The sequence below is a fragment of the Dendronephthya gigantea genome, unplaced genomic scaffold (assembly GCF_004324835.1).
Source record: "Dendronephthya gigantea isolate DGI-Jeju-01 unplaced genomic scaffold, DenGig_1.0 000003F, whole genome shotgun sequence".
Classification (NCBI taxonomy): domain Eukaryota; kingdom Metazoa; phylum Cnidaria; class Anthozoa; order Malacalcyonacea; family Nephtheidae; genus Dendronephthya; species Dendronephthya gigantea.
In genome coordinates, this window is record NW_021163013.1 from 4,084,876 (window position 1) to 4,156,964 (window position 72,089).

A 72,089-nucleotide genomic window follows, 5' to 3' on the forward strand; every position below is an offset into this window, starting at 1 on the left:
GGGTAAATAAGAAATAGCATGTTTCTGGTTTAAACTCGTATTTATAATCACGCGCGCAGTAAAATATAAAACAATATAGAAAGTCTACAAAAAATTAACATGGGTTGAAAAAAAATATGTTCTACGTTTTGTCTGAACAATAGTTACAGTATATAATCAGAAGAAAAAATATAATGAAATAATATAACATTATGAATAAAAGTAGCATATATATATATATATATATATATATATATATATATATATATATATATATATATATATATATATATATATATATATATATAGTTTAGTTATATAAGAAAACATATTCCGTGTTTCAATACAGTTATAGAAACACGCGTGGGAGTTTAGGAGAATGAGAAATAATCTGTGGGCTCGCAGTAAAATTTAAAACAACAATTTATGGACACTCGGTAAAAAATGAACATCAGTTGAAAAAAAATTTTCTACGTTTCATCTAAACAACAGTATATTATGTTCCGGAGAAAAACGATGATGAAATGACATAATGTTATGTATGCAAGTATATGTAGTGAAGTAAGTGTAATAGAGCATGTTTTGCATAAATTAGACACATTCGGAAATCTGTACCCATTTTGAAAAGTAATATCTCCCGGAATTTTCCTAAAATATACTACCCTAAGTTCTTAACTTATAAAAATCTAAGCTAGTCTGTTCTTTAACTAATGAAAGTTGTTTAAATTCGATAGGAAGCTATTTTGAATGAAATGGGTGTACTTTTTTGGTAGAACATTAATAGCCATCTCCGCAGCGCTCAACACAATTGATCGTGAAATTCTCCAGGATCATATAGCAAGACGTTTAGAATTATTTTCTTCTTAACAGGCAACTCGTTAGCAACTGACGATATAATATCAAGTCATGCTGTTCATTCTGAAATTGAATGCTCCTTAAAGTGCCTGGAAGAACACACGTGTGTGGCTTACAACTATAGACCTAAATTAGCACATGATGAAATAAATTGTCAAATCAGTAATAGTACTTCAGAAAAAGATGTTAAAGTTTTTGCAAAGGGAGAGTGGACACTTCACCAAGACATGAAAACATTTTGTGTGAGTACACGAGTTAACTAAAAACGCATATACTTTTGTTTTTCGCATGCAATAATTTGTCTAAATATTATATCTGTAAATAAAAAATTGAAATTGCTATTGCTAACCATGGGTAAAAAAGAAAAGTTGACATTGTCGAGGCTGCAGCTGTGATATGGCATGTTTACTCGCTTTTGTTTGATAAGAGTTCCCATGCATCACTTTTGTTCAATTAAAATTTCTCGTACAGAAACATCCATGCGCACAGAGATAATTTCCCCTATACATCATTAGCGCTAATGTTTCATTCAGGTCCATAAGAAGAATGGAATGGAATAGAATAGATCAGCTGTATGGTTATGGTTACTGATACAATGCAGTGTAAATATAGCATTTTGTAATCCTGCATGAATAAAGAAAACAATGCAAAATCATTCGCCTGGTCCTAAGAATTGTTCTAATATCTTTCGTCATTTTCAAAATAAATTGAAAAAATTGATGTCAAACCTGTATATATAATTGAAGGCAACACGATGCTCTAAAATCTCGATTTCATTTTTTTAATTATATAATGTCTCTTGATAATTATATAATGAGCTCTTCGGTTGTATTAATTAGATATTATCATGAACACTTGTTTCAGGGTTGCGAAGAGAATCTATCTCTGGCGAGAACGTTCAAAAACCTCTGTAAAGAACAAGATATCACCTTTGGTAAGATAATATAAATAATCATACTTATAGTATAGAGTATATAGCAATCATATATTCATGCATATACGTATATTATTACGGCATGGTCATCATTAGCTGCAAGTATAGGCAAGCTAATCGAGGCTGTTAATTGCTATCAAAATAGTATTAAATGCGAAAAAAGAAGGCAAAGAGGAAATGGTAAAATTACAAAGTAGAGTACTCGAATTTCAAGAATGATAATTTTGCAAATTAACATAACTAAGATGCAAAAAGTAAATGACCGGCAATATACAGTGTCATCCCCGGTTTTCTTTTCCAAATGCATGGTGTTACGAAGCGACTCGACATAATTTATTGGAACTCATTGCTCTTTATCGAAGTCACTGAAAGAATAGATATGATTCAATGAAATTCTTTAGAACTGCCTTAGGATGGGGTCAATTTTTTATGTGAATTAATGCAGTTCCCTGAATTAGATAAAAGGCCCTTGTGATCTATTACATCAACAAACGTGACCATGTTTCTTCCCTAACTTTAAAGACACGCGAATAGAGATTTAAGTAGAATATAGAACGATTAATAATGGTAATTGCACTGAGTGGAGTGCAATTTGGTGTGAAATCAAACGCGTGATTACAAAATACAATCACCATGATATATATTTTCTGTTTTAGACTTTTCCATTTATATTTCTGCGCACAACAAATGTTTATCGGTCAGTAGCAATGACAGCGTTGTAGGAAAGCCCTGTGAGCCAAATGACGCAAAGCAAAAATGGTCGTGGATAAATGGAGGAAATCAACTCAGGAACAAAAACTCGAGTAAATGTCTGGATGTTGAAGGCGAGATTAAATTAAAAACCAAGGTCCGTGTGTCTTGTTGTGATAATCTTGTACCTAGCCAACGCTGGTCATGCTCTGAATACTTCATTCTGGTCGATGGAACAAATTTGAGGTTACACCTAAGTGACGTGTGTGAATCTCAGGCTTTTCTAAGTGAAAAAAGTGGCGGATGGAATCATTGGAAAAAATTCGGTACAACAGAAAACATATGTGCTGCAAAGCCTTTAGGTAATTCCTGAAGTTTTCATAACTCCTGAACAGTACTTCATAAAAATACAAAGAAATGTAAGAGAATAAAAATTTCACTCAAAATCTTTGAGATATCATATTCATGAAAATATATCGTCATTAATAATGTACTTAAACTTAATTTATTCTGAGTCCGCGGCTGGTGGCTAAGGCCATATGGGTGTAGTCGGGGCCTTAACAAATTAAACTAGTTTGTGATTTGATTGTATACCTGGACTTTTCAACAGAAAGAAGTGGTAATTTAAATTTGTTAATTTATATGTTTTAAATATGTTAGTGGTCAATTTAAAATAAAAACATGTGTCGTATTTGATTTGTAATGCAATCATAACTTTTTGCATATTTTAATGTTTTACCCGCGTGGGAGATGAGTTTATGTGAGGTTAACTCAAGCAGTGAAATTGCTTTTGCATATTTTAGTTTTTTAAATGGGATAACAATTAAACTTCATATTTCGTATCGATCCGAGATATATATATGGAAATACGACAAGATTTTTACCCTTTTCTGGAAATTAAGTTACTCATCTGCAGTCATTCAGCGTTGTGGTAAATCATTTTAATTATTAATCAGCATGAAATATAACATCAGACGTGTCATACAACTTCCGAAGTTTTATGTTACGCCCCGATTGGTTTTTGCACGCGAATATTTTCAATTGATTTTCTTTTCGTCATTTTGAAAACGGAGTTTATATTTGTATATAGTGCAATACATTTGAGAATATTAAAGTTGTGTTTACCACAAAAGAATGCCTTTTTCAAGCTGTGCCGAGTGAAAGTGAAAGTGTAAAACCTTCCGACTTCATTTATACACGGTGAATTCAGTCGAAAATTTAGTCTTGTTAACTTTGTTAGCCCGTAAAAAGTCCTGACCACATCCAGTTTCCCTCTACTGTAATTAAAATAATTTATAACTTTCATCACAATTTTGCGAAATTGTGAAAACAGTTATGAAAACAGTTATGCAATCAAGTCAAATTTTGGTTTCGACCAAATAAGAGCTTGGTAGTTCACACTGGCGCCTGTGTATAACGTAGAAGACCGTCCATGGCGTGAGATATAAGCCAAGGTCTTCAGTTTCAAATACTAAAGAAAGGGCTAAGAGAACTAAGATCAATGCATTTTGATTGTCCAAAGCTTGGAGGATATCGTTTTGAACCTTTACCAAAGCTGTTTGAGTGCTGTTGTGTTTCTTGTGACCAGACTGTAAAGATTCACTTAGATTGTTTCTCATGATGTGTTGATCCAATTGAATTGCCACAACTTTTTATAGACACAAATTTAAGGCTTGTGATCACTCGAAAGCTGGGATATTCATCAGTGATCTTTCTTCAGATTTGGTTTTAGAGCCGCACATTTTAGGTCTACAGGGAGAGTAGAAGCCTCTAGAGAGTTGTTTATTTTATTTATAATCGGCCATAACAAATCAGTCAAACATTCCTGCACGATCTTAGCAGGAACAGGATCCAGAACACATGATTTTTGGGCCATTTATTTCATTATGACAGTCGGATCTTTAATAGATATGGGTAGCAAGGATTCTAATTCACCACATTTCATTTATGATGATGATTCTATGGTGTTGGTACATACTGCACTCGTGGTATGTGTTAACAAACCATTTCTGATAGCTTCAATTTTATTCTCAAAAAAGTCTGAAAAGTTATTTGCAAGTTCTTCAGATGAACTACATGGTGAATATTTTCTTTCTATGACTTCTTGTTCCTGAATTTCATGAGTATACCATGCATGAGGTATCTGGGCGTAGTATATACTTTAAGCTTACTTTTAATGGGTGCATGCGTATTCAGTAACGTTACCAGTGTGTTTTCATATAGGCATCAACAGAAGCAAAAGTGTTAATCGCAGCGTTACTTTTATGAGCTAAAGCTGACGATTTCATATCGGCACAGAACAAATCAAAGTTTGTCGACTTGATGTCCTGAAGCTAATGCTCTTCCTTAGAGAATAATGTTTAGTAAATAGTAACTTACAATTTACTGCAAAATGGTCCGAGATACCAGGATCAATTACATTTACGTCCGACACAAATGTTTTATGTGATCTTTGTTGATATTAGATCCAACATATGACCTTTTTATTGGTGGCAACAAGCAAACGATTTTTATATTCAAACGAAATAATCAAAATTTTATACTTTTTTCACCGACACATTCTTTATGTCATTAATTAAGAGGACATCTCCACTGTCATGGCTCGCAACCAGTATTTTCAGCACATTAGAAAATTCACTAAAAAAGGTAGCTTCATTTATTTTGTTCTTTTTTGGCGTAGGAGGACGATCGACAATAATAATTTTCAGTCTTCGATACAGATTTCATAGTCAGATCCATATTATTCGAATGATTGGAACTCTCTAATGCCGGCCTTGTTCCCAGGCGCTTTAAATAAAATAAATATAGGAACACTACACGCTTTTACATAGATCAGCGCGCAAGGAGTTTTGGGGAGGACGCGGGAAAGGAAGCGCCTGGCAGAAAATGGATAAAACATGGCGGCTCACGATTTATGAGTTCACTTCACTGTTGTTTATTATTCAAAAGTGCAAAAGAGGAACTTGTTAAAATATTAATTCCGCCCGAATTTTTAAGAGCGATACACAGAAATATATGCACAAAAAATTTTATGCACGAATGAGGAGTGTTTAGGTATTGCACTGTCATCATTTCCAAATAAATAATTTTCAATTGGGTTTTTCAATTTCTACATGAAGAAGAAACAAGAAAATGTATAGATAAGATATTTGATTGTGGTATGCACCTCTAGATAAATATATTTTAACTCTTATGAAGTTCTGAAATAGATCATTTTGTATTTTTATTAGAATTTGGGAAACGACCCTTGAATGGCCTTGATAGTATGCTTTTCTCCTCACTGGACAAATCAAGGGAAGCCATCAACAGTGACTGCTTTTTAAATTCCACAATTCATTCCAAATCTGGGCCAATCTGTGCCTTCTTTTATTGCATTGGCCACATGACAAATTATATGCTAGAATACAGTAGCCAGTATAGGTATAATGCATTAAAAAAGAAATGTGATAAGAGGTTATATATCAAGTTGAATACATATACTGTATTACAAAATGGTTACTTACATGCAAACCTATTGGACTTGGATTAAAGTTTCACATGGCCAGAAAATTCGGACATAATTAACATTCTACTTCTGCCTAAATTTGCATATGGAGGTCAAAATAAAGCTTCGTGAGCTTATAGTAAACTGTAATGTGCACAGTACTAAACGCTATAAATACTGCTTTAGGTGGTCGATTATAATTTGCCTTAATTGCTCGTTGCAGAGAAAGTTAATCTTAATATCTTGAGGCAGTGTTTCAAAATGTTTTATCAGTATTCGTCCTGCATTTTCAAAACAAAGTTTTGGTCATTTATCACGTTGAATACCATATAAAACGAAAACCGCAATAGCATAGAAATGAAATAAAAATGCAGAGCCGACATAAACCTTTACCAGCAAAATATTACTTCAGGATCTTTAATATGACACGAATTACAAGAAACAACCGGGGCAAGTTGCAAAGATGCAATGATTTTCTTCAATTTTGCGAAATTTAAGAATGCGTAATATAATTTATAGTTCTGCAAACAAATAATATTGGAACAGATATGCAAATATGCTACGGCAATCTGCATATTCCATGTCCGCAATTTCTGGCCATGACAACATGCAGAGACAGCGGATGTTTTCCTGGTCTTTTATCAACTGCTGACTAGTAGCATCAGGCTTTAGATGTCTTTGAAAAGGTGTTTTAAAAACACAAATATGTATCATAACCTGTTGGACATAACCCATGAGGTTGCATGTAAATGGCAATAACACAATGAACACTAAATGTAATTATTGCCTAACAATCTCTGTAACCCCCTCCTCTCTATCTCTGACAGTGTGCAACACCATACATGAATTATAATTGTAATATGGTATAATATAATTATTATATGGTGTATATATGAATTATATTTTAAATTAAATTTAATCTCCATGAGTTATGGTGGTTTATTGACCCAGACATCCATCTGCAAGTGAAGATAGCTTTAGTTGGCTGCTATATAGACTACATTTAGAGTATTCAAGCAGATATCTCCTGCTGGAGATAACTATATGAAATCGCTGGAAGTTCCTAACTAGCACACAGTCATAAACAAAAAATAGCACTTGTTGCAGGATTTTTATTCTGGTTAAAATGATCTCCTAGATTGTCGAGTTATTTTACACATTACACATTGGTATATTATGGTGAACATGTGTACAGTATTTATTGTTAAACACAGGAACATGTTGGGGCATACAAATGAAAGACATACTGTGAGGCAAATCAATGTAAATGTCAACTTCAGGTTTGACTGGCAGAGCTGGCCCAGTTAACATGCATAAAAAGTATTTGAAATATACATACTATATCACATTTAAAAACATAAAAACATGCGCATACATATATTTTAATATCAATGGAAAATATACCAGCTTAATGTACTCAGCAGATAGAATAAAATTCCAAAGCTTATACCAACTGACTTACTTTGAACATTTTGTCCCCCAAGCGACGATAAATCCAAATCATCATAACTTGAAGGTGCTATTGTAAGGATAATTTTATCATCAGAATATGATAACGGTCGATGGATATTATCATTAGCATATCTAAGAATGACACGAAAGATTCACTGACAGTCTACTCTAAAAACGTACTAAATATTATATAAAATGCAATCAAATTCTATAAAAAATATTACCGTCAAACGAGAACTTCTTTAGCGATTGCTCCAGGTCATCCATATGGCCACAAACCCCCCAAAACGCAAGAATGCACGAGTAAAACGCCGAAAAAATATATGCATTTTCTGCCAGGCGCTCCATTTCTCCGTCGCATCCTCCCCAAAATTCCTTGCGCGCTCGCTCTGCTTAGCCATTGATCTATGTAAAAGCCTGTAGTGTGCCTATATTTATTTTATTTAAAGCGCCTCGGAACGAGGCTGCTCTAATGCTAAAATATCCAGTTTGTTAATAACTGCCCAGTCCAAACATATTTATTTGGCAGACGCATTTGGGTAAATTCAATTCCATATGTTTACAGAACAAAAAAATGAACAATTAACAAATCTCAAACTCAAAACATGAAAAACCAGCACATGCCTATATATCGCAATTTATAGTTTGAATTTGAACCTCCCCGTTCGGAAACACTCGATCTCGTGCAAGGGCGGATCTAGGGGTAGTCACACCGATCACGCGACTTACGTAAAAATTTCGAACCAATCAAACGCAGTGAAATCATATTTTTTAGATCGCAGTCCTGTTGTAAATTGGTCCTGTCGCATAGTAATTTGTGCGCTCATAAAATGACAGTGGTCATATTTTGGTTTATTATCAATATTAGTAAAATCAAGTGCCCTGATCACGAATCTGCTCTTATTTTTTATCCAAACCTTTTCCTTCTTGAGTTATTGAATGGGGAATATTTAAGTAGGCCGCCATCTTGAATGGATTCTCAAACTCATTATCTTTTCATCACGTGACCGCGTGACGTCAACAGCAGGTGAAGGAGTACTCAAATCAAATCATTTTGTAAGGAAGCGGTCAGTGTTTTCAATACTTTTGCTCTGTTAGTGGAATTTCGGCTTCTGAAATGGAAGATATACACAAAAACCATGCAAGTAGAGGAAATACTACCTTACTCAATATGAGCCTGAACCGGGGTATACAAGCAGCGACAAAGGCTACTCGGATAGCTCTGAAAGCGACATAATTTCAGACTCAGATGAGGAAGTTGACCATGCCTTCGATGCTGAACATGGTTGGCGCCTTCAAAGCTTGGGGTGGTGTAAATGTGGCCATTGCACGCTCAAACCAAAGGCCATCGAATCATTTTGTTGCCATGAGAAGGCACTAGAATATGACGAGTACGACAATTTGTTAAATGAAGCAGAAGCGAATGGAGAAAGATGCCTGACAGCACATGGTAATTTCAAAGCAAATATGCTTTCGGAAAGCGTGTACAGACTAGTTGCATACCAACGATGTTCGCGTTAGATATTCCAAATTTTGGGGAGAAAGAAGAGAAGGCCGTTTCCTGCGTGTGTTTACACGAAAATTCGAGAACAGTTTGCCTCACATGATGGAGTTTATACTCATTTCAAATACGCAAAAAAATCAAAACAGTAAGTAAATGTTAGAAATAAAATGTATTTATGTTACAACCCATATAATTCTATAGCCTAAGTCCCCATTTAATTATCTATAATAATTAAATGTTGCTATTTTATTATTTTACAAACCAGCCTGAAGATTTACAGCCTCTTCCAATGAAAAGCAAACAGAAATATTAATGATATAAATACAATATTGATATATACATCTGTAATATATTGTACAGATAAGATTATTTTTAGCCCAAGAAGAGCCGAGCAGGCTGTAAATGTATCACCACCCTACTACGGCGGGACTAATCAACTAACTAAAAATGGACAATAATATTATGTTCACTCACGATTCTTACACTTGTCTACTTTGCATTTACAATTAGTATCATGCACACATTAGCTCATCAGCCCTGCAACTACATTTCCTAGTGGCACATTCAGGGCCGAAACTAGAACGATAATTGGGGGGGGTGTTTATCCATATATTCAGTTCTGCCCTGCGGATTTCTTTTGTAAGTGCAATAGCTCACAATGGAAATCCGTCGGGCAGAACTGAATATATGAATAAACACCCCCTCAATTATCGTTCTAGTTACGACCCTGGGCACATTTTCCTTTACATACACAAAGTGTGTGATTTGGACCATGCTCTTTACTTACAGGTAAAGCTGGCTTAGAAAATCGCGACTTTCTGCCGTCCACCACTAGCTGTTTAGATGGCCCTTCCTTTCCGCCCAAGTACTTTTGCACCAGAGATTGTGGCTCGACTGACAACACCTTCTCTGCATGAACTCTAGCTTTCTTCAAAGTACTGTATTTGACTCTATTTTGTACAACTTGACTCATTATAACATCTATGTATCCTGCAAAAATTATGTGTGGGTGAGTAAAAACAAAGTTTTGTTTCACATCTGTTTTTAAAATTGATGGAATAATCTCCAGTCAGAGTATTTTTGATTTTGAAAACAGAACTGGAGGAAAACCTTGATTTTATAACATCTTATTTATATATTAGAGTTGCGGGCATTTACATTTTCTACATTTGTTATTTGTTAGTTCATTTATTATAACAATATATTTCATATTTTGCGTGGGATTATAGATAAGATAAAGAGTATTAATGATAAATAGTATTAATTGACTCGATTTTAATATACAAATTAATTTTTACCATAAGCAGGCTTCTCTTTCAATGGTTTGGCAACAGCTTTTTCGCCTTTAAAAGCTTTTGGATAAACAATTGCCCATTGAGCAGTGCTGTCAGCTTTTGTTGCTTGTTTACGCTTGCTGTTTTCGTTATAATGTAGATTTGCACAGAATAACCTAATAAAACACATAATTCATAATATGAGTAGGATTACAACCTGTCAAATTAGAGAACTCAAATAGGTTTCCCACCTACCATGCACTCAGTGAATGATAAGAATGATAGGTATTCTTTGAAGCAAGAAGATTATCCAGTGCATGCCTGGCCTCCAACCCTGATGTTTGATGATACTGGGACAATTTCCTGATTGCCGCAATGAGACGCGGTCTTGTCAGTACCTCTGCCAGCTTTTTGTAAGCTGCACACCCTATAAGACACATCAATATTGATACCCTGAAAATGCATCCTTGGGGCTTTCTATCACATACAGTACAACCCTTCATCTTATGGCTAAAGTAAATATCAGTAACAAAAATATATAAACAGCAAACCTGGTTTAAGCCAGGCTCTTTCAATCACATCATGTTCACATTCCATGAAGATCACATGCCCTTCATGTTCATGTATGTTGGCAATGTGATTCATGATACTGCGCTATTTCTCCTCTCGCTCATCAGCAGTTTCACTGGAGTTCCAAACCTGGTAGATGTGGTTATAATTGACTATAATTATAAGTAAAAGTAATAAAATTATGAGTTTACATAATAGGGTTACCTCAGACTGCTGGGTCTTAACTACCTTAACACATTGGTGGCATTTGGACAATATTAATCACATACATGTGCTGTACTTTGGTTGTAACTTTGTGTAATCCTGTATATTTTAGGAGGATCATGAAGGGCATAGCTTGGTTAGGAAATGATCCAGCTTGTTGCTATAAGTATTTGTTTGCCAAAACATGGTGAATCACTATCTTTTTAATCATTGGGCTGGGCCCCAATGGTGGAATTTTTACAATCCCTATAATTATGTATTTTGAGCAAAAAGGCGGAACAACCAACATACATGCACAGATAGAAAGCATAAGTTACTCACATGAATGTATGGCCCAATCGATTTGAATTTCCTTTTCTTTGCAAGCTTTGTCAATCTTTTCTTAATTCTCTCTTATGGTTTTCTTATTAATATAAGAGTGTATTATACCACAACCTATTTTGACACTACCTAAACTGTTTCACATGCCATAATGTAACTCAAAGATCATGAGCAATAATTGCTCCTTGCCTGATTTCCCCTCTGATAATGCTATAATTATGGTTCTATATTTTATTTATTTTTTGCTACATCATGCCACACATTATAGCAATGTTCAACTTGCGGTCGTTCATTTGCCATATAGGTAGACACTTGCCCATAGCGATCTGTCACCAGTTTTGAAACACTAGTACTAGTACCATTTTCTTCTAAATACTTTAGGTGCCGCTTCAGTGACTCCAACTCCATTGCGTTAGAGTTCTTTACCTCAGTAGACTGTTGAAAAACACATACAACTGTTTAGAACATATTTGGTGTAAATTGTAATTTAGGAAAGTGCAATAACCTTAAAAACTGTATACACAATGCTCGGAAAAAAAGGAGCAAAATACAGTTTGTGTAGGTGTGTTACAGAAATTTAACATCTGATGATATTGATATTATATCATATATATAACAAATATTATATACTTTTAATATATTATACCATATTTAATATTGGTTGATGGTTACAATATAATACAGAAATAATGATCCATAAGTAATTATGGATAATTATTTCTATATTATAGACCATAAATCATAGTTACATGCTGTACCTTGATTACTTGTGTACTCAAGATGATGTTTCTTTCGGCATTCAATATGCTCCCTGAACCCAAAAGACCACTATATGTCCAGGACTATCGACCCGCATGTCATATACAACAATAACAGATTTGTTTGCGACTTCAGCCAGCCTAGACGATTGTTCTTTTTGTTAAACGTCGTAGACTGTAGGGACGACATGGTACCTGAAAATTCTGGAGAACTCTCGCTGTTTCACATTTGGGATTTTCAGTGCTTGAAACAAACGCAACACCTTAGACACCTCCATCCCAGTTGTTAGAATACCTGATGCCAGCAGCAAATGGAATGCAGGCATACCATGCACAGTTGGACCGGTGACCCACACAAAACAATGGCGGCTTTCCTTCAGGCATTGGCTGCTAATTGTACACAATGATCCCCGTTGTTTTTCCACCGTGACAATACATTCACCGTTACATATGTAACAGGTGCCAAACACATCCAAGACGCTGTCCTCAAACACCACAAACTTCATTTGCTGTTCTGGTGGTTTTCCCCGCTTTAAGATGACATTGACAGCTGACTCTTCTTCCTCAAAACTATCCTCGCTATCTGATGGTTGATTTTCACTGTCCACATACATAGGGTCCTGTTCAACCGACTTATCACTGCCACTGCTCACTTCTACTTCGCTTTCGGGCTCGGTGATAGTTGCACCACTATTGTTGTCACATTTTGGGGTTTCCCTAGCTTCGCCTCTGTCGTTTCGGTTTCGGTTGATAAACATTCTTGTTGCTTCTCGTCAAAGAAACGGTATGTCGCGTTGATGACAGTTTGGGTCTTTATCGATCGCAATTGTTACTATATTAATAATTACTATAGTTAATACTGCCTTGACAAATACCGTATGATACGAATGAATATAATATATTCTTCAGTATCATCTATATGTCACTATGAATATTTTGCGGGATCAAAGTACCTTTTCTCGTTGTCTTCTCACACTGGCGGCTCTTGATTTTTCCGTGGCGACCTCTACAGCGCTAGAAACTGCAGCGAACCTCCTGGTTCATACGCGTCTTCCTCAAAATGCTTTGAGCATATTCTTGTGCACGATGAAGGTCGGAACGCTTTTCGCTTGCAAAATTCTATCCACACTTTTCGTCTTTGCTTTTGCGTCGTTGATGTTCCAGACGGAAAGGTGAAAAAGTGCGTTGGAGAGTCCGTTTGTTTCTTGCTATCGCTGTTACAGCCGTAGACTGGACAATACATGTCTCGTCGAGAGGTGCGTGCCAAGTGAAGTGAGTAACCACATGAGTATGCCTTATTATTGAGCGTGTGCGGGGAAGATGTTTAGATCCAGGGAGGCCGACAATAACAACGAAGTATCGTACCGCAAATCGGAACGGAAGTTAAACATGTTGTACTCTTTTGCTCAATGTCTGTGATAGGTGATACCGTCCATACCGAAGTCATTCTTAGCCGCCAAGAAAAGACCGAACATCTGAGGTATTCGACACGTTGCGGTTCCGTTAAACACGTTTCATTACAACAATAACGTTGTCTGATACCTGTAGCTGAGCACCATAAAGAGCAGTATTGTCCAGTCTTTACAAAGTTATACCCACAGAGAGTAAACTTGCTTTGTATTCTTTGGCGCATATCATGTTTACTTTGTTACCTACTGTTGACGTCATCAATTAATTTGGCATAATTCACTTTCCTCAAGATGGCGGCCTACTTAAATATTCCCCATTCAATAACCCAAGAAGGAAAAGTTTTGGATAAAAAATAAAAGCAGATTCGTGATCTAACCTTGACAATAAACCAAAATATGACCAATGTCCTTTAAATTAAATAAATACTGATCTCTATCGATTTCCTCGCTCCTGAATGCAAACTTGCTCAATCTTTTTCATTCGTTTCTATGAAGACAAAAATTCTGCCAGTTCTGGAGGTTTGGTCTGCTCGTTTTGGAGGTTGGTTAGGGGTGTTTCTCATCAATCTGATTGGCCCATTCGGTACTTTCCATGGAGACAAAAATTCTGCTCGTTCTGGAGGTTTGGTCTGCCCGTTCTGGAGGTGTTTTTATCCACAAAAGGTCCCTTCGTAAACTTTCTACATTTTTATGTGTCCTAGGGATGTTAGCAGACTAGCCTGGCATCGATTGAAACTGGGATTTTTCCTGCATTATCTTTCGTATGAAAATAATTATATCGAATCAGCTAGTATAAACTGTAAAATATAACTAATTTCATCAATCTAGAGGGGTGGGTGCTAGCATTTTTCTTACTTCGTATATGTAGCATTGACCTGCGAAAATCTAGATCCGCCCCTGTTTGTTATATCTACGATATAAAATCATGAACAAGTAATATCTTGTTTTTTAACGATTTACATTCAGCATGCTAAAATGTATCGCTAGGCTTCTTTAGAGGGCTGAGCCATGGGTGTACAAGCAATTGAAATCAAGCTGTTTCGCTAAGGTTGTTCCTTATTAATATTCAGATATTCAGCAAATTCTGCTTTGCCGTATGTGTTTCACGTTCGCCGTATAAATTTTAATGCTTGAACGGCTGAGGGTGTGTGCAGTCGTTCAAGCTTTAATTTTTATACTGACGCGGCGAACGTGAAACATATACGGCAAAGCTGAATTTGCTGCTTTTCTAAATACATCAAAAATAGTCTTTTGCTTTCTTACATTACTGCTGAACATCACAAGTTTTATGTAGAACGTTTGTAATTTAGGCTTAGCGAAATTACCGCACACTTAAAGATAGTGGAGTTAAAACACAAACTTTGTTAGCGGTTTGGTGTTTGCCGTAAACGTCAAGCTAAAAGTCTCTAATGTCCTTCCAATCGATGTTATGGAAATGTTCAAATAATAAGCAAAACTTATAAAGCAAGTCACTCGTAAAAGCCGGTTAACTCGCTTATTTCTCACGTTATTTCGAGTTCTCTCAAACTCCCGAAAATATATATAGAAAGGCAGGAAAAAAGTTTTCTACTTCTTTTATAATGTGATTAAAAATAAATTTGTACAAATAATTCATTGCATTACTTAATTCGCTTTCCAATTTCGCCGGGAGAAGTCTCGACCAATCGCACACGCGTTCTATATATATAAATGTGATGTTATAAAGCCATGCAAAACCTTAGAAAGTCGTGCAAATCATTACTTATTTATGAAATACATTACGTTGAAAACATTAAGTTGGAAACATAAAGGCCTGATATGATTTGCGAGTTTACCATAGACTAAAATAAAAATGCTCAAATTCGAGTATAATTTTATTAGCATACTGAGTTGGCAAAATTCACTTTCGTTTTTTTTATAGGTTTTTTTTCTAAAGCTTAGTAATATTAGTACAAACTACTTTACTGTAGATAGGAGTAGATTTCCTTGTTGGAAAAAAATATCCTTTGGCGAATTAATATAAAATATTAAATGTTTGGTTAATTTTCACATTAATTATTAATTGATATCATATACATGCATTATATAGGTGAGCATTTTTGGTGTGAAATAAGGATAAAGGATTCTTATACGAAAATGACATTTCATTTTTGCAAAAGGTGACGGAGATATGTCACGATTCTACGACTTTTCTTGTAGTCAAGAACAAAGATTTTGAAATTAAGTTCACTCTTTTCTAAGTGAATTGAACCCGCAAATTTTGTTTTGAAGAGCGATGAACCGACAACTCTTTTATCATTGCGAATTGCGGGGAACTTGAGAAAATATTTACACTAGATATGCATTAAAAGCATATAACTATATTTTTAACTTACGCGTACAATAACCGCAGTAACAGGTGGCCTTTAGAGATGTTTACAAATTTCCCCATTCAATACATGCAAGCAGTCACGGCTGTATTGTTACATCGCAAGCAACCTTCGCTACACGTACTTTATATCTGTCCATTGTTGATTTAACTTGTTCGCAATTTCAAGTATTCAAAAGCAAATCCTAAGGTCGAGTTGAAATATCCAACATCGGTAAGATTTTGAAGAAATATCCAATTTTAAAATAGGAAACGATCCTTAGTTACCTACAACTTTGCGTTCCTTCCTTCAATCTTTCTTCTTTTTCTTTTTATTCTAAGCCCGTTCTTTCATCTCTCGTTTCCTCCTATATGTTTCCCAGCTTCTAGGTCTAGTTGGACTAACAAGTTCGTCAGTTCTTGCGCTCAATTTATTCGATTTATTTTATTAATCTTAATTTTGTTATCTAGAAACACGTACGCAATTAAAATGCATATTCAACACTGTTTTTTGATCTACTTGTTGGAAAGTCTCCACCACTTTGCTGTGCATTCCGCTTGCGAGCTTACACCACAAGTGAAGTTTCCTAACGGAAAACAAGAAAATAGTCGCTTGGAAGGCCTGGTGCTAAGCACCACGTCAGGAACAGCTTTGGAATGTTTTGGAAAATGTGTCCGAAATTGTCATTGTAAGTCAATCAACGTCTGCGGGACGACGTGCGAATTAAATTCTGGCAATCAACGCGACAAAACGCCGAGTAACGACCAAGGCTGTACCTATTACGAGCTGTCATTTGAGAGTCAAAACTCGGTAAGTTAAATAATTTTATTAAAATAATGTGAGTAAATTAAATATTTATAACAGAAAAACATGCATACAGCATCGCCCCTCGCCATTTCAAACGAAGCAAAATATTTCCTGAGTTAGCCAGACCTAACCCTCAGTATTTTGAAATGACCTTAATGTAAAGCAGATAGATGATGTCTCAAATTTTTTGGAAACAAACACAGTGAAATCACCTGTTTTCCTGCTGCATTACGTTGCATGTAATTATAGACTTTCACAGTTTATTAAACATTCAAAGCATCAAAACAGCATGTTGCTTTTCGATTACTCAATTCATGCCGTGATTGCAGTCCACTCCATAGAAACTTTATAGGGATATTTATTTGTTATATGAAAACTCGGAATTACGCTTTCAAGAACTCTTTTTGAAGTTAAAACGATGATGTAAAGCCTTAAATAGTCGATTATGTGACTTATGTCTTCGCAAAACCGAGCAAAACGACATACTGTACCAAGGTCATAAAATGTATTCGTACAGTAAACACCTACCATTTCTAGGATTATAAACTACGAGTTGTGCCTAATCACCAGTCTTCACTCCTTCAAGTTTTGCGCGTGCGCACAAGTACCATGACCATTGAACGTCCACGGTCTATAACAGAGAATTTGGGTAACTGGATTCCGCTATGTTGTGTCACAATTCCCGGGTGTAATTAACCTCCCAATGGAATAAGTACCCTCTCGCGGAAAATAGGCGAAGTTGTTTTTGCTCCAAATTCGCGGGAATGTATGCTAATATAATATGTCACATTCAGGATCGCGCAGGTCTGATCTTAGGCGGTTAAAATCACCTGCGAAGTTTGCATATAATTATGTTTCCTGAAATTATATTTTTTTAACCCACGCAATATTCTTGTATTTTGTTAGTTCAACTTAAAATGCGAGCGATCGATCTGTAAGGGTTTTTACATAACGAGCTTAAGAAATGAAATGAAATGAAATGATTAAGTTTAATGCTTATATATTAGGGCATGTGTGTAACAAAGTTATTAATACTAATCAAAGTTAATATATGAATTTTTAATTGAAAAGACCTTGATGGAGAATTACAGATGTATACATGTGACCAAAATACTGCGCAATGATTGGACGTTAGATCATGAATTATTCATGATTTCACAATTATTGTTATCGCCCATAACAATCTTAAATTATTCACTATAATTAAAAAACCATTAAGGAGTTACGATAACTGTGCACAATCATTAAAGATACCTGCAGACTAACTTCGCCATTACAATAAGGCAACACATAAGTCTTGACCTACATATACATAATAATTATAGCTTGAAATCTTTAGGCCCTTTAAAGGAGGCAATATGCTTTCTAACATACCTTTAGAGTTGGACATTAAGTATAAAACTTTAGATTCTCTAAAAACTTTTAAAAACGAACTGAAAAAAAGTTTCTTGGAACAACTATATAGTTGAATACTTACAGTACTTTTGTCTTGATATTTTATATAAATGTCTTATTTATTAGCGTAGATTAATTTTGAATTTTAAAATTTGTAAATAGATTAATTAATATCTTATTCATTGTAAATTAGTGTTGAAAAACCCTGCTTGGGAACACAATAAAAAAAGTTTGTATTGTATTATAAAACGACAGGTATGTACACGCGGGATTGCAGCCAGCGTTATAAATGTACCCTTTATTGACCAGAGATGCGTTCAATGCATATAAATAGATATAATACTCTTTACTACAATTTCAAGATTCCACGTTTCTGCTGTTATAGTCTTTTCCGTGTATGTAAAAAGCCTGTTATATGGCATGAAGAACAACTAACAGTCAGAAATTCCGCTTATTTCAGGGTACAACAGGAGGAAGCTGCACTCAAAAACAAAGCTGTTCGTGCGCAGGTAACCCATGCATGAACGGAGGAACTTGCGTTGAGCAATGTCCAACTGCATCAGGCAAACGGCATCGTTGTAGTTGCCCAAAACATCTTGGAATTAGAGGTGAACGTTGTGAAGATCTCCCAAAAAGCTGTAGATCCATATATGATGCAAATCCTGGAAGTCAATCTGGAGTGTACACATTGTACGATGATCTAAACCAAGCTTTTCGGTCTTTTTGCGACTTCACATTGGTTGATGGTAAAGTGTGGACCTTGGTCCAGTCATTTTCAAGGGGGAATCGGGTTTATTACAAGAAAAAACAATTATTTATTAATAACCCAAGATCGCAAGCAAATCCTGCTTTTAACGATTTTCGCCTTCCTAAGGCAACATTTACTAGTATCCAGAAGAACTCGACCCACTTTCGAATAACATGCAACTATGATCCGCATACGTTCGCCGATACGATCGATTATGTCCGTCTAAAAACTAGCACGGTCGACTTTTTAACCTATAATAGCGACCATGTTACTGATAAGTGCATTTTGGTGGAATACTTGAACATCCGTGGTGGATCATGTACTGACTGTACAGTGGCCATAATGCAGACCTCGGTATACAACATCTACACAAGCGTATATGTAAATTCAAATTACGGCTGCGACTGGCAATACCCCAATGGGCATGCCACGTGTGAGGAAAATCTCGGGGGTTACGACTGTTATAATAATAATTACAGATGCTCCTCGTCTTCAACATCAACCTCTAATACCTGGTATGGATCTTAGCGTGCTTCTTAGTATATTTTCATTATCGAAGGACGTTTGAATTATTATTTCTCATTTGTTTAAAGACACGATAATTTTATTTCAAATATAATAAAACTTTTCACTTGAAGCAAATAATAACATGTTGCACCGTATCACAAGGAGCTGGTAGATCAATTATTGCACTGAAAAATTCCACGAAAAGCGGCGTACAATCCACTCCAAGTCAAAGCCTGATGTATTAATTGCCTGCATGGTATAAATATTGCTATGTTACACACCCTTTGTTGTATATATATTTTATTCATGTATCTTTCAAAAAATTCCAATACTTATTGATAGCACTTACCATATTTAATCTTATATACATGCATGACTAAGAAAAAAAGGAGATATTTGCCGTAGCAAATAATAAGTTCATTGCTTGCGTGTATTATTCTTAGTTTATTTGTAGTTTGTAGATAACGTTATAGCTATATATGGTAGCGCACGCGTAGAGCAATGGAGGGAAACTATTTTGTAAACTGGCCTATCTATAGATTTGAGTACAGGGAAACTTTGTTACGTTTTGGAAAACGTGCTTTCCTGATTTATTCCTAGCGGAATGAGAAAGTTCAAGGCTATTTGCACTTTGTTACAGTTAAGTAATATCCCCCTCACGTGCATGGAGCATGTTTCACGTGCACAGTCAGCATACCTATATAAAGAGATCCGAAAGGTTCAAGGTCATTCTATATTTGATTTCGTCGAAGCAATTTCGGAAGTTTTCACCCGACCCTCCTTCCCTTTCTCTAGGTTGTGAGCTACGATAATTTCTATGTAATTATGATGGTGTGGGCGTTTTTTATCACCCCACCTTTTCTGCGCTGTACTAAAATACGAACATTTAGCTATAATTTGTTACTTTTGGTTGAATTAAATCGGCATGTGCTCTGGCACACTGCCATTATTTTATCCAAAAAGTGTCATTGTTTATTGCAGTTGCATGCCTTTAATTTGCCCAGAAAACAGAGCTCACCAGTCTCGGAAACCGCCGGGACTTCCTATAGGGTTCGTAGTTGAAACGGAAGCGATAACGATGTCAAATAAACATCTATAAGTATAGTGTGCTTCTTCGGTCACAAAACGGCTTTTAATGCTACGTGCAATTGAAGAACCTTACATAGCTATATATCTTTATTAAATCATTACCAGAAATTGGTGACAAGATGGGTATCGCTTGTGCGTTAATTTGCATTTAATCCATACATAATTGCCTTCGAGTTTTACTATAAAATACATTGAGTGGATATATAAAACGTCGTAACATCGTAACGACTTGAAGCACTCTTTGCCGACCGCTACATGGGTAGACCAGCTTTTTAGAAACGTTTTGGCAATCGATTTTCTACCTTGGGTATTTTTGAAGTCTTCCAAACTTAAAAATATATCACCCAAAATTTGGCCGTGTTCTCTCAACGAACTTATAAAATCGCCTACATTCATACGAACATTTCGATTTGGATTGTTGATGAATTGACTTTGTCTTTCGTATTCCTATAATATGAATTTTCCTTTACGACCCGGATTTTTTTTTGAATTAATTTTGCACTTTGAAAAATTATTATCAGTCTCATAAGGCTGTTCAACCAAGCATTCAAAGCGTATATACAAATTTGAACACAGTCGGTTGGCGGAACGTAGAAATACCCATGCATTGTAACTAATTCGAGCATCAAATTGTTGTAAAACGGCTGTTCTATTGATCCAGAGGTCGGCAAACAGTGCCCACTGCGCAACATCCAGGGCAACGGCAATTTCAGGTGTTGTACTTTTGCTATAAAATTATGTATTTTATAGTAAAAGTTAAAGGCCACAATTGTTGAAAGTTACATGCAAATTTGTATATAATATTATATGCAAATCACCATGTGGCAAATTTGTGGTAATGCGTTGCCATAGCGAGACAAAGAAGCATCTGCTGGAGGTCAATTTATATAGTTTCTTTTACACATAACACTACACGCTATCCACTCTTATGCACGTAGTATAATTATTTAAACGTGTCTTTAAAAACTCATGCAGGTGCATCCTTACAGGTTTCCATCTTTTCATATGCAAATCGTCCAGAATTAAACGTTGGCTCATTCTGTCTTACGAATGAATGACAATGTATGTCATTTTTATTCTTCTTTTCTCATTAAAAGATATACCTTGCTACATTACAGGAGAGAAACGCGTAAAACAACCATCGTTGAACAAGCAAATGCATTTCAAGCCAGTAAAAAAATATGGTGAGTAAGATATCATGGGATGATTTATCAGTTAGATAGACAGAAACGAGGAATTAACGTTTTCTATCTGAACTCTTGCTGCAAAGTTAAAATAGCCTGGCTTTAAAAGTTCCTTCAATTCGTGATTAATTTATTATTGGGCCAAGAATATATAAACACCGTGTAGTAGAAAAATTAAAAAACCGCCGCGCGGCTTAACTTTGTCTATATTTAATGGCTATGCCATGAAGCGTATCATGAGTTGCCTGACATTCGCAACGGATGTCTATGCGATTAAAAAAGACATATAAATTCCTGTACGTTATTTTTAAATTCATAATGATCGTAGCTATTTTTACATGCAGAAAAATATAAAAACGCGTTATTGCAAAACGCTTTATTTTGTACACGGGGGAATAAAAAATATGCAATTTATCGCCCAAAGGAAAACTTTGTATTATGAAGGGAAAATACTCCTCAGCTTTTCAGAATTAGCTTCAGAATACCGTATTTAGATCCAAATAATCATATTGATATGCGCTCTGCAGAAAAGAGCCAAATTTAATGCAATAATTATTGTGTTGCTCATTCCCGTTCGGTTGTAAACGTCGCAAACAGCTAATTTCGATTTTATTTACGAGTATTTTTATTTCAAGTTGAAATTGTATTATCTTAAAGCTAAAACGTTTATCTATTTGTGTAAGCCCTATTTTAAACGCCGCATTTTGGTCGCGTCGAATGCAATTCAAACGCTAGATAACGAGATGAGACGATGTATTATCTATTGTTTGAATTGCATTCGGCGCGACCAAAATGCAACATTTAAGTTTTTTTAAAAGGTTTCTTGGCACAGATATTTTACTGACAATAGTATACTTTTTTAAATTAAATTTTAAAAAGTCGTAAATGTGCTAAATCTTTCACGAATTTCGCCAAAAAACCCCCAAATATTTGTAGCTTACTTTCATCTATAATCTTAATTAGTTTATTTTGCTTGAAATACGCTTGTTTTGACGATTTGTAGCGATATTTCAACAAAGGTGTTTACAAACGAAAAATCCAAATTTTTGCATATAATTATCACCATAATTATTGACAAAAATTAAAAAAAAATCGGAAAAAATTTCGCTCCAAAAGTGTCGAATATATTACCTGTAGAGACAATTTTACTGCAGAAATCTTATTTTACCCGATGCAGGCATCGTTGAGCTTCTGACATCTCTAACCTCACGCGACGACCATGGCCACATGTGCCCGCGCTGCATGAGCAACGCTTTTCGCTATAAACAATAACAATGCAGAAAAATCGCTATTTTTCGATTTTTAGATCTGCCCATCCTGGGACCATTTGTAGAATACCGTTTCACTTTAAAGTAAAATTTTTAAAAAAATATTAGATGAACAATTGTATGATAATCTTGTGGCAAATAACTTGTTATCCTATCACCAATTTAATATCAAACAATAAATAATTTAAAGTCAAATATAATTTGAATGGCTACAAAACATAACATTAAATGGAAAGTGAGAATGTTATTTACTATATACAAAAACATTAACAAAATAACAATCCGTTCTTCTGAGAACTGCTGTTGTTCATGCTCAATAGTGAATAAGGTTGTGCAGACCAAGAGAATGGCTGAGGCAAGGAAGGGGCTTGAATCTTAGGAAAAGATGCTAACTTTGGTGGTGTACATATTTTCTTGGTCTCAGCAAGTGCTACTAAAACTGCATCTTTAAAGTCCTAAATCCACGTGGCCATGTTGCTCAGTTGATTGTACCAATCTGATACTGTGAGGATTTTAGACCCAGTCAGAATATACAGAATATTTGAAATGTCATATGTAAAAATACATTGATTTCTTCTAAATTAGGTGTTTAGAAACACAAAATATTGCTATACTGTGTATACAGAATATTGCTACTGTTTTTAAGAATCCAAAGGTTATTGAATTAACTAGGGCACAAGTTAAGGCCCAAGAGGTATTCTCTAATTTAGACCATATTGTGGCCGGTATATATCAAATGGTAATATCTTTCAAACCTTTATATTCTTCTTTGGTTTCTTATTGTCAGCACTGGTCACCTCTAATTTGCTCTTCTTGGCTTTATTATCATCATTGTTATTATCACAGGGCTGCTCAATTCAAGCTAAGTTTTCACTAACTCATTTTTGCTATCTGTGAAAAAACACAAATACTCGCTTCATAAAATTTATTAATAGACAAATACTTTATTACTATACACAAATAATTACTAATTTTCCGATGCGCGATTAGATTTCGCTCGCATGATACGGCGATTCCTCCAAGAGGAACAAATAAACAGTTCTGTTGATGCTGTTCGATTAGGTTTAGATTTAATTTGGGTCAGAATATATTTAATACATGTAGATTCTGGTCCTATTTTAATAATATCGCTGCTATTTTGCCGTATAACAAGATGTGGTCGTGTATGAGCGCGTTGACACGTCACAGTTTGCACAGGATTGAAGAACGCATCATGCGGTTTATTTATATTTTTAAGCAATTGAACTTCTATACTTTTTAAGCACGATGTGCTTCTGAATTTCGCGATCGAACAACATTTAGGTTGGCAAGTGGCAACGCATCTAAATGAGTATGAACTGTACTGTTCATGTTCAGATATTGAAGACTGGTACGTGCACGGCACGCCGGAGTTAACGCCAGAACAGGCGTCTTGGCTTTATATGCTCTTTATACCGACGCCTAATTGTCGCCGGAAGCAATCAAGAGCCGGGGCAGAATATCGATAAAAGGCAATTTAGTTTACTGAAGGAAACAAGGAAAAAAAATTATAATATAGTTATAGTTATAGTTTAATGATTCACATGCACACATTGCAGTCACAATGACTGAATTACGTGGTGATATACAAGAGAGAAAGACTAAAAATTAAGTTATATTAATTTTACAACAACTGGGCAAGGATAGTGTAAAAAAAATTTACAGTGAGGAGAATAGATTATAAAATTGAACGGCATGATTCCTGGCACGCTTCCACGGTTGAGGGGAGGTTAGATTGAGAGTCTCTATACTGTACAGGACTTCCCACGTTATCGAATCAACAAATTTGACAAGATCGTTTGGGGGATCGAGGTCATTGACCATGATCAAAAAAAGTAGAGGGCCTAATTTAGTCCCTTGCGGAACTCCAGCACAAATATGCTTCCAAGGAGAATAGTCCTGACCAATCTTTGTCCGCTGTAATCTGTTAGATAAGAAGGCGGTGTTCCAACTAATGAGGACTGGGTGTATTTACAATTGTTGGAGTTTTTTTAGTAAGATGTTATGATCAATTCGGTTAAAGGCCTTTAAGAAATCTAACAAACAAATCCACACAAATGCCCCTGGATCATCGCACGCTTCGTACCACTTCGTACCACGTTTCTAAAATAATTGAAAAAGCTGTTTCTATTTATTTCCATTTTAATATATACCGGGTGTTCTAAAAAAGTACTCTGGTTTGATTCATAATAACTGTTTAACCAGTGAAGCCATTACACTGAATTAAATTTCATTAGATAATCTATAGTAGAGAGAATATCAAATTGGATTTTAGTACCTAACAATTATATTTTATCTAAGTTAATAGTCTATTTATAGATGTGTTTAAAGTATGCGAAATTGCATGCAGCGTAGTAGCAAAAATGAGAGGAACATTGCTCGCATTTTTGAGAAACATTTCCACATTATCCTTTCATTTCAATCTCAAAACTTATATTTCCATAAATTGAGCAATACTTTTTCGGGTATTTTGTATATTTTAGAGACATCCCGAAATAAAATCGATTTTGAAAAGCAATATCTTCATGAATTTTCGTAAAAAATACAACTAGACTTTCCTCTAACTAATGATAGTTCTTTCATTTTGATAAGAGGCTATTTTGAATCAAACGGGAGTTCTTTTTTGGAACACCTGGTAGAACATTTAGCACATAAATGCTTTCGTAGTGGAGGAGCCTGCACATAATAACATTCTTACTGAGTAGGCATCTCCTCAGCGTTCAACACAGTTGATGCGTGATGAAATTCAGCTGGATAATATGTCACGACGGTTTGAAATTAAGTACAAAGCGCCTTACAAAGTATTCTAATATTATCTTATTAACAGGCAACTCGTTAGCAACTGACTATATCATATCAAGTTATGCTGTCCATTCTGAAATCGAATGCTCTTTGAAATGCCTGGAAGAAGAAACTTGTGTGGCTTACAACTACAGACCTATATTAGCACATGGGGAAATAAACTGTGAAATCAGCAATAGTTCTTCACATAAAGATATCAAGGTTTTTGCAAAGGGAGAGTGGATACTTTACCAAGACTTGGAAACATTTTGCGTGAGTACACAATTTACCGCGGCTGAAAAAAAACGTATTATACTTTTGTTTTCCGCATGCAACTGTCTTGAAGATTAGATCTGGAGCCGGTTTATATAAAAAAGTAGTTAACTTTTAACTTGAAATTGCCATGGGCAACCATTTGCAATGGGTAAAAACAGTGGTGGATCTAGGGGTGTGTAGAAAAAGGGTGGGGTAGGTGATGTGGGGTTGGGTGTCGTGGAGTGGAATGGGATGGGATGGGATGGAATGGAATGGAATGGAATGGAATGGAATGGGATGGAATGGAATGGAATGGAATGGAATGGGACGGGGCAGAATGGAGTGGAGTGGAGTGGAATGGAATGGAATGGGATGGGATGGGATGGAATGGGATGGGATGGGATGGGATGGGATGGGATGGGATGGGATGGGATGGGATGGGATGGGATGGGATGGGATGGGATGGGATGGGTGGGGTGGGATGGGATAGAGTAGAATAGAGTAGAATAGAATAGAATAGAGTAGAATAGAGTAGCATTGCAACATTGCAAAATCATTCACCTGCTCCTAAAAATTGTTCTAATATCTTTCGTCATTTTTAAAATTAAATTGAGTTAATGATGTTAAACTTGCCAAACTGAAGGCAAATTTTTGGTTTCGTTTTTTTTCATTGTCCCTTTTTTATTCCTTATCGCAATAATTTAATGTAATCCACGCAGGGCATTGTTGAGGGAAAGCTATGAACGATTGGAATTGCTAATTTGATGAGCTTTTTCGGCGACATTAATTAAATTATGATGAACACTTGTTTCAGGGTTGCCAGGAGGATCCATCTTTGGAGGAAACGTTTAAAGACATCTGTAAAGAACCAAATATCATCTGCCGTTGCTTTTACGATAAAATGGAAAAAACATGTCAGCGTGAAATCTGTAAGATAATATAAATAGTCATACTTATTATAATAGTATAGAGTATATACCACTCATACATGCATAAGTATTATCACTGCATCGTCATCATGATATTTGCATATATTTTTACGAGCTGCAAGTGGGCAAGCTAAAAGAGGCTGTTAAGTGTTATAATAATATAGTATTAATTACGAAAGGAAATGGAAGAGGGAAAATAGGAAAATTACCATTAGAGTTAAAAATAGAGTTTTGGAATTTCCAAAATTCTAAATTAACATAACTACGATGTAAAAAGTAAAAAATTCAATAATCTTTCAATTTTATATAGGTCTTAACCAGAACTGTTTCATCTTAATTTAGGGTACATTGAACCAGCGCAAAGATCGTTAATATTCTCTTTCATACAAAAAAAAAAAAATATATATATATACAGGCAGTCAAAAAGAACTGCTCAAAACAAGTTAAAATGCTCTCAAATGAACGTAACTGGCCTTACACCGGCGTGGCATACTTTCTGTTAAGGTGGTAATCTTCACTGTCAAAAGAAATTCATCCTATGGACAGTCTTTACAGCAACGCATAAATTATGGACGCTTTATGAATGATTTGCTTTCTTGCACTATCCCCTTGATATTTTTCCACAGATTTTCAATAGGGTTAAGGTCTTTTGATTGTTCAGGCCAATCCGTTTCTGTCACTCCCTCTTCCTGAAACCATTGTTTGACTATCTTGGAAGTGTGGCAGGTTGCATTACATTACTGAAATATTGTTTGGAATAAGAGAATTATCCAAAATGCCTATGAAGCTTTCTTCTATATTCGCTTCTTTTTTATGAATTTGTATCTAAACAGTTCTTTTTGACCGCTATAGTGTACAATAAAAAATAGATTGTCACGATTCCTGTTTCATAGGATAATAGTAAAATTTGAGCAGTTCTTTTTGACCGCCAGTGTATTTTTTTCTTTTTTAGACTTTACCATTTATATTTCCGATCACAACAAATGTTTAACTCACAGAAGCGATGACATCGTTGTAGGAAAGCCCTGTGACCCAAATGACGCAAAGCAAAAATGGTCGTGGATAAATGGAGGAAATCAACTTATGAACGAAAACTCGAGTAAATGCCTGGATATTGAGGGTGAGATTAAATTAGAAAGCCTGGTGCGCGTTTCCTCTTGTGATAAGCTTGTGTCTGGCCAGCACTGGTCATGTTCTGAAAAATTCTTTATGGTCGGTGGAACAACTTTGAGGTTACACCTGGGCTCGATGTCTTATCTTCGGGCTTCTCTAAGTTATAATACTGGCCCATGGAATTATTGGGAAATTTTTGGTTCAACAGAAAACATATGTACTGCAAAGCCATGAGGTAATTCCTGAAGTTTTCATTTTTGTCGAACAGTACTTTATGTAGAAAAATGAAAGAATAATATAAATGTAAGGTAATATCCAAAAAGATACAGCGTATAACAAGGTACTTATAATTTAATGCTTGGCCGTAAGCAATTAAGCTAGTGTGCGATTGGATCTTATACCTGGACAGTTATCCAAAAAAATGTTATAGTAATTAGAATTGCTTATCTGTTAGTTTTAAATGGTTAATGAAAAAAAAAATGAGTCGTGTGTAATTTGTAATTAGTAATGCTATTATAACTTTTCGTATATTTTAATGTTTTGATGTTGTTAAAGTTGCCTGCAGGTATGACGCTTTAAGGTCCACAGAGACCGGAAGGAACTTCTTTTCTGGAAGGAAATTTCGAGAACAATGCACGCTAGACAATGTAATATCCTGCAGTAATTGCCAAGAATATCATAGCAAGATGAAAAAAACTGCATGTGGTTGGTTTTGGTAACTAAAGAATTCGCAAAAATTTGTCTGATTATATTATGAACGTTCATGGTAAACGAAAAAAATATTTATTTTCTATCCGAAGGCATCTTTTACATTATATTTTAATCAATTTTATGAGTCAATTTTTCGTATACTCTTAACAGCATCGAAATGAAAAATCTTATTAAAAAGAAGTTTTATAATTTAAATATTCAGTCATGCTGACGTGAATCCAAATTTTAATTTAGCCAGTCGCACGTTTGTAAACGTTTGCTTGTTACCAGTTTTAACTCGTCTTAAACTCATGCGCATAATTTACAAAAACCGCCAACGTCCATGACATAATGGCGGACAACTTTCATTTCGCATTTGCATTCCCGGGCGTATTTAAACTCTTCGGGCAGAATTGGTACCCTTGCCCGGTGATTCGCAGCGGCTCGTGGACTAAAAAATACTGAAGCTACATACGTTGCCTTGTCAGACACGCAAGTTGCCCGTTGTAAGTAACAAGATTTAAATATATTAGTATAGGTAATAGTATGGTTTCGAGTGCAATTTGGAAAAAACATACACCAGTGAGTTTTTTAAAGACTAAAAATAGCAGGAGTCAGAAGGTCGAGTGCTATTTTGGGTCTTTGAAAAACTTACAAATGTATGCTTTTTTCCAAATTGCACGAGAAACAATACTATTATTTGTTAATAATATACAGGAAAATGTTCGAGACAAACACACTTACGAGTATTTCTTGTATTTCTTGTCCTCATGTACATTTTGTTGATAGAGTTTTCCTTTATATTGAATATTTCCTTTAGGGACGTTATATCTTTTAAATATTTTGTTGTGAAACCATTGTTTTAATGTTAAAAAGTCACGAAGATCCAAATTTCCGTGCTTGATTTCCGTCGCCTTCTTGGTTTGTTTTCTTTGGGGCAAGTATTATATTTTTCCCGCCAAAACGTAGCTCAAATTTGATTGGCTGATATATTTGACAGCATATATTTATGATTCTTGCACTGTTGTTACAGATTTTTGCATTGCTGTTCGGGATTAATTGCACTGAAATCGACCATTCACAGTCGAGAAACATTTTCATGTATATCATTATCAAGTCTAAAATCTTCCGACTTTCTTATACACGGTTAATTCGCGATCGGTTGAAAATTTATATATATATATATATAACAAATTATATATATATATATTAATATATATATATATATATATATATATATATATATATTCCTCATTTTTCAAAATCTTGCGAATTTATCAAAATTTTGCGAATGACAGTTATGCAGTCAGTTTGAAAATACAAATTTTTGTCTGAACCAATCAAGAGCTTAGTATTTGACACTTGCGCATGCGCATAACGTAGAGCACCGTCAATTGCGTGAGGTCCATTGCATAATAGCGGATTACTTTGATTTCGCCTTTGCACATCGTGGGTGTAAATATCAGAGCGGAATTAGTATACCCTCGCACGATGCTCCGCACCGGCTCGGGGATGATTCATTAATTTTGTACGAATGCTGTACTACAATTTCCTTCGAAGTTTCCATTCCTTTTTAAACAGATTCCCCTTTAAAAATAAATGCGTAAAAATGAAAAATATTTTGAAAAAAGTTTTACAATTTAAAATATCAGTTATACTGACGCAACCCAAAATTTTAATTTAGCCAATCGCACGCTTGGAAACATTTGCTAGTTACCAGTTTCAACTCGTGTTAAACTCATGCATACGCATAACTCCATACCAAAAAACACACATGCAAACCATATGTGTTTTTTATGTGATTGACATGTGCATACATGTGATCATATGTGGTTCACATGTGATCATAATCATGTGATTCACATCTGAATATTCATGGTATAATGGAGTCTACATGTGAACCACCTGAGATCAGGGCCGTAACTAGAACGATAATTGGGGGGGGGGGTGTTTATTCATATATTCAGTACTACCCGACGGATTTCCATTGTGAGCTATTGCACTTACAAAAGAAATCCGTTGGGCAGAACTGAATATATGAATAAACATCCCCCCCCCAATTATCGTTCTAGTTTACGGCCCTGCCTGTGATGCGCATGTGCTTATAGTTACATGGGAATATCTGTCAACACATATGGTTCATATGTGATCACAAGTGCTTCACATGTGAAAATATACTTACAAATGCGGCCCACGTGTGAATAATATCATGGATAGTTAAAAGACTTTAATCATAGTGATTTTACTAACCAATAATAGTGATTTTATTATCCCTGGTAATATGTACATAATTTATAACGTATTTGTTAATCGATATCATAGACAATCCAGAAGATGTCTTCTGGATTAATTGGAATGTCTATAATAGCCGACATATAAGGTTATTTTGGGAACCAGGTTGCGCATTCGTTTCAAAATTCAAATTTTTTACAACGACATGCATTCTTGGCGGTTCTACGGGGAGATTGCAATTTTATTTGATAAAAGACATAAAATCGGATAATCTTTGTCACTCTCCTAGTACGATTGAGTCAAATAAGACAAGCATCTTAAGGAAAGAGTAAATTATATTATTTTAAAGACGAAAAGTGGTAAGCGTGAGTATATGGAAATATTTTTCTGCACGTTTAACCACTGTAGTCATAGCAACTCCCAACGGCCGTATATTTCAAAGATTAAAAGTTTACCCTCATATTTTTGTGAAAGAAATTGCAAAAAATACGAAAAACCTATTTACCAGTTCAAACTCGTGTTAAACTCACGCCCAACGTTCATGACACAATGGCGGACAACTTGAATCTCGCATTTGCATTCCCGGGCGTAATTAAAATCTATCTCGGGGGGGAATTGCTACCTTCGCCTTGCGCTTTGCGCCGGCTAGGTGAAAAGACGCGTTAAGCCCGTTCTCCACTGGGCGAATTTATTCGCGCGAACAGGTAAAAACTAGAAAGCGATCCTACTTTTTCGCAAGCCAATCACATCACTGTATTCCAGATATCGCTTCGCTTCGCGTGAATAAATTCGCCAATAGGAAAAAGGGCGTAAATGTGTTCATCAATGAGATGAAGTTCATTAATTTCGTAGAGTGATTTTTGAAAACCATTATTTTCCTTCAGCTGTTGCTATGATGCACTGATGTAAATAATACACTGAACAGCATGTGCCTAAGCAAGTCACCGCTGGGCGGCCTGCATTTAGGCTTTTAAAGAGGGCCCTTAGAGCCTGCAAAACGACAGATGTGTGCAGGCTAGGATTCAGCGTTGTAACTGCACCTTTCATTGTCCAGCGATGCATGGATGCATCAGTATATAAAAACTTTACTACAATTTCGTAATTCCACGATTCCACGTTACTGTCATTTCCGTGTATGTTTGTAAAAAGGCATGAAGAGCATTTAACAGTCAGCACTTTCGCAAAGGTGCACTAAAAAACAAAGCAGTTGATTCGCAGGTAACCCATGCTTCAACGGAAGAACTTGCGTGAACAATGTAAACTGCATCAGGCGAACGGTATCGTTGTATTTGTTCGAAACATCTTGGAATTAGAGGTGAAAGTTGTTAAGATCTCCCAAAAAGCTGTCATCTTTATATGCAAATCCTGGAAGTCAATCTGGAGTGTACACATTGTACGATGATCTAAACCAAGCTTTTCGGTCTTTTTGCGACTTCACACTGGTTGATGGCAAAGTGTGGAGCTTGGTCAGGTCATTTTCTTTATGTTTGTCTAAAAACTAGCACAGTCGACTTTTTAACCTATAATAGAAACCATGTTACTGATAAGTGCATTTTGGTGGAATACTTGAACATCCCTGGTGGATCATGTACTGACTGTACAGTGCATGGCCATAATGCAGACCTCGGTGTACAACATCTACACAAGCGTAGATGTAAATTCAAAGTAGTGCTGCGACTGGGAATACCCCAATGGGCATCCCACGTGTGAGAAAAATCTCGGGGGTTACGACTGTTATAATAATAATCACAGTTGCACCTCGTCTCCAGCATCAACCTCTAATATCTGGTATGGATCTTAGTGTGTTTCTTAGTATATTTTCATTATCGAATGATGATTGAATTATTACTCCTCATTTGTTTAAAGACAGGATATTTCAAATGCAAATGCAAAAGCACCTTTCACTTGAAGCAAATAATTATATGATGCACCGTATCACAAGGAACTATTCGAACAATTTGTGCACACAAGTCTTGGCCTGATCCATCATTCATTGCCTGCTATAAATATTGCTATGTTACACACCCCCTATTGTATATGTATTTTATTCATGTATCTTTCCAAAATTCCAATAGTTATTGATAGCACGTATCATATTTAACAGTTAATCTGCGAACTCGAGTCGTATATGGCCGATAGCCAGCTCGGCGCGTATGTTTTATTTTATACACAAACTTTGTCGCCCTTTTGGTGTGCTATTATCAACTAAAGTTTGGATCTCTATTTCACTCAACTCCCCAAATCTTTCAGCCATTTTGTTAACTTTCTCTACTAGACAGATATGAGCTAATATCTGTCTAGTAGCCAACCAACGAAATTGCAGCAATTTGATGACAGATCACTTTGTGCACTTAAAAATTCCTCCAAAAGCGGCGTACAATTAATGCAATTAATTCAAGTCAGGCCTGATTTATTGCCTTGTATAAATATTGCCATGTTAGATACCTTTGCATGTACATGTATTTTATTAATTTACTTCATTTAATCAAATACTTATTGATAGCACGTACCATGAATATTTAATCTTATATGACTAAGAAAAAAGATGTAGAATTACATTTAGTTGTGGATTTAATGAATTATATATATATACCGCTTGAAAAGTCGAAAAACACTGAATTCAGAAGATCTGAGGTCTGTTGTTTTGTCTGCGTGTACTACGTAGTTAGGTTTGGTAAAGTTATAGATATTCAACATTATAAAATCATATGAATTATGCAGCAACCCGTTGCCTTTGATTTTCCTTCGAATTTATTTTTCAAACCCTATAACACAAATGGAAAGACACTTTTGGATTACGTATTTTTCATGAAAATTACGCTTTCATGATTACTCCCATAGCACACATCGCATGCAGGCATAGATTTAATGAAACAATTAAGATATAAAAATGTTATGCCTGAACTGTTGAATTGAGAATTGACAAAAATATACATGTGTTGTATTTTATGAACACTTGTCAAATACACGCATTGACCATTGAGGAAATTCTTTAGCAGACTGCATCACAGAACAGGGTTTTTATAAATGTTTTATACAATAAACCTGCAAAAATATAAAAAAACAAGTGCATGATTGGTAAGTGGCAACTAATTTTACTGTGAATGTTGATTAGAAGACCGAATATATAACATTATAGCATAATATACAAGGATCAATCAGCAAGATTCTAAACCATGCAGAATAAAATAAAATAAGGCTCGGAGATAAGGAAATAATCGGAAAAACTGATAGTGATCAGCATCAAGGCGTCAAAAGCTATTGGAGTTATGTGACATGTATTTCTTGTCGTTTATTTTCCATCATACATCCTTGCCCTTTCAATTTCAATTGCTCTCAACACTTAATCGTAAATAGAGTAGCATTTAGTATATACTTACCGCTTGGGAAATGCTTGCCAAAAAAATTATAAAACTCTAAAAAAATGCTAAAGACTTACTTTGTCATTATAATTACGCAATACTCGTCGTCTTAATTAAAGGTCACCGTCCTAAACCAGAACGGCAATACCAAAGGTTTGCAACCATATACGGCATTAATTAGCACAAGGTACCCACAACCGGATGAATAATTTGAAGGCTGTGTTGTTTAAAGAGAGTGTGAGGGTTGGTAAATAGAGAGACGTGTCGAACATTTTTTAAGTCGTTAATTGACGTATGGTCAACAGCAACAACTGTAACCTGCCATGTGTCTTTGTAATGATTGTATTTTGTGTGGAAAATTATCATTGTCATGTCTTGAAACTCTAGAAATTTCGCAGAAAACTGTAAAGCTAACAGAAAAAATGAAAATTATTTTTTTCTACATGTACATATACAGCCATTTTTCAAAAAAATTGTTATCAAAAACGGTTTCGAAGACTAAAATTTTCAAGAAAAAAAGCATATTTTAGCCAAAATTCAATGTGGTCAGGTGGGATGGGAATGCTTCGACAATCGGCATCATTCGAAAATCCTCAGCCTCAGTTTTATTGCTACCTTTAAGTTCGGAAATGGAGTGAAATGCCTTTAGCCATATTCCGATCCTATAAGTAAGAATGTCATGTTTTTAACCCTTTTTCATCATGAGATTTGTGAATTTTGGTTGATAAAAAAAAAAGCAGAAGTTGATCCACAATTATCATTAATTGTATACAGGATTTGGAGGAGGAGAAAGGCTGAGCTGGTGCAGGTTAATAAAAGGCATATGGTGAAAACGACGTCTTCTTAATCGTAAGACTTGTATTAGCACTCGTTAAAGCGATACATAACATATACGAACAACTTTATTTAAATTCAAAAGCCTCTTCAGGATATCATAAAGTGACATACAGTGTGTATTAGTATATTTCCCACTTAAACCTATTCTTTTATTACATGCAGATAAAATATAACGAACAATTACATTAGCGGCTTAGCGCTGCAAGGATGATAATTAGGAGGGTTCACATGCATGCCGCATAAACAATCTATTTCAAAAGAAATGAATAATACACAACACAAATATATGGACAAAACCAGTTTGGCATGCCACTGCTTACTGTTATCCTATAAACAATTTTAAGCCTAAAATTTACGTTAAGGTCGAGAGAAAAAGCTGCTGAAAACGACAGACAAAATGTCAATTTCCTCCCTTTCTTATGCCCCATTTACAATACCCGCAATTTTAGGTTTGCTAAGGATGAAATTAGTACGGATGACCATCTATTTAGGTAGTCCAAATTCAGTTCTCAATTTTGTTCTTACCAAAACCGAAATTAAACATAAAAGTTATATAGGAATAAAATTGGTACGGGTGAAATTTGGGCGATTAAAATTTCATCCGTATACCATATTTTTGGTACCATAACTTGTGCGTAGTGCATAAATTGGACTTAGTCATAATACATTCTTGAAATTGAAATTAAATTTTGCGGTACAATTCTTCAGATATTCTGTATTGTAGTTCAGAATTTTCAAATTTCAATGCTTTCTAGAAATACATGCATGCAAAATCCCCTGGCCTGAAGCAATAAACATATAAATATTTCCATCATTGAAATTCTATGATACTCATTTTAGCTGAATGATCGAAGTCATATAAGTAAAATCCTATATCAAGTACAATTATAAATTCGACTCTCGAGCTATCATTTTCAACTATATTCATAATTCATTAATTGTGCTACGAATAGTTTTAAATACTACAATTTTTAGCAAAATTTCAATTGCTTTTTAAACAGATTCACCTTTAAAAATAAATGCTTTCCCAATCAAAATCATCTGAGCGAAATTGACGAATAAATTCAAGGAGGTGTCGTACGTCAATCTACATCTTAAACTTACAAAATACTTGCATGCCCTAAAATACAAAATCTACCCATTAACCTGTCAAAAAACATTCCAAAAATGCTTTAAAATCGTAGAGTTTTCACCATCTATTTGAATCAAAGTTTTTCTATCCGAAATTCTGATTCCGAAAACTTCATTTTCTTTACATTTTAATCAATTTTACGAGTGAATTTTTTCGTATATTTTCAAAACCATCCAAATGAAAAATGTTTTTAGAAAAGTTTTACAATTCAAAATATCAGTTATGCTGACGCGAACCAGAATTTTAATTTAGCCAATCACATGCTTGAAAACGTTTGCTAGTTACCAATTTCAACTCGTCTTAAACTCACGCATGCGCATAACCTACAAAAACGCCCAACGTCTATGATGGCGGACAACTTTCATTTCGCATTTGCATTCCCGGGCGTAATTAAAATCTCCGGGTGGAATTAGTACCCTCACCAGGTGATCGCGGATTATATTGTACAAATTCTTCATAGCTTATTTCTCTCGACGTCAAGTGTTCAAAGAACAAGGTAATATAGGTAATATACATATTATTACATCAACAGATCAAATATAATCCATGCTTTGATTAAACCTAGTCTAATGATTGGACATGCTTACTTTTTCTAGTAGCAATCAACACCAGCATCCTCTGAATGATCACAGTTGTGCAGACCCCATCCCCAGTGTTTACACTCCCAAATATATGTTTCGTTCCCGAAACACATAACATTATCAAGCAAAATAGGACCACTGCCTCGACCATAATATGCAGATCCTCTTACAGTTGAAGCTCCAGTGAAACCCAACTGACGACAGAGCACGTTGCCATCTTTCATATCCCAGTGATCATCACATATCGAACCCCAGCCCAATTGTGGATGGAAGATTTCCACTCTTCCACTTGTATAGTTGCTTGAAATATTAACTCGAATATCAAGTTCTACGGAAGCAAAAACACATTTCATACTCAACTGCATGTGCCTATGAACAATATTTCCTTGTATATATAGAGAGAATAATTATATGGATGCGCGAAAATATGGAATGTATTTCGAGTGTTGAGAATAATATCAAACTTCTTATAATAGTGTTTTATCCTCCATGGGCCAGTTGAATCAAGCCCGTTTGGCGAGTACATTGAAAAGCACGATTTATTTTGTTTTAAAAATTTCCAGGGATGCAATTTAAATATCACCGTAGTCGATCCTGAATATCTTCAAAAAAGATATATGAAGAACACGAGAATTAAACTAAAAGTTTAATTAATTACGGTTTTACCCCAAGCAAACAAAAGGAGTCAATTGGCCAATCCATTGTTTCACTGTTCTATTGTCAGTTCTCTATAATTTATGTAGGCAAAAAAAATTTTTCGTGGCTTTTCATACCAGACCATAAAATCTCCATTTCCTTTATTTTCGTGCACGATAACTCAAAAAGTAAAGCTAACTTGATAAAATTTTCAGGGATGACTTTAGGGTGGCTCGATACAGTTTTCAAAAATTCCATTGTTCATCACTTTGACACGTTCAAACATAGACAATCCAGAAGACAGGGACTGGAAACGCTATTGTTTTCGCGTGCGCTCTCCGTGATACGGCTGGCACATTTTGCGGGCTCATGTTGAACTCCATTTTTTTAATGTGGGTATTATTAGAGACATATTTATAGCACAATACAGCATGCAAAATTTCAGCATAGGTCACCGTACGAAATAACGAGATGATAGCGCGCTTTTTTGATAAAAAATGAAATTTTTGCGTGTTACACACGCAGGGTATAAAACACGAATGACGTGAAACAAACACGCGTCGCGCATGCTGTTCTGATTGTTCTGATTCTGATAGCAGCATTTATATTTATGTTTCTCGCTTGTTTTGGCAGTGCGTTCGAAAATAAAACTAGATAATATTTTGTAAGCAAATTTACCATATAATATGCCATAGATTTTGAATCTTTAAGAGTTAATAATATAAGTTTTAATGAACAAAGGAAAATTTTTGAACAATCTCGACTATAAAATTTAAACATACTGGAACATTTCACTCCGTCAAATACATATCCTTTCTGACATAGGCAGTTGTAAGATCCTTGGTTATTCTGGCATGATTCAAATCCAGTGGAATTGCATTTAAACAACCTGCATTCGTCAATGTCTAAACCGGAGTAAAGCAGTACTAATTTAATACAAGTTTTGAAAAGAAGAAATTATTAACAGTACATTCATCTGCATGCTACCTGTACAAAACTTTCCACTGTCTCGTGATTCAAATCCCGTTTCACACTGACACGAGTACGAACCATTGTCATTTGTACAGTAACTGTACGGACCACACGGTGTGAATGGACATCCTTCTGTAAATAGATTCGTCGTTTTTGCTGTATTTTAAAACACTAAAGCCACGAAATAAAGTTTGAATACAATAATTTCAAAGAAATAAGATGATAATATTATGATTGATGAATAATGGGCTTTTAAATAGCCTGTTTTCCCAAGCGAAACTATGTTTTTTGGGCAAAAAAGGCGAAAAGCGCGTACGCATGCACTCTTAAAAACTAGAATTTTTTGAATTCTTATTTTTAAGCTTGTATGCTGCAAAATGTGTGACAAAAATATTTATTCAAAATTTGTCACAACTGAAACCTTTTTTATTTGGTGAGCTTTTTATTGTGGCGCTAAAAACAGAATAGGACGCCAAAATGTGGGATGTTCACATGCGTTCACTGTCACATTAGCCTTCTAAAACTTTATAACTATAATAATAATTCTACATATTTTAGACAGCTTATCCTAGATTATCAACTTTAATGCCTATGCTGTTTTTTAAAAAAAGTAATAATGCTATTATATGACGATTTTAAAAATCAATCAGTATAATAACTATAAATTATGATGCTAAAATAATGCAAGGACTATTCAATGGCTATTCAAGCACATTAAAAGATTTCTTTAACGATGCATGCAATAACGCTTAAAAGACACATATTGTTATAAAGGACATATTGTTATAAATTAAGCCTCAAGAACGTCAAAAACGTTTCTTTCGAGTTCTACTGCATGACACTTTAGCCACATGTATATTTAAGACATCGGAATAGACGAGCTCACACTCGGACCTAAAGGTCGAATACAGTGTATTTCCCGACCGTTTTCCCTTTGATTAATTCAACCTTAACTTTTTTATTAAGAAGGAACAAGCGACTGTAATGATTATTTAGATGTTTAGATACTCGTTTTCCGACTCATTTCCTAGGATTGTCGGTCTGATTATTTTACCTTGTGGTTGGCGATAACTCCACCCGTTTCACCTATTCTAAAACGCTATAGAGCGTATATTCTAAAATTTAGAACAGCGCTCGATAGCGTCACTGAGTTGCAACCTGAGCAACCCACAACGGGCTTCGACCACATGTGTGCAAGATGGCGGAACGTTCGGAGAAGTACGATCTATTAGACGATGACCAAAAAACGATTTTGCGTGGTTTCTTCGAGCGAGGGATGACAACGACACGCAAAGATGTGAAGGAACTAATAGAAGAAGCTGCAGTAAAAACAAATGTTAGCGTTGCGCGTGTGAGGGTAAGTTTTCTTTGTATTATATATATTGTATGTCTGATATTGTCATTGATTATTTATCATTATGTGCGCCAACAAAATACTAGGACGGTGGAGCCAAAGGCTAAATTTCAATAAATTTGCATTTATTACTACAAAACTATATTTATATAGACTTGTACCGACGCGCTTTGCCAGTGCGTACGATGTTCGACCACCATTTCCATGGCATTATCATTCATTTTACTTAATTCTCGTGCACTCTGACTCAGTAGTCAGTATAATTACTGATCGCTTTATTCAAATTTTCAATGTCTGCTACGGTACGTACAGTATATGAGATTTAACTCGGAAGTACTGTAGTGTAGTTCAGTAGTTGTAGCAAGGTTAACTTATTAGTATTACATATTTTGTGATCAGTTATGTAACTAATAAAGCTGCAATGTTCACAGCTCACACTGCATTTACTGATTTTAATAGTCTGCCAAAGCATTCACAAATTTAACCGAGTCAATGTCCAGCTATTTGCTGCCAAATGGATTTCCATGAGTAATATGTATCATCATCAATGATGTTTACTATCATGGTTGCTGCTGTCTCTATCTTATAACCAAATTAACCCTTTATCAGCAGTTTTTCTGGGTTTCTCCCCTTGACAAGTACAAATTGTTCCCTGGAAAGCTTGAAACAGGTTGCCGATACTGAAAAGTAAGACTACCGGTACTGATCTGACAGGTTTTGCTGGTACTCAATAGACTAGTCAATGCATGTGAAGTGTGAACACAGCTAACTACTTGCAATCCAGCCACAGCACAATTAATTAGTGATAAGGCCAGACAACTTTATTAAGTAATCCATTACAGCTCCCAGTAGGAAACTGCCTCTTAATAGATTTTACTCTTGCTAACACAACACAGTTTTATTGTCATCAAGGGGAGATTTACCCCTGGCAGAATTTCATGTTCCATCTAATTTTTAAAACCTACCTGTATAGCAGATTTGACTGTGAAAATAGTGAGATAATTAATTAATTATGAGACATTTAAACCAACCCAATTTTAACTTTAGAAATGGATTGGGAATGAGAGAAAAAGAAAGAAGTCGGGGCAGGCACTGGATGATACAAACCAACAAACAAAAAGGCACTGCAGAAGCAAGCCACAGACCACCGGGTACAACTTGTTTTGCTCATATATACTGAATTCAGGTAAGAATACAATTAAAATCATGTGTTACAATATTAACCTTGGTTTCTGGGTTAAATATTTCACATTACCATCGGGGTTGCCAGGTATTTGTGTTCAGGGGTCCAGTTATCATTATACCATATGCAATAATTTCTCAGGAGGGGTTGTGTACTTGTACAATTGCTACCTTTCTAAAGTATTATGTACATTTCTCTTGGCAGATACATGCCAAGAGCTGAGCAATAACTCTGACAAATTAAAAATGGCTGTAACAACCTGGAACTCACTGACTGTCGAAGAACAAGAATGCTGGAAAAAAAAAGCAAAGGATGCTCAGTCTGCAAATCCCATAGACCTTTCCAACAAAGAGCGCCATACCAAGATCAAAAAGGCAAAGAAGCAATTAATTTCTCAGGTATGCAAAAACAGGTGTCAATAGCGTCATTCAGACAAGTGTATGACAGGCTTCTTGACCTCAAACCAGTAAAGATCTTTCTTCATTTCTGAAATCCTAAATTTTTATATCTCTTTATTACTGTAAGTCGTGTAATATAATGGCATTTATACAGTTTCACCACCATTATTAAATAAAATTGTCTCTCTCTTCTTTTTTTGTTATTTCTTTCATTGTATCTTTTGTTCTTTCTTTTGTTCTTCCTTGTTTTCTTCCTTTAGTTCTTCTTTTTGTTCTTCCTTTCTTTCTTCTTGTCTCTTTCCTTGCTTGTTTGCTTGCTTCCTTCCTTCCTTCCTTCCTTCCTTCCTTCCTTCCTTCCTTCCTTCCTTCCTTCCTTCCTTCCTTCCTTCCTTCCTTCCTTCCTTCCTTCCTTCCTTCCTTCCTTCCTTCCTTCCTTCCTTCCTTCCTTCCTTCCTTTCTTCCTTCCTTCCTTCTTTCCTTCCTTCCTTCCTTCCTTCCTTCCTTCCTTCCTTCCTTCCTTCCTTCCATCCTTCCTTCCTTCCTTCCTTCCTTCCTTCCTTCCTTCCTTCCTCCCTTCCTTGTCACATTGCATTTGACTGTTGATTGTTATCAGCAAATAATACACAATATACTCTGCATTGTTTCAATATGAAGGAATTATAAGAAGACCCATTGCAGTATGCATATTAGATGCAAGTACAGTGACTATTTTAATGAATTGTGTCTACCTTCCTTTAGCCGCTTTTTGTCCTGACAGGACTAGTAACTAAACCATGATATGTCTACTTCTTTTAGCTTGCATATTTAGAAAGCCTGGGGTGCACAGCATCTGTGTTGCTTCTGGAGCCAGGGGAATCCCCCTTGCTTCAGCAGTATGGGACAAATGAAGGCCTACATTTCTTAGAAGAAAACCAAAATGTTGCATTGAAGTTTATGGAATACATGAGTAAGTAGTGGCACAAACTTTTAGAAGTAAATGTGTACAGCCAATAAGATAATACACAATCGTATAAATCATGACTTCCACCTGTAACAACACAACCAAGTTGCCTGGTATGTACAGTTTGATAATTTGATCTTATCTCCAGGTATATATATATATATATATATGGAAATATGGAAATATGGAAATATAGAAAATATAGAAATACAGAAATACAGAAATACAGAAATACAGAAATATATATGGAATATGTTTTTTCTTACATAGATTCTCCACAATGTGTCAAATACACCATGCACGATGTTCGTGAATTGTTTCGTCGGAAGTACAGTAAGTTTCATACGTACGATGTACACATGTAATTATTGTTTACTGTGTTTCATACAACATATTTTCGGATGTGGTAGCTCGTCGTATTACAATGTGATAACATTGTAATGTGAATAACAATGTGATAACATTGTAATGTGAATAACAATGTGATAACATTGTAATGTGAATAACAATGTGATAACATTGTAATGTGACAACATTCTAATCTCGGTGATATCACTTTTATCGCATTCAGGACAATGTCATAAATGTCCCTCCCTCGCTTCGCTCACTCGTGACATTTTGTGATATTGTTCCTCATGCGATAAAAGTGATATCACCTCACTCCTCATATGATAACCTCTACATAATTATATATACATTTATAATATAACATTTATAGTACGCGCGTGCTGATTGGTCGAGAAGCGTGTTTCTATAACTGTATAGAAACACGGGAATTTTCCCGCCGAACTGGTCAAGCGAAGTAATGTAATGAGAATTTGTAATTGAATCGAATTATAATATTTGTACAAAATCTTTTTATTGAGTTATATTATAAAAGAAATAGAAAACATTTTTTCCTGTGTTTCTATACAGTTATAGAAACACTTGTGGGAGTTTGGGAGAACGAGAAATAATCAGTGGGAAAACGAGCCCGTAGGGCGAGTTTTTCCACGTTATTTCGAGAGTTTTTCCACGTTATTTGGGAGAACGAGAAATAATCAGTGGGAAAACGAGCCCGTAGGGCGAGTTTTTCCACGTTATTTCGAGTTCTCCCAAACTCCCACGCGTGTTTCTATAACTGTATAGAAACACGGAAAATGTTTTCTATTTCTTAAATATATAATGCCAAGTATTTTATTGGAACGGTTATTTACTTGGTCAAAATAATTTACATCAAACGTAAGGAGGGTCTGCGTATGTGTAGTGTTTATCGTATGTGTAGTGTATTTAAGCTGCTCAGGTGCTATGAGTTATTTACAAATGATTGTAAATAACTCATAGCACCTGAGGAGCTTAAATAAAAAAGCGAAAACGTTTGTGCAAAATGAGTATATAGTATGTATTGATACCCTTCACTTTTAATCTTCTTCGTGCCATATATATACTTATATATATATGCTTTACTTTTTTTCGTAGGTGAAGCATGTGGAAAGCCCATACAGAAAGTGCCGTATTCCAAAGGTGGTTTCGTCGTTTCAGGATTACCTGATGAAATTGAGTTTAGAAACCCGAGCACTTATGGGCAAAAACAAATCCAGAAAATCATGAACAAGGCTGATGACATCGCCTTTTGTTTACAAAATCCTGCTGTCAAAGTGCCATCACAAGTCACTGTCGCCGAACTTGCAGTACACAAGCAAATTTTGGTAAAATTAGTCACCGAAGAAACCGCTACAGCCAGCCTATCGAACCAACACCAAATCTTAGAGGAGGATTTGGAAGTATGCGAATTCGACCTCACCGCTAGTGAGTTCAATATTCTCACTACACAATTGCGGGATTACTTCCATGAAGATGCAATCACCGCACTAGAAAGTAATTTTGAGGCAGGCAGGGGTCATCAAGGGTATATATTACCCGTGTATACAACCACCAGTGATGCATACTGGTTGTTTTACCATCCCGGAACCGCCGATGAGATTGAGAATCTACAACCAGAAGATCCAATTAGCGGTTACTGGCTTGACAAGACCGAACAGGAACTACACTACAAGTTACTGGTTGAGCCCCAAGAAGCATCAATTGTGGCATTGAATTTGATCAACGACAATCTTAGCGAACTTGGGTCTCTTAGAGTTAGAAAACACCTTGATACAGAGGATGAATTGAGGCTCATTGCGGTGTCCGCTGATTTTGACTACTCTGTAAAGGAGTGTTTGAGAAAACATGGCTTTGATAAGTAATTTTTTAAACCTTCGTAAGACCTGTTTCAAACGGCGAGTTTACCATGTGCCTAACCCATCCAACCCAAACAATCGACTTGAGTCTATATGTTAAGCTCGACTACTTTGTTATTTTCGACGTTTGAATCACCAAGCCAACTTGGTCGAGCTCAATATGAATTGAATTCGGCACATGAAAACTCGCCGTTTTGAAACAGGCCTAAATTGTTCTGCCTAGAACTATTGCAAGTTGTAATTACACACCTACATAGGTACGTGAGTCATAATATCTATACTGTTGCAAATGTTGCGTTGTCATTGGCTACGTTACTCGCTGTCTATTCATCGATAGATAGTTGCAAAACGAACATTTAATGGTCCATCTTTCATGGGGTTTTTTTCATGGGGTTTTTTGTTATTCAGACCACGCCCATTGCACTGTATGCTGGGTGGGGGTCCAAGCATGTGTAGAAAAAATGGTATCAGCAATGTCACATTTTTGCAATTTTAAACGTTGCTAACCGACTGATTTCAAAGATATGGTTAGAAGAGTCCTTGCTACGTGTCGAAGCGCTGCATAGAATACGGTTTCTGTGACTAGTGATTATTAAAGAATTAAATGGAAATAGATGAAAATTTGTAGAATGTTGTGGGTAAATGTGTCAAAATGATATAGGGAATTCGGTAATGTGCTTACTCGAGTGATGGGAAATCTGACAAGACTGAGGGGCTGTTAATATATGGGGAAGGCTGGCCCGCTTAAGAGGATTGGCCTTTCAGCTGGCGGTTGGCTTTCAGCTCGTGTTTATATGAGATGGCTTGGCCCTGTTAGGGGGGCTGGCTAAGGAGGAGGGATCTCTTCTTCAAGGGCCAGCTCTCCAGTGAGGGCTGGCCTTCTTCCATATAAACACCCCATGAATAACATAGGAACGAATAAGCAGGGCCGTTGCGATAGTGGTGTGTGTGTGTGTGCCCAGCAAGGAAGCAAGCAGCAAGGAAAGAGACAAGAAGAAAGAAAGAAAGAAAGGAAGAACGAAAAGAAGAACTAAAGGAAGAAAACAAGGAAGAACAAAAGATACAGTGAAAGAAATAACAAAAGAGAGAGACAATTTTAAATAATGATGGTCACTTTCAAAATTCAAAGTTCATCTTAATTTAGATATTTAGATAATCGCACTTTTCATCTGGGGTGCTTTTCACGCTCGCCCTCTTAGGTGATTAGGTCTATACCTGATACGAGCGACACGAACCCCAAAATTCAAAGTTCATCTTAAATTTATTCAAATGCTCTGAAATTTTGTATTTACACTAGTTTCCGTGATACAAAACGTTGTGCAAAGATCGTTAAGATAGTCGCACTTTTCATCTGGGGTGCTTTTCACGCTCGCCCTCTTAGGTGATTAGGTCTATACCTGATACGAGCGACGCGAACCCCAAAATTCAAAGTTCATCTTAATTTTATTCAAATGCTCTGAAATTTTGTATTCACGCTAGTTTCCGTGATACAAAACGTTGTGCGAAGTTTCGTTAAGATAGTCGCACTTTTCATCTGGGGTGCTTTTCACGCTCGCCCTCTTAGGTGATTAGGTCTATACCTGATACGAGCGACGCCAACCCCAAAATTCAAAGTTCATCTTAATTTTATTCAAATGCTCTGAAATTTTGTATTCACGCTAGTTTCCGTGATACAAAACGTTGTGCGAAGTTTCGTTAAGATAGTCGCACTTTTCATCTGGGGTGCTTTTCACGCTCGCCCTCTTAGGTGATTAGGTCTATACCTGATACGAGCGACGCCAACCCCAAAATTCAAAGTTCATCTTAATTTTATTCAAATGCTCTGAAATTTTGTATTTACACTAGTTTCCGTGATACAAAACGTTGTGCAAAGTTTCGTTAAGATAGTCGCACTTTTCATCTGGGGTGCTTTTCACGCTCGCCCTCTTAGGTGATTAGGTCTATACCTGATACGAGCGACACGAACCCCAAAATTCAAAGTTCATCTTAATTTTATTCAAATGCTCTGAAATTTTGTATTTACACTAGTTTCCGTGATACAAAACGTTGTGCAAAGTTTCGTTAAGATAGTCGCACTTTTCATCTGGGGTGCTTTTCACGCTCGCCCTCTTAGGTGATTAGGTCTATACCTGATACGAGCGACACGAACCCCAAAATTCAAAGTTCATCTTAATTTTATTCAAATGCTCTGAAATTTTGTATTTACACTAGTTTCCGTGATACAAAACGTTGTGCAAAGTTTCGTTAAGATAGTCGCACTTTTCATCTGGGGTGCTTTTCACGCTCGCCCTCTTAGGTGATTAGGTCTATACCTGATACGAGCGACACGAACCCCAAAATTCAAACAGGGTTGGTAAGTTACTGAAAAAAATAAGCCAAACATTGTTATTGGCGGCCCTTTGATTCCTTTGTTTTAAACAAAGAAAACAAATGTTATGTTAATATATTTGGCTTATTTATTCATAAAATCTACCCACCCTGAATTCAAAGTTCATCTTAATTTTATTCAAATGCTCTGAAATTTTGTATTTACACTAGTTTTGGAATTTCTTACTACTGTAGTGTACTGTAATTTCTCAAGTTATTATGGGAACGACATCGTGTTATTCCGTTTTATTTGGAAATTTTTTATTGTTGCGCACATTTTCGCGTTCGTTTTCGACATTAAATTTTGGTAATAAAAAAATCGAACGCACGTGCCAAATCTTTGATTATTTCTAGTTTACTTTTATTATTAAGTTGCGGGTTGCTTATGGATTACTCATAACGCACTTGTCAACATATATTCTGATTACTATACTGGCAATAATGTTGCAGGACCTCTTTAAATTTTAGAACATTTCAAAGCTCGAATCAAATGGTTTCTGAACATAATGTCACTATTGCATAAGCGACACCGTTGCGACACCATGCCAGAAACGTTTAGCAGAATATTTTTAACCAGGGCTTCCAGTCCCCCGGAAGGAGTTCCGTATTAACTGCTCAATGGCAGGGGTATCATGGGGTGCCACCCACTCATTGTCGCTGGATTGAGGTAAACTAACACATTTGTACATTTTCTAGGCATAAATCGCTACATATAGAATACCACTATTATTACAGTTTGTTCTAGTTCATGTTGTGGAATGTTCATCAAACATTACCACCATCACAATCACTTTGATAATGAGCTGCAGTATCGTCGTCATCTTCACCATCTAACAAATCAACAAGATCTTCTATAACCTGCTCTTCTATAACTGCGATTTCATCATCTTCAATAGTCTCCTGGAACAAGGACGTCGACAGATGAGAAGATGTTGTAGCAGTAATCCCAGAAATTGTGTCAAGAATAGGTGCATCTAAATGATTACGAAATGTGGTTCCTAAGGAAAGCAAAATATTGTTTGTCTCGCAAATTTCACTTTTCACCACAGTACAAATCCCATTTGAAAGTCTGCAGTCGTTCTGCGAGTGAAGTTGATAACTCTCTTCCAGACAATCTCTTCTTTTCAAATAATGGTCAAATAGCATTTCCATTTCCTTCAACAAGAGTTGCTGCTCCTCTTTGCATCGATCTAAGAAATTTTGTAGGTCAATTGCAGACCTTTTCACAGAAAAAGGGACACTCTCAACAGTACTCTCGTCGCAATATGTTCTGTAAAGACTAGACTCAGGATCCTTAGCTTCGTCAAAGTTCAACTCTTTGGGCAATCCATCAACCAATTCCTGCAAAGCAGCTAAGGAGGCATTATACTTGGTGACCGTACTCTTGATCGCATTTGTTTTTCTGTTTATTTGCTTCGATAATTTCGTTGCTATTGCTTGACCATCTGGTAGTAAAACCAAAAGCATTAATATAGTTATAGAGTATTAATTGACAAACTGCTAAAGTTACCATGCAATTTGTATTTCGCTTCTCAAATACATTATTATACTGACAGTAATTCATAAAGCAAAGACGAAAGAAATTCACATCGTTAGTAATGCTGAATTCTTATTTTCATTGCAATTTATTCCTGGAACACTAGCGAAATTCAAGTTGGAATTTCTCGCCAAATATTGGTTCGTTTTGGAAGCTACAGTATAATACTTCTACCTTGTACTATCTATAAATTTAGTCCTCAGCAGAAGTGGACTAAATTTAGAGAAGTCCTATACGATGCATGTACATGTCGTACTTTCCGCTTCTGGTACCACATGTAGCAACTGTAACAGCACACCAGACACGGTTATCTTGGTAGACCGCTTTAGCCTTTACCTGAATATTTTCTTTTAAGAGAAATAAGAAACATCCTCTCCACTGCCATATTATACGTCTGCTCCACAATTGTATCCCGTCTTTGATTTTCCAAACCAAGAGCTGCCGCATTAAAATGTGCTTCACCTGGTTTCCACCTCTTCGGCAGCTTGTTACACTTCTCAATACTTTTCAGTGTCTTCATGACCCTAGATGGTTAGGTCATTGCAAAATAAAAGGATCAAAAAAGAAATTATGTAGGTTAGAATGAATCTTAATTTCTCTCACTCTTTTGTTTTTTTAACCACTTCAACCAGTTGGTCATGTGCGCCTTCCTCAATAGATGCAACATTCAATCTGTAATTAAAGAACATACGAAAACGTTGAAAAACCTGTGTAATAATAAAGTACAATCATGACAACATGTACGTACGTACAAGTTCCTTTATCGAAAAGGGAACGCACCTCAGCTGATTCAAATGAATTAGATTCTGAACGTACTTCTGCTGCCACGTCAAAGTGAATTTGGTTTTGGCTATAGGTATTGAAATACAGCATACAGAAGAATTGTTAGTAAACTAGAAACAACAATGTACTGTACGTGTAAGACACAAGTCATCAGCAACAAACCTCTCGTTAAAATCAGATTTTCCTCATCTTTCATCCACTTCTTAATTACTTCTCCATCATATGGAACTACGATTGAAACTTAATTGTTACAATTATTTTTGCGGATGTGTCATATGTACAGTATATACACCTTGTACCAAACAAATCAAATTTTTAGCTACTACACCGGATAACGCAGAGAACAGTTCTTCCAATTGCAACAATGCGTTTTGAAGAAGTACTGGACATTTCTTTAGCTTGTTCGCAAGTTGAAATCCTATTAGAGAGGTTAATAGTTTAAGCATAACGTATACTGTACATAATAAGCATAATGTAATATATAAACAGCAGATACTGCAGTACCACATGTACGAAGCTGGCGTGAGGAATAATGCAGCAAAGCATCGGTCAACATATCTGTACGTCGCCCGGGGCTCATTTCCTTGGTCATTGAAGAGAAACCTCTTAAATATGACCACAACCTTTCGATTCCTTCACCATCAGTTAAACCATAGCCTTGTAGTCGCCTTGGGCTGAACTGTATCTAGCATGGGTATGGAGTTTGTCAGAAAGAATAAATATTGTATACCAAACTAATTAGAAGTCTGAATTCATAGCATTATCATAATAAAACCATTCAGTATTTTACAGGGGATATCAGACATAGAAGCTTTATTTTTCTCAAAGTAATTACATGGTTCATAATAATGGAATGTCTATACATTACCTGGCAAGATGACTTGTGTCCATAGCAGTGGAAAATTGGTATGGCTAAATCAACTTTGTCAAGAATGTCTTCCCTCTCATTTTTCTACAACACAGTACAGCGTGCATTAGCTATTACCATATACCTGGTGTTAAACTAGTGATGTGGCTGGAGAAATCAATTTTTTACTGTTAACAGTACAGTACCTTCAAATGGGCTTCCAATGTACATGCAATATCATGTAATCTTTACATCAACACTTGTCCCATCATAATTGTCTAATAGACGCTGTAGTTCGTACACGGAATAAGCTATCCTATAAAGAATAAAAATAGTTTTTTTATCAATAGTTTTTTATTTTTAAGACATTTTGTCCTGCGTGATTCATGGTTAAAGTGTTGTACCACGATCAGTATATGAAAATGACATATGGGAAGACCAAGTTGGAGAAAATAAATGAATATACTGCAGTACACTATTGGTTTTTGTAAAGTGTTGTTCTGACAGCCATTCATTATCAGTGCAAACTTACTCAAATACCAACTTAATCATATACCTTTCTCCATGTTTAATGTTGAGGAAGCCTTTTGGGAAATCGTGTCTGCAAACACGTCCAAAAACACCCTTTTCATCATAGAGTTTGTTTCTCCCTTTTGACCTGAGCATGTCAGTTACTTCTCCAGCTTTAAATTCATTGCATTCCTGATAAGGTTTATACAGTTTACAATTAACCTGTCCAATAATTAATACACACATCTGTGCATATTATATGCCCCATGTATTGTGTAAAAGCTTGGAGTGACCTACAGTATAGTATAGAAATTTGTAAGAGTGATGTAATAGCACCTGAAGAGCTTTATATAGCGAAAATGTTCGTGCAATAAATGTTACAAAATATACAGAGTATCCTTCTATTATTTACATGAGCTTCAACTTGTCAAATGAATCGTTCTTTATAACTATTACTTGCGTATTATTATTATTATATATATATGTATATACATCAGACCTGAAGAGCTTTCACAAGCGAAAACGTTTGTCTGTAAATAAAAATGTTTTATACCTACAAGTGGTTACAATTCCTCCTGTTGTCAAACTATTTTATATATATATATATATATATATATATATATATATATATATATATATATATATATATATATGTATATATATTAATTATATTATCATAGCATAGACTGTATACCCTTGTACTCACAACATTTGATTCTTTGGCATTTGCTGTGTAACTTTGAACAAAATTGTCAACATCATTTTGATCAGCAAACATGGTTGTTTTGTGTCTGGATGGGTAAATATCAGTGCCTGCAGATTTCTTCCGCACAAGCCCAAAACAGCCATCCATACACTCCACAATGCTTCCTGATTTACCATCCTAAAAAAGATATCACAACATCTACATGCATATTAAGGAAATTAATATGGCTTAGATAGTACATGCAAGTACAGTTCAAGAGAAAAAAATAGGCCCATGATAGTATACAATGGGCATTTGAGGATGAAGTTGCACATGCACATATTAGGTGAAACACAGTAATAATGTAAACCGAAACTTACCTTAGGACAAAGAGGGCAGATACTTCTAGAAATTTCTGGGGTTTTTTGCCAATATGGTGAACCATCTCTCATCATATACTGGTGATATCTACACAAATACAGTGACAGTATGACTTAGTATGAAAATGTTTAAGGAATATATACATGCATTCTGTAGTTATATTATTCTATTAGGGTATTACCCAATCTAACAGTACACAAAATGCAGTTACCAGTACCTAAATTCATCAAAGGAATCGCTGTTGAGACCAGAGTAAACATTTTTCACCTACAGTATTGAATACAGAAAATATGAGATGAATTTCCCTTTCATGTATCCTATCTGCAGTGGTAAGTTTAGTCATTGTGGTATATCATCACAGTAATGACAACTGTATAAGTTGTCATCACTGTTGTCACAGGAACATCAAACACAAATTGACAATTGTAATCTTACAGTCCATAGTAAGTAGTAAGAACATTCTATAGTAAATTAACAAAATTTACCCATTTTGGGAAAAGAGTTGATTTATTGAGGACAGTCAACATGTCACAGAACTTTTGCAGAGAAACTTGACATTCCAAAACAAGTGCTTCTGCCAACTCCATCAGCTTTATGTGATAAGCTACAATAGGGCGTTTTGCAGAGTTAGGCCATAAATGCATCTTCCATAGGGTCACGACATCACTTTCACATTCACAAAAAAGGATTTGCTTCTGATGCTGTCGCCCTGGGTAAAATTAACATACAGAATTGCTCACTTGAGAATCATTCTGTAACTGATAAAGTAGGTCAGCTCACTAGCTGTTGATGTATGCAAACTTGGCAAAAATGCCAAATGGTTTGAATTTAAGTATTGTCCTTCATTCCCCACATGGTCTTTCATATTCAAATTATTTCACAAGTTTCCATATGTCAATAGGCTGGCTGAAAGTGTACCATGTCATTGTCAATATCATACACTCTATGTACATAAATCTATGACACTCAGAGTTTCTCTGTTGGTGAATCAAATATGTAAGGCATTATTATACCTGGTCCAACTGTAGATCTACTGTACAGTATGCTTTTGGGCATCTTAATGTATATCTTTAGTGGCCTAGGGTTGATATTTTACTATTTACTAAAATATCAATAGACATGTTATATTACCATTTTGGTACTTGGTGGCTTACCGTGTTGATCAATGCATGCAACAATTCTGGCACAAGATGTAGGACAATTCCTTTGATGCCATAAGCTCAATGGTTTCTGGTCAACAAAGAATGGTAGAAAACAGCCATCCTACAGATTGAAAGATACAAATTATTATTAAAACCTCAGTGATCATACACATCTGTTCAGAATACCTAGCAGAAGCTATTATGCAAGCTATCTACCTACAAAATTACCAACAAGGTAATTACACTTTCTATCTACAAGTTAATTTATCTGAGCATGGCATCCCACCACTAACTTGCTTTGTAAATTTTTAGGTAATGGTAACCACTCCACCAAAGCAAAAACAGTGTGTGGTGTGGAATGACACAATTTAACAAAACACACAAAATCCAGATCAGCCATTAAAAAATTGAAGTGACATTACTGCTACCATGTTGGTGGACAACATCAAAATTTCAATGGTTAGACAGTAAAATAATGAAATGCATATTGATTCATGCAAGCAAGCAAGCAATTGAATGGAACTAGAAGGAGACTTTGGGAGACTCTGACTCAGCTTGCAATTTGCAAACGTATTAATAAATTCATGTACCTTAAATATTTCTAAAACATGGAAGTGATTCCTTGTGTTGTGACTGTTAATTGCACAGTTTCTGCAATAATAAATATCGTGACCACAGTCGAGGCAACGAGTTTCGGCGAATGCTGTGCAATCACAGCACTGTACATCGTTGGCTGTGAAAGCATTTCGTTCGTAGCGAGATTTAACAAGCTTCTCCCTGACTTCTTCCCATTGTCTGTATTGCCGTAATCGTCTTGACTGATGTTGTGATAAGTCAGAAGTACTACGGTCACCAAGAATATCGCCATTATCATCACGATCATCGCCATGATCATCATGATCGGTATCCATCGAGAGCGAGGGCAAATTGCTGGTAGATATCTCATCACCATGAGCACTTGAAACATTGTCTGATGATGTTTTCAGAAAGATGCTACCGGCACGTTTGCTTCCACTTGTGGAAACTGAAAGCACGCGCAGTTTAACGGGTTTAAAACGTTTTGGTTTATTCACACTACCACTTCGAGTTCGCTTGGGCGCCATGTTGATGTTGTCTTCGCGGGCAAATGCCCGTTGTGGGTTGCTCAGGTTGCAACTCAGTGACGCTATCGAGCGCTGTTCTAAATTTTAGAATATACGCTCTATAGCGTTTTAGAATAGGTGAAACGGGTGATAACTCCCGATGAGATATAAGTTTCTGATGTAGGGGTATTTTAAAGAAAGATACCGCGATATATTTCTGGTTCGGATATCCATTTTAAGTAAGTCATATGAATTTGGTTTCTGAAAGAAAATGGAATCTTCATAGATGTCGAACCACCTGTAATGCAATGTCATATCATTTGGAAATATTTGCCGTGAAAACATGTCTCCTCGGCCTCCATCATAGTCCATTGAAAACACGTTGCCGTCACGAGTTGCCAAATATACTCGTTGGTTGTGGTGGTCTAGAGTCAGGCTTGTGTACGACGTAGTCGACGTGTTTAAAACTTTCGCATCTCGAGCTTTCAGGTTTCTACGTTTCACGGTTTCATAGTTTTCAACCCAAAACAAGAATCTACATGCATGCATGGAACAGAATTTGAAAACGTGTTCGTAGTGGAAGCTATTAACTTCATTCAATAAATAGAGAATATTACATAGTCACACGCAAAGCTGGAATTTTACTTCGAGTGTTAAAGAGAATATTGCTCATGAATGAGCCAATCGAGCAAGTGAATCTTCGTTCCCAGGTTTTTCGCGTACTGCGTGTGCAAAAAGCCCTGGGAAAATTAATGTTGGCTGCATGCGATCTGATTGGTAACCGGACGCTTGCCCTATATCTTTACATATTTACGAAACAAAACTTAAAAACTCCCAGCAGATCCCGTACTTACCCTTTGTTTGGATCCACTGCTATGTAAGTGGGTATTCGAGTGCATCTGATAAACACCCTGCTATCTTCACCGTCTGAATTCGCAACATATATAGCAAACGTATTCCAATTACTCCAAAATATGCGATTTCCAATCCAATCAATTGTTATATATATTACGCCGTTATCTTCCAGAATGATTTTTCGAACATTTCCGCTAAAATTTGCTTGATATATACGATACCGATCGCTGAAGTATATATTTTTATCCTCAATATCGATATTTAATGAGTAGATGTTGTGAATATTAAGATTTCTGACTTCTGTGTCAAGAGTTGCCGTATCCATTGCTAAGATTTCATTGTTCTTCGGGTAAATAATTAAGAATGGCTCAGCGCAGGATCCCGTGAAAGCTAAGAAAAATTAATCAAAAGGAAAAGATTATTCAAAGGATAATCAAAAATACTTTTTATCGAATATTTACCGTCCCATTCTTGGTGTGTTTACGAAATGCTTAAATAGAATTCCTTGTTATTATCCTATATATATAATACTGTATCATGGAAAACCTATAGGTATACCTTTTCTCACTTTTGAGGATCCGAGTGGATCCAATAATTATTGTGGTCGTCGACGCGGACGAGACATGAAAACAGCAACTAATTTTTTTTTTAGTTTTAGTTTAATTTATTTCTATAGATTTTACACATTACAGTTGTAACGATGAATTGCGTGCAAAATTAAACAAAAAATTATTATATATGCTACACGCCTGGCAAAATTCGCCAGAGGTCGCCATTTGTTTAGGTCAGCGGATAAACATGCGGAATTGCTAATTTGTGAATATGGCGACCGCGGGGAATTTAAATTTTACACCCGATGAAGTTATTGCCAATATTGCACAAGATCAGTCAATTATAGAGTGTGAAAGTTTCAATAAAAGAGCTAAACATGCTCTGCGTGGTTTAGTAGCTAATTCCGAGGGTGACAATTCCACTTTATTTGTAAATACCGGAGTGCAGCAGCTAGAACGTTTGCACTCCGTGGTATTTAACCAACAAGGGTGCGAGTCAACAAGCCGAGTTGCTGCGTTACTAATACGGCCAATTTATCCGGCGTCGATCTTACAAAACGAGGCTAAGCTATGGCTTAAAAGCATACATCGGCGACTTGGAGCGAGACGTAGCATCCGACATCCATTGTACGCGGAAATTTCAAGGGACATCCCTCATGAAATATTCGCTGTTCTTGGGAATGTTGTGCGCGGCTTAGACGGCTTTGTCGAGCCATTTTGTTTCCACGGCAACAACAAGAAGGCGGAAGTGATTTCGTTCACTAGTGTGCGCCTTGTAAACGAGTTGTTTGTTCTACTTGCGAACTTTTCATCGCCGGTTGTGGCTGGTTATTTCAGGCGAAGCCTTGCAGGTGCCCGAAAAGGACATTGTGCCACGGTAATCGTTTCGGATGTAAAGGACTTTGCTTTTATCTACAAGAAGGGTTGCGGAAAACTAGTCATTGGGTTTAACTTTGGAGAATGGAATGTGAGTGGATTCCCTCAGCACACTTGACATTTGCTTCTTTTAATACTTGTTGTAGTTTTCTATATGCCAATGAGCAAGAATGTGTCAAAGTGAAGCCAGTTTAGGTGATGCTCTTATTTGCAGATATTTCATTGTTCTATGAGAAGGAGAATTCCTTAGGAGTAATAATTTTCATACCCTTGAGGAAATTAATCCATGTTTGTACAAATGTACACAAAGTTTTTACTTTTACCTTCTTAAATATTAGCATATATAATTTTACAATGATGCAGGTCAAATGGTAGTGAAAATCTAATTTCCTTTTGCCTTCCCCTAATTAACTATGAAATGTTTCACTGATTTTTGTTCACATAAACTGAGACTAGCATTTTTTGTAATCTCAGACAAGTTTATTTGCCAAAGAAATGTTGGCTATTAATGGTGGACCATCTCATAATCATAATAATACAGTGTTGCATGAAAAAAAATTCCCAATGGCTAGTTTTCAAACAATACCAAATACCGAAAGCAAAACAAACAATTCATTTACAAGGCCAATGCCTTCTATTCAGGAAACTTGTTGAATCCAAAATGAAATAGAAAACAATTTTCTCATATTGATAGTGCCACAATGCACTAATAAACCTGATGGGGGTAAAAATTACCCCTACATACCTAACCAAAATATTTTTAGAGCAGGCATTTGTACTGCAAAGATATGCATGTATGACAGCAACCTGTTATAAAGATGTCACAATGAATAAGTCAAGTAAATCATAATCAAGTTGATTAGTAACAAGTTGAATGATAATATTCTTGTATGTTTGCATGCATGGTGACATCAATATATTCGCTATAATATAAAGAAAATTGAAGTAGGTAAATATCTAAAAAATACATAGCTATATATAATTATAGTTTAGGTAAGGAATAATTTTACAATTTTCTGCATTAAAAACTCTAACCGACGGTGGAATAAAAGTATTTGAAAATCTTTGCTTCCTATATTTTTAGTCGGTGAAAAGCCGAAATTGCCATTTTCCTTCTTGGGATGCAAGAGTTTCCGATGACGAGTGTTTTCTATTTGATTAAATTATTAACTATTAGATTTCCTATACATGCTTCTATGCGTGTACAACTATTTCTTTCAAGACCACTGAAGGATAAGCTATCTTCATATGCTTAGGTTATGGAATATAACCGACATCACACGTTTTGCACTCGTTCAATAGCATTTAAAAGATAGCATTGTAATCCGTGAAACTATAGTGTTAGCACCCTATAATTGCTGCTTTCAATACGCCTCTGACTTTGTTTACCGAAGGAAGTCTATAATTTTTATTCCTGTAGTGAAACTGGGAAATAACGACATTTTTTTTTCACGTCCGCGTCGTCCTAGAGTTGGTGCATCTAAAGGTCCCTATTTTCGAGGTACTTGCAGGGTATATTTAGAGGTACTCTATATTATTATGTATTCTCGGGCTTGGCATTTTTTCTAAGAGTGCCCTAACGTATACTACTTGTACGTTAGCTACATTTCACGTTCGCAGAATAATATGTAATGATATATATAGAAGGACTGTGATGGCGTCGAACGTGAAACACACACTGACGAGCTTTTTGAAATACATCAACAATGAGTTTGAATTGTTGTAGACTTTAAGATGGTGTAGTTAAATCCCAAAGTTTAGTTGTTATTTGCCCGCTTCTCCGAGATTCGAGAGTTACAAAGTGTGACATTAATTTTAGGTATTAATGAAATGAGTATATTCTTGTTTTGTTTCATAAAAACTTATTTCGATGCTTCAAAGTCATCTCACGCTTCGTTGAATCTCGGCTAAGGCGAATCATGTAAACAGCCTCTTATTAACGGTTTTGCTTTTCCCATAAACGTCAGATTTAAGGTCTCCATTGTTATGTTGCTTCGTCAAGTTTCACGTTTTTTGTTGAATGGCGTGTTGAACTGGGGAGGACAGCGTTTGAAACAGCTTGTAGATATCTGGTCAAGCGGCCATGCAACGACAAGATATTAATAAATAATAGTTTAATAATTTCACAAGTCATTTGATGTCTAGTAATACGACAAGTTTTCCCAGCTTACTGGTCTTTTCCGGATGATTGAAAATGTGGTTGTAAACTCTTACCATTAGGTTGGTAACAATCTGCATCAGTGATGTTGTACAAAACTTTAGTGTGTCTTCCTGAAGTAGAAGGATTGAAAACAAAGTATTATTATCTATGTTTTCACTGGTAGAAAGAGAGCCATATTCCTAACACTGCGGTTGTTTCTGTCTTTGTTATTGTCGTTGTTGTCGATGTCGATATCCCCATAGCTAGGATACACCGTTAACAAAGCGCTCTTTCCAGTAAATAACTATTAATTATTTTTAGTACAAAGGTGATAATTGAAAATTTCGTGCCCTGATGGATTAAGCCAACTCGATATGTATATTACACGACAATCACCTATACCGGTTTTTCAAAATGGCAATTTTTTGACAAAAACTGTTTCGACGAAAAGAAACAAACAAATTAGTCTAAATGATTTTAGAAATAACAAACTATACGTTGTAGAAAAAGTTTAAAGACATCTTATTCTTTAAATCGCTATGAAATGAATTCTCAGAGTTCAAATCAGGTTCGCGGAAAAATGGGAATCGTACAAAATAGTAAAAAATCAGGTCTGATTAATACTAAATTGTGTGATTGTGTCCAATCTTGTTTATCTTCATTGCAGTTAACTGGATTTTTTTATACCTGTATCATAATAATCGTAAACACTGACAACGACTGGGTATATTTTCTTCACCATTGCCTTCTGAACAATATCTAATGTGAAATTGATCGTGTCTATCTGCGGAGAGAGTAAAAAATGAATTAACCAAAACTGCACAAATGTATTTTTAAGTATCTCCAGCATAAATCCCTTGTTCCAAATTGTGTTTTTTCGCGTTTTAACCCACAAAAATTCTTTACAATAATTAAGATATACAATATGAAGAGATTGTACTTTCCAAGATTGGACCCGCCTTCTTCCACCCACAAGCAGCTTATTTATAATAATATTCTTACAGATATACAGTAAGTCGCGAAGCCTGAATGTTACTTACACCTGTATTCAAAAAGCTCACTCACACTCATACTCATCGAGTGTGACATATAAATTCTGTTAATGCTGATCAATGAGAAAGTTCTCTCTGAATAGATGAAAAGATATAAGATAAATCACTGAAAATCAAGCCCCTGTTCGGCTGAAAATACCGCCATTGAAACGTTATGAGAAGATTAAGATCTCCAACTCAATGAGTTTGAGTGTGAGTGAGCTTTTAGAATACAGGCGTTAGTCTTTTTGAGCAGAAAATATGCGCAGAGGGGGTTTTACATCATTTTCAATGTTGACGATACGCAATCATATTTTATAAGTAAAATTTTAGAACTAATCAGTAAAATGAATTATGAAAATTAAATTATCCAAAATATAATAGCTAAATGTGTCATGAAATTAAAGAGATTAGAGATTTACCTTCTCAAAATATAGCTTGGCATTTTGTCCGTCAACTTGATATCTTTTCAAGACTGTCTCAACTCTGTTATCATCACAGAAATCAACAGCAGCTGCTACTGATTCTTTTGATTTCTATTATAAGAGAAAGGCTACATTTAGTTGTGATAGCCAACTCCTTAGGCTGGCTACGCAAATGCACGCTTTATACAATCTTTTGTTACGTTCACTACGTCTGCTTCGTCGAAAAACCAACCAGACAAGTCTCACTCATGTCTGTACTGCATAATCTCAATAAACCGCTCCTATGAGTTGGACATTATATTAAATGCATTCCTATCCATTACAATGCATTGTAATGATTGTGTATTGATAACATAGACATGGTTTGTATGTAATTGCACTGATTCCCCAAACTTCTTCAATACTGAAATTTATACTGAAACAATTATATTAAAACAAATTAATATTGCCTCATGCAACGTTCCGTTACTGCAACTTCTATCAAAATTATTATTATCACCGAGCCTGCCACGATTAATTGTATAATGGTTACTATATAAACCGAAAACCGGGTCGGTACGTACCTATATGAACAAGCTTTGCTATTGGTTGATGATAACAACAATGAACTACAGAAATTAATTTCTAATAGAACGAATCATAAACACTCTTCACTATTGTTACAAAACCAATCACAAAACCCGCTCATATTCGGTAGATACTGCAAAAACCGAATTACAAAAATTTTGAAAGTCATGAATAATCAATGAGTCTAACTTCCAATCATCGCGCAGTAATTTGGTCCCATGTATATTATATATAGTATTTCATATATATTAACTTTGATAAAACTAATCATAGTTAGTATTCATATCTTTGTTACACGCATGCCCTAATATGCATTAAGCTTAAAAAAATCGCGGCCGATCTGTAATTTAACTAGAAGAAACAAAAGCGGAATACTCGTTCCAAAGATTTTTCGTCCACAGTGAAGTTTACCACAAGCGTAACATCAACTACAGTCATTCGTAAGATACGATTTTTCAGAGATCTAAACGTCAAATAAATGAAAAGAGTATTGGTGTAAATTACAAGTGAATAGAATTCCCAAGAAGGTATAAACTACCGTGCGACGGCGCTACATTCTTTGATTTCTAAATATCTACAAATTAATGTTGTATTTTTAATTTGCTAGAAATAATCGACTTGGCCTATTCCATACTTATTAGAAATACATGCATCCAGCAACCCCTCGCCATTTCCTGAGCTAATTTCCTGAGCTAACCTGACCTAAACCTATAATTATTATGAAATGACAGAAAACTCAAATCAGTCTTACTATATTTTACAGAGTATATTATCATCATATTCAATACAAAAAAATCATAAAGCTAGTGAAAACATTGTCCGTTCAATTTTGCTGCATTATGCCATTGCAGCAATTAATTAAGTAATGGTTTAAAACAGTACAAAATCTTCAGAGACAAAGAAAAAACCCGGCTCAAATGTTATTACTCCGGCGTCAGCGACGGAGTTGAAAATTCGCCCCGGTTTTGTTTTGTTTTGTTTTGTTTTTTATTTTTCGTCGTCGCAAGTCTGAAATGGCGGGAAACATTCTAGTACTTAAAGTGTGTATGTGACTGTATTAATCTACGTCCCAGTCTTATCTCCCAAGAGTTGTGGTGCACAGCTTTGGCTAATTTTCCGATGCGCGATTCGATTTCGCTCGTATGATACGGCAATTCCTTCAAGAGGAACAAATAAACCGTTGTTTTCATGCTCTTCGATAAAGTTTAGATTGAATTGGAGTAAGAATATATTTAATACATGTAGATTCTGGTCCTATTTTAATAATATCGCTGCTATTTCGCCGTTTAACAAGATGATGTGGTCGTGTATGGGCGCGTTGAGCCGTTGACACGTCGTAGTTTGCACAGGATTGAAGATATAATATATAACTTAAGCGCGAATTCCAAAGGCTAAGTGAGACAAAGCGAATGTATCATGCGGTTTGTTTACATTTTCGAACAATTGAACTTCTATACTTTTTAAAGTACGATGTGCTTCCGAATTTCGCGATCGAACATTTTAATAGCTTCGCAAGGCATCTAAATGCAAATATGAACTGTATTGTTTATGTTCAGAAGCTCTATAAAGACTGGCACGTGCGCCGGAGTTAACGCCAGAACAGGCGTCTTGTTTTATTCTGTAATTCAATCAACGGCTAAATCTTTTATACTTTAATATAGTGTGTATTTTTTTGTATCAAAATTCAAATAACACTTTTCAAAAACACTTCTTGAAGTTAAAGCCAAGGTGTAATAGCTTTTTAGAGGTTTATGCGTTTGTAACATAAGCTTGCTATTAGACGATGGGTGTAAGAACTGTGCTCTTTGCAATTCATAGACTTGTGTATATATATATATACACCCATTTGCAAAAACGTTGGCCGCAGATAGATAGATAGATAGATACTCGAAGTCTAATTAGAGTTGCATATGAATGCATTTGCATGGGATTTCTATAATTTACACAACATATGCAATTCTAATTAGATTTCGGGTATCTATCTATCTATTATCTGCGGCCAACGTTTTTGCAAAATGGGTGTATAATATATATATAATATATAATATATATATATATATTATATATAATATATATAATAATAATATATATATACACCCATTTGCAAAAACGTTGGCCGCAGATAGATAGATAGATAGATACTCGAAGTCTAATTAGAGTTGCATATGAATGCATTTGCATGGGATTTCTATAATATTACACAACATATGCAATTCTAATTAGATTTCGGGTATCTATCTATATATCTATCTGCGGCCAACGTTTTTGCAAACGGGTGTATATATATATATATATATATATATAATATATATATATATATATATATATATATATAATATATATATATATATACACACCATTTGCAAAAACGTTGGCCGCAGATAGATAGATAGATAGATACTCGAAGTCTAATTAGAGTTGCATATGAATGCATTGCATGGGATTTCTATAATATTACACAACATATGCAATTCTAATTAGATTCGGGTATCTATCTATGTATCTATCTGCGGCCAACGTTTTTGCAAACGGGTGTATATATAATATATATATAATATATATATATATATAATATATATATATATATATAATATATTATATATATATATATATATATATATATATATATATATACACCCATTTGCAAAACGTTGGCCGCAGATAGATATATAGATACTCGAGATCTAATTAGAATTGCATATTAGAATTGCAGGTTAGTTACTATATATTAACCCGAGGTGTAGCTACTATATATTTATATGGTGTAGTTAAAATTCAACAAGTTGATTTGCGTTTCATTTCCGGTGAAACGGGTAAGAAACTTACAATGAGAAAGGTGAAAGCGAAAGAGAAAGTAACGGGATTAGTAGTAACAGTATAGGATTTAATGCGTTAAATCATGTAAATATTGAAATTTGTAGGGATATTTATAAGATCGAACAATCAGGTAAGTGTGTAAATAATAAGTATTTGTGGTATATTTCTATCTGGTGTTGTTAATTTATGTTAATGTTCATTGTAAATGTTTATTTGATTAGAAAACCATTCATAAAGGGACAATGTCAATGCTTTTCTGAGTTCGATGACTGGTTTAATCGGAGTATATCTTTAGATGTTTATGGGATTATATTCAATGTGATATAGGAGTCACCTGAGGCTTAATTATAACGGCTATATATTTTTATATTTTGTTTTTCCCCGAACGGGCGCGGTATGCCTGCGAGGGTACTAATTCCGCTCGGAAATTAGGAATTCCATCCGCAACCCAGGAGAACATAGCTGAATCCAAAGTTGTCCAAATTCTATGTCATGGACGGTCGACGTTTGGTGGTTTTGTAAGTTATGCGCATGCGCGAGTAACGACTGGTATCAACAATCGTTCCGATGGCTAAGACAGAAATTTGTATTTCAATGAGAACGTCAGCAATTTAACTGTCAAAGGGTACTTGCACGCGGTAAGGATGAGCCGCATGTATTTGTACAATTTTCAGCTTTGTATGCCGTTTATTTGTTTAATTTTCAGCTTTGTATAATTTTCGGCTTTTTATACAAACGCATAAACCTGTGAAAGGCTATTACACCTTTGCTTTAGCGTCAAAAAGTGTTTGATATTAAAAATACACACTATACTAAAGTATAAAACAAATTACCGAATAAAATAACATTTGAGGCGGGGTTTTTCTTTGTCTCTGAAGATTTGTACTGTTTTAATCGTTTGAGACTTGAATCGGTTAAAACTTGAATCGATTTAAAACCATTGCTTAATAGCTGCCATAGTATAATGCAGCAAAATTGAACGGGCAATGTTTACACAATGTTTATTTACAATGAATGTTTATTGTTTATTTACAATAAACACAATGTTTATTTTTCGTAGCTTTATGATTATTTTTGTATTGAATATACTCGTAAAATATAATAAGACTGAGTTGAGTTTTGTCTCATTTCATAATATAAGTTTAGTCAAGTTAACTCAGGAAATTGTTTAGTTGGTTTGAAATAGCGAGGGGTTGCTGCATGCATGTATTTCTAGTAAAGTGACTTTTAATTTAAATATTTTACGAAGTGAGTCCTATATAATGCAGCGCAGAATAACAGTCATATCATCCTTCAATCAGTATGTGGGAGCTAGAACGGCTTATCGTTGAAAAAATGGTAAACAACCCTGCTTGATACAATCAGAAAACTGATATTTGCATACGTGAAGCCTATTAATTTATTGCATCGAATATAGACATGATATAGTTATTACGTCATTTTGTTCAGTCCGAAATAAAAACCCTTTTTCTTGCAATTCCAAAGTATAGAAACTATTCGCTTCTTACTTGCCTCTTAGGATTCCCAAGAGAACAACGTGAACTTTGGTTACAGCAAAAAACACACGTTTCATACAGAGGATGACTTACTTTGCTTTAATCCTTAACTGCAAAGGACAACAGGCATCGTTTTTAAATTCAACAGTTTTTTCGCGGCGACGTACAGATACTTCGAGTTTAAAGGTTGTTCCTTGAAGATTGGTAGCCTAGAAAGATCCAAACATGTCATGCTATATAAAGGCCTATTTAGACTACAAGAAAAGTTGTATGCAATTGTCATTCTGACGAATGCAAAAGAGTGCCTATGCTACAATCTTCATTCAATTTTGTTCAGGTTAGAATTCAAAGTGTCACATTTGTACGTGTGTTCAGACGTTTACATACGCCAGGGTACGAATATAATCGTATGCGAGAAATCGAATGGTGTAAATGGAGCTTAATACCCAATATGGCACTCAAGGGGGGGGAATTGTGGCGAGTTTTACGTTAATGTTCATAATCTTCCCTAAAGCCCGCAAGTGGGTCTTGCGAACCTTTCATCAGGTAAACGTGTGCAAGTATTTTGCGAACGGGGATGATTAAACTGGGGGTGGTCTGGAAATATAATTGCTATAATTATCTCACCCAACCTGATAAAAGGTCCATTTTCCATTTTGCACCGTATCACTGTCTTGAGTTTTGTTACTGGTTTGACAATTCACTGCGTGTTTGTTCGCTCTGTAGTTGTATCCTAAACATGTTGGTTCATCAAGACAATTCCAGGAACACTCAATCTCCGAATGGACAGTATGATTGAATATAATATCTTTATATGCCAATGAGTTGCCTGAAGAATAGAAAAAGTATTTGTTTACATAGATGGCTTGTTTTCGGGGACGTTTTTATAGGTCGTATAAACGTTTTTAAAAATTGGCATTTCCTGTAAGTAACATTCTGGCCATTAGCAGCACTTCAAGGAATTACCTGGCTTCCTTGAGTGCAGTGAATTATCGTCCCTTATTTACCGAGGACTTTCCCTCCTTTTTTAATACTTGGCATTACTACCACTTCTTCACAAGGGATTACTACAACTTCTTCACAGGTGATTACTGCCACTAGCTGCTTCACAGGGGATTACTACCACTTCTCCACAGGGGATACCACATTTTTTTGAAAAAGGATGCTGTCACTTCTCCATATGGGGTTATTCTCACTTCTTCACACGGGATTACAAGCACTTCTTCACAGAGGATTACCACCACTTCTTAAGAGGGATTACCTCCACTTCTTCATAGGGGATTAGTAACACTTCTTCACAGGGAACTACTACCACTTCTCCATAAGGGATACCACATCTTCTTCAGAAAGGATAACTTCCCCACGTGGGGGTTACTCTCACTTCTTCATACGGGATTACCAGCACTACTTCACAAGGGATTAACAAAATTTCTCAACAGGAGATTACAACCACTTCTTCACAGGAAGTTACTCTCACTTCTTAACAAGGGATAACGAACACTTTTTCCCAGGGATTACCTACGCTCTTCACAGGGGATAACTATCACTCCTTCACAGGGATTACTACAACTTACACTTCGCAGGGGATTACAATAATCCCCAAGGCCCATTAAATTAAGTGGGATTACAATGTCCAACATTGATTGTATATACTTTTGGAAATATCTATTATTTTCTTTAATAAAGAATTAAATACACTAACAGCTACAAGATTACAAGACTATAATTGAATTGCCGAACAGTTGTTATATATTTTATTGTGTCCAGCGGTGTTCATTGCAAACAGAACTATGAGTGGTACTTCATATTATAACATCTCTTTTGGTTCAATTTACAGTCCGTTCTAAGTCTAATAATTTGATTGTTCTCTAAATATTGTAACCATAATAAATTAACTGTTAACAATTCTACAAAGGATAATATACTATATTTCCTCGATTAATCTCTTAGATTGTTTGATCGTTCAATTTGAACCTCGCAAAATAATGGTAGAGGCTGATACTATCAGAAGCCTTGATACTATAAGAGCCATGTTCTCTGACTTTGAAGCGCTGTTGAAGGAGATACATCTTCTCTAACTTTGGCTGTAGATGGAGGTAGCTATTCTTTAACTTTCGCTGTAGAAAAAGATAAAGTAGGCGCCATAGTACAAGAGGGAATAGAAGTTACTTCTGCTTTACTTCCAAGGTTACTAGGCATAGGTTCATCTAGCTGGCACGGTTGTGGGCTATCCTTAAACAGTTTATCAACATGACCATTCCACACTCTAACATCTGGTAACGCTACTGCGTAAGAATACGGGCCATTTCTGTCAGAAACGGATACCGATTGACATTTAGTCTGTGGTAGATTATCACGTGCAAGGACTGACTGCCCCACTTCAAATTCTCCAAATTTAGCGTGGTGATCACGATAGCTCTTCATTCGTGTTTGGTTTGCTTACACCATACATGCTGTGTCGGGTTTTCCCAATGACAATCTTATTCTTACTTCTCGCTAGAAGAAGGGTTTGGCAGGTGAACATCCTGTAGTAGTGTGGGATGTGCTTCGGTAAGTCAGACGGAAGAATTGGAACCTTTGAAGTAAACAAGTTGGAGAATTATCTGTGTTCAGATGCTAGATGGTATGGAGAGACTAGGACTCATTTTATACCATTTTGTTTTAGGAAGTTATCATACTTGGCGAATTGAAACCTAAGACAATTATAACTCACGATTTGCTCTGGTAGACCATATTGACCAAAGACGCACCTCAACGCATTGTAGCTGGCTTCAGCTGTTGTTATCTTCATAGGACCGATTACACTTGGGGTGTGCATCTGCCACTACCAAGTAATTATTTCCCCCATGACTTGCAAAGTCAAAATGGATCTTTTTCCACGGGTGGGGTGGCCATTTCCTTTAACTGGAGGTGATGCTTTGATACTTGCGCACTGTTGGCATGCGTTGTCGGTCTCTTAGTGCCATCGCTTCATTCTCACGATCCCTGGATGCGCTTTGTGTAATACGTTTAATACATTTGTTTGGAACTTTGGAGGAATGATCACGCGTATCTCCCAAAGTAGAAATTTTATTCAATGGAATTCTCGTTTCTTTGCAGGAAGTAGGGTTTGAGTTCCGGGTCATCACATGCTTGGCTCCATCCCTTCCGATGTAAAAACAAACACTTTTGCTAGTATTCTGTCCAGTGCTGTTTCTCTTGCTATTTCCTTAGGGCCTGTTTATATGATCCCGTCTAGCCGGGACGGGATGTTTTCATCCCGCTTAGCCGGGAAACTCGCCTAAGCGGGATGGCGTGTTTATATTCAGTCATTTTGTAGTGCAGGTTCCTTCGACGGCATGTTTTACTGTAGAAAACGAATATGCGAGTATATACACATGCACCTAATGTATGTTAATCGTGAATCATCCCGGCCGAGCGGGATGGATTGTTTTATGGCAATTTCTCGTCGCGTCTAAGCGGGATCCCGACAAGACGTGCCGGGATCCCGCCTAGGCGAGATGGAAAAGTGGTCATATAAACACTAATTAGGGTTTGTATTACAAGCGAGATCTCGGAAACTGTCCCGTCCCGGCTAGGCGGGATCATATAAACAGGCCCTTAGACTGAATGACAGTCAATATCAGATCGGTGATGTTGTATACGCACTTCCACCCTGGCAAAGTTCTGATATTGCAGTGAGAGTCGAGTCCAGAGTTAGCTATGCTCGCAGACGATTTGTAACGTATTTTAAAAAGATAAGAGGCCAAGAGGAGTGACCAACATTGTAGGCGTGCAGCTGCCAGAACCGGAATTGCAGAATTAGGTGCGAATATCTTCAGCAAGGGTTTATGATCAGTGTACAATGTAAACTTCTGAGCATAAAGATACATATAAAATTTGGATAAGCGAAACACTATTGCCAAATCCTCTCTTCCAGGCGAGCAAGGTTAAGGTGATCAGCGTCGATCATTCCCGTCACTAGGATGTCATCCTGGATGGAAACTACGCTATCAATTCACTGGAAAATAACATTTATGGAACGCTAAAAAATTGCTGGTGAAGCCGTTATGCCAAAAGGAAGTCTCTTATAGCAATAAAGACCTCTGTAAGTGTTTATGGTAACGTATGCAATCTTTATATGCATTGTGAAAATCGAGTTTTCCTCCCAATAGTGTCTGGAAAACATCTTCTGGCAACGGAATTGTATAACGGAGAACTTGGATCTTGGGCTTTACTGTTACTGCACAGTCACCACACGACCGCGTAATTATCACTCTTAGGGATAGGTACTACATAGGTGGGGTTGCCCTTGCAATATATAATCTACTTTCTCTATAATAATAATCACACTCTAGACGACTATACTCTTCTTCCACAACTTGCTGCAAAGCATACGGAACAGCACCTGCCTTGCAAAAATTAATCTGATCGCCAGTGTATGTGTGGAACGCGTGCCACTTGGCTTTAAGGAGACATGGTTGAAACTTTTGTCAATTTTTTCTTTAGATATTAACGAAATTCCTGCCCCAGTGTAAAATTCCATGAGTAAATGGGTATCATTGGTTGCAATTGGTATCTCTATACCATGTTTGTTTGTTTCGTTGAGCTTATAAATATAAGTTGAAAATGGATCACCTGATTTTTTACTCTCAGGAGGATCTCGCGCGTTATTTTTAACTTAGCCTTCTTGGGTCTGCATACTTTAGCTATTTGACCCGCTTTTGCACACGCTAAACAAGTAAAGTTTCTATGCTTACAATTTGATCTTGCATGCCCAGCCTTACCTGAGCTGGAACATTCTAACTTTTGTCCCTGTTTCTTCAATGATTCCTGCTGATCATCTTTTGAAAACCTGGACATCGTACTCTGTGAGAGATATCTGCCAACTTTATTGACGAAATTTGTTGCAGCGTGGGATATATATATATCTTTGTCCGCGGCTTCAATTCCTAAAACAGCCTTAAATGCATCGTCAAACGTATATGTAATCTTCAGCCAACAGCCGTTTCTTTATATTTGCACTTCTGAGACCACACAACAATCGATTTTGCAAGGCCTCGTTGAGATAAGTGCCAAAACTGCACGTGGATGCTAATCGGTTTAGATTCGCGACAAACTCCGACACAGAGTCGCCATCTTTTTTAACACAGTTTTGAAACCGGTATCTTTCGGCAATAATTTACTAACTTCTTTTGAGCAAAATAATTCTTCAAAATAGAGGAAGTTCATAGTAAGTCCTCGAGGCAGGAGAGTTAGGCGAACATAAATCGGAAAGGACATCGTATGTTCTTGCTCCGATTGCCGAAATGAGAATTGCTCTTCGTTCATTCGACGTCTTAATATCGGCTGGCACATCGTTTGCGCATGCTTCGAAATACTGTTTAATGCGTTCGAGATATCGAGCAATGTTCGTTTGGCTCGGGTTGACCTCTTCTATTTTGCCCAAAAAAAATTAAATACACCAACAACTACAAGACTATAATTGAATTGGCGAACAGTTGTTATATATGTTATTGTGTGCAGCGGTGTTCATTGCAGACACAACTATGAGTTGTTTTTTATATTATAACAAATATAATATTGAAACTTATACGCGCGTAGGTATAAAAATTCAGAAACTACATATGTAACCTTATTAAGACAAATATAACCTTATTAAGCTACGTATACGCATTATTTTTAGTACCTCCCATTGTGGGTTCATAAAATAACAAGACGCCTGTTCTGGCGTTAAGTCCGCCAGCCGCGCACGTGCCAGTCTTTAATAAAAAGCTTCTGAACATAAACAATACAGTTCATGCTCATTTAGATGCCTTGCGAACTCAAATACTGTTCGATACATTCAGAAGCACATTGTATTTTAAAAAAATAGAAATTCAATTGTTCAAAAATGTAAATAAACCGCGTGGAACGTTCACGAAAAATAAAAAAAAAAAAAAAAAAAAAAAAGAACAAAAAGGCGACTTTTTCAACTCCGTCGCTGGCGCTGGAGTATTTAAGCGAGAAGCACCTTAAAAGTGTTCGCGGTTCTGTATATAACCGTCCCGGATGTGGATGTCCTACAATATGTTGGATTATCGGTTTCTTCCAGATCAATGGTTCTTTCTCGATGCGAAGTGTCGGTTGATCCCTAATAATGCACGTGTTCGTTGGATTTGCTCAAGACAATAGCGCAGCGATCTGATTGGTTTTTGTCGAACATTCTTATTTCCCTCTCACGTTCGCGATAAATAATGCTCTTGCGACCGTTGATCTGCCACTGTCCCAGGTGATATGTAAGTGGAATTTGAACCCACTATTTATTTTATTGCCGCTCTGTGTACAATGCCGCTCTATGTACAATGGATAATTCCTCCCCTATGTAAATAGGGCTTTAACGTTAACTGACATGTGATCTCATACAAAAGGAATTAGTCACGCACGGCATAAATATATGAATACACATGCCCCCAAATTATTTTACTAGCTTCGTCACCGCAATCGTTGTATACTAGGAATTACTATAACTAGAAATATCTAGTAATAATCTCTTTACCTTTTTGAATTAATGCCACTGCATGTGAAAATCAATCCAGTTTATGACGAATATTTAGAAGTGCTCAAGGAGTTTTTACTCATAACCATATATATAGCTAAGCTTTATCAAATTTTAATTTAGCAGTAAAACTTAACGATAGAAATAGTCAGTTTGCAATTGATGCATACTGTTGTTTTTAATTGATATTTTATACCTTAATATTTAATACCTGCTATACCTTAATATTTTAATCTACATTATATATTCTGCAATTGTAAATGCATTTGAAAATGGTAAAATAAATTTTAAATGGTGAAGCTAATCATAAGCTTTGCTTACATGATGGTAGAGCGAAAAACAAATGTAAAAATGGCATAAAATTAAAACAGAAATGTGAGTGCATGAATTTGAATATTTACTTAAATTTACCTAAATCTTTCAATCATCGAATATCGTAGTATTTAACCGAATCAGAAAAAAGTCTACATTCCATCTTATCAAGTAGAACATCGAATAGTCATAGAATATGGAGCAGAAAAAATAGTATGGAATAAAATAAAATAAAAATTATTTATGCACTCTACCCTCATTATTCTTGAATGCTTTTCATAAGGGCGTCACATAATTACACATTTAAATAACTATTAGACAAATGGTAAAGAGCATCATGAATTTTTCAGTTGTAAAATTCTCCATCTAAATTAATACAACGATTTTTATTGGTTCACTTCCATAAAGAGCCAGTCGTAGCTTTTGTTGTATAGCTTTTGCCTTATGTCAATCTGCGGGTAAGTATTTGCTGGCAGTTTCTATTTATTAAATCGGCGCATGCACGCTTAAATAACCGCAAGCTCCAGGTAATATTGCTTCCAATGAACTTTAAGACAACTAAAAATTGAAATAACTCGACTGCATGATTTCTATAAAGGCAATTCGAAATTGAGTTAGACTCCCAGTACCAGAATGATATTATTTTTTCTTTATGGACGTTTGGCGAAGTAATTTGCTGGAAATTTTGCTTCATAACTGGAGTAAAATAACCTTAAGCGAAAACGCTCCCTTTATTTAACGACAAGTATACATAGTAATATATTGATCGCGTAGATA

General features: G+C 35.8%; 6 protein-coding genes across 8 annotated transcripts; 3 read left to right on the forward strand and 3 right to left on the reverse strand.

The window, feature by feature from the left end:
• Positions 1-9,604: 9,604 nt before the first annotated feature.
• On the reverse strand, positions 9,605-13,892 carry LOC114541682. Of its 2 annotated transcripts, XM_028561486.1 has the most exons (7): positions 12,979-13,892; positions 12,026-12,857; positions 11,268-11,702; positions 10,724-10,871; positions 10,428-10,599; positions 10,197-10,348; positions 9,605-9,888 (listed from the first exon to the last, which is right to left on the reverse strand). In XM_028561486.1, exons 4-7 carry the CDS (start codon positions 10,815-10,817, stop codon positions 9,614-9,616), a joined length of 693 nt encoding a protein of 230 aa, XP_028417287.1. In that variant the 5' UTR covers positions 10,818-10,871; positions 11,268-11,702; positions 12,026-12,857; positions 12,979-13,892; the 3' UTR covers positions 9,605-9,613. The 2 variants fall into 2 exon arrangements, with proteins under 2 accessions (XP_028417287.1, XP_028417292.1); XM_028561491.1 differs by lacking the exon at positions 12,979-13,892 and having other exon boundaries at positions 12,026-12,891.
• Positions 13,893-16,250: 2,358 nt separating this feature from the next.
• LOC114540460 lies at positions 16,251-19,643 on the forward strand. Its single transcript, XM_028560619.1, has 2 exons — positions 16,251-16,571; positions 18,424-19,643. The coding sequence occupies exons 1-2, from the start codon at positions 16,251-16,253 to the stop codon at positions 19,237-19,239; spliced, it is 1,137 nt and encodes a 378-aa protein (XP_028416420.1). The 3' UTR covers positions 19,240-19,643.
• Positions 19,644-24,085: 4,442 nt separating this feature from the next.
• LOC114540476 lies at positions 24,086-28,264 on the forward strand. The gene is made up of 4 exons (XM_028560620.1): positions 24,086-24,128; positions 25,605-25,831; positions 26,628-26,742; positions 27,695-28,264. The coding sequence occupies exons 1-4, from the start codon at positions 24,086-24,088 to the stop codon at positions 28,087-28,089; spliced, it is 780 nt and encodes a 259-aa protein (XP_028416421.1). The 3' UTR covers positions 28,090-28,264.
• An 11,115-nt stretch (positions 28,265-39,379) lies between these two features.
• On the forward strand, positions 39,380-45,236 carry LOC114540760. Of its 2 annotated transcripts, none has more exons than XM_028560866.1 (6): positions 39,380-39,654; positions 40,699-40,837; positions 41,039-41,232; positions 42,028-42,178; positions 42,443-42,505; positions 43,631-45,236. In XM_028560866.1, exons 1-6 carry the CDS (start codon positions 39,496-39,498, stop codon positions 44,395-44,397), a joined length of 1,473 nt encoding a protein of 490 aa, XP_028416667.1. In that variant the 5' UTR covers positions 39,380-39,495; the 3' UTR covers positions 44,398-45,236. The 2 variants fall into 2 exon arrangements, with proteins under 2 accessions (XP_028416667.1, XP_028416668.1); XM_028560867.1 differs by lacking the exon at positions 39,380-39,654 and adding an exon at positions 39,661-39,953.
• Positions 45,237-47,367: 2,131 nt separating this feature from the next.
• On the reverse strand, positions 47,368-50,158 carry LOC114540786. The gene is made up of 9 exons (XM_028560868.1): positions 50,132-50,158; positions 49,947-50,030; positions 49,583-49,763; positions 49,407-49,496; positions 49,241-49,306; positions 49,076-49,145; positions 48,899-48,967; positions 48,632-48,819; positions 47,368-48,203 (listed from the first exon to the last, which is right to left on the reverse strand). Exons 3-9 carry the CDS (start codon positions 49,668-49,670, stop codon positions 47,524-47,526), a joined length of 1,251 nt encoding a protein of 416 aa, XP_028416669.1. The 5' UTR covers positions 49,671-49,763; positions 49,947-50,030; positions 50,132-50,158; the 3' UTR covers positions 47,368-47,523.
• Positions 50,159-50,162: 4 nt separating this feature from the next.
• LOC114540488 lies at positions 50,163-53,867 on the reverse strand. Its single transcript, XM_028560627.1, has 8 exons — positions 53,234-53,867; positions 52,656-52,764; positions 51,987-52,210; positions 51,719-51,768; positions 51,501-51,588; positions 51,142-51,318; positions 50,482-50,627; positions 50,163-50,241 (listed from the first exon to the last, which is right to left on the reverse strand). The coding sequence occupies exons 1-8, from the start codon at positions 53,744-53,746 to the stop codon at positions 50,163-50,165; spliced, it is 1,386 nt and encodes a 461-aa protein (XP_028416428.1). The 5' UTR covers positions 53,747-53,867.
• Positions 53,868-72,089: the final 18,222 nt, after the last annotated feature.

Coding starts and splice junctions, on each gene's coding strand:
- LOC114541682 (XM_028561486.1), bottom strand. CDS start 10,817: ATGAATCACATTGCCAACATACATGAACATGAAGGGCATGTGATCTTC. Junction 10,600..10,723: donor AAGAGCCTGGCTTAAACCAG/GTTTGCTGTTTA, acceptor TGTGTCTTATAG/GGTGTGCAGCTTACAAAAAG. Junction 10,349..10,427: donor TATCATTCACTGAGTGCATG/GTAGGTGGGAAA, acceptor GTGTTTTATTAG/GTTATTCTGTGCAAATCTAC.
- LOC114540460 (XM_028560619.1), top strand. CDS start 16,251: ATGCATATTCAACACTGTTTTTTGATCTACTTGTTGGAAAGTCTCCAC. Junction 16,572..18,423: donor CATTTGAGAGTCAAAACTCG/GTAAGTTAAATA, acceptor CGCTTATTTCAG/GGTACAACAGGAGGAAGCTG.
- LOC114540476 (XM_028560620.1), top strand. CDS start 24,086: ATGAGTATGAACTGTACTGTTCATGTTCAGATATTGAAGACTG. Junction 25,832..26,627: donor AAGACTTGGAAACATTTTGC/GTGAGTACACAA, acceptor CACTTGTTTCAG/GGTTGCCAGGAGGATCCATC. Junction 26,743..27,694: donor AACATGTCAGCGTGAAATCT/GTAAGATAATAT, acceptor TTTCTTTTTTAG/ACTTTACCATTTATATTTCC.
- LOC114540760 (XM_028560866.1), top strand. CDS start 39,496: ATGGCGGAACGTTCGGAGAAGTACGATCTATTAGACGATGACCAAAAA. Junction 40,838..41,038: donor CTCATATATACTGAATTCAG/GTAAGAATACAA, acceptor TTCTCTTGGCAG/ATACATGCCAAGAGCTGAGC. Junction 41,233..42,027: donor AGAAGCAATTAATTTCTCAG/GTATGCAAAAAC, acceptor TACTTCTTTTAG/CTTGCATATTTAGAAAGCCT.
- LOC114540786 (XM_028560868.1), bottom strand. CDS start 49,670: ATGACCAAGGAAATGAGCCCCGGGCGACGTACAGATATGTTGACCGAT. Junction 49,497..49,582: donor ACGCCAGCTTCGTACATGTG/GTACTGCAGTAT, acceptor CCTCTCTAATAG/GATTTCAACTTGCGAACAAG. Junction 48,204..48,631: donor TCTTAAAAGAAAATATTCAG/GTAAAGGCTAAA, acceptor TTTTACTACCAG/ATGGTCAAGCAATAGCAACG.
- LOC114540488 (XM_028560627.1), bottom strand. CDS start 53,746: ATGGCGCCCAAGCGAACTCGAAGTGGTAGTGTGAATAAACCAAAACGT. Junction 52,765..53,233: donor ATGTTTTAGAAATATTTAAG/GTACATGAATTT, acceptor TTCAATCTGTAG/GATGGCTGTTTTCTACCATT. Junction 52,211..52,655: donor TGCATGCATTGATCAACACG/GTAAGCCACCAA, acceptor AATTTTACCCAG/GGCGACAGCATCAGAAGCAA.